We start from the raw sequence: 60,948 nt of genomic DNA, 5'->3' as shown, positions 1-60,948 counted from the left end.
ACAGGGCTTGAAAGGGGAAAAAACAAAAGCACATCAGTTTTACCAAGGAAAATCATGAGCCAGCAAAATAATAACCATGATTTGGGGGCCTCAAGTTGAGAAAGTAGCCCTTCAAAAAAAAGCAAACCTTTTCTTTTAACGAGCGTAACTATGGCTTTAGCTTTGCTCTTAAAAAAGACTAAACTGGGGAAACAAATTATAATTTTAATAATTCCAGTAACTTAAGTTTGTACTGGTTTTGTAAAAATCAACTGGTGAGGTGCTTGGTAGAAGTAAATTGCTAGTTTTTATTTTCAGGGAACTAAAAGGTGACTTAAGTATCCAAAATTTGATATTTTTAGTTAATTCAGCTGTTAAGTACCACAAGCTCAGCATTATTCCCAGATCTGCTTTACCCTCCTCAAGGCCACAAAAGAACCATTTTTATATACATAAGCTGAATTCAAGGCAGAAAAGGCAAGTGAAGACCCTCATAGAAATCTAACGCTTTTGTCTGTTCTTTTTTTAAACTACTTATTTTTGGCTATGCCAAAACAAATTCTTAGAATGTCAATATTGGTTTCTGAACCTCTTTTCTGAGATGTTTCTTAAGAACATATCTATATACATAGACATGCTTAAAAAAAAAAAAAGGTGTAAGGGGAGTCAACAACTTGGGTTTTGTTTAAACTATGGTATTACCTGTTATTTTGCCTGATAGGCTCTTCCTCTCCACTGCAGTAAAAATTCAGTTTAACTTGCAACTCAAAAATCCTAGATACAAAGAATGTTTACATTTACTGTTGAACTTACAAGTTACCATTTATACTAACTGGCTTTTTCATAGTATAATACAAATACTTAATACAGGTCAGCACATGTTTATTGAACTCTCCAAATATTAACAAATACAAAACCTTATTGGTTTTAATAGATTTTCTTCCTTTATATTTAAGTTAATACCAAGCTGAGGCAAAAAGCCAAATCAAAGCTTTAAAAATATATTTTGGCTTAAATCGTAAGTGGTATTTTTCACCTTACATAATCACAATCTACAGACACACCACTTACAAAACCGTAATTTTCCTTTGTTACCTGCTGGTTTTCCCTTGTCATTTTAAAGGCAAACACACTCAGCATTAAAACTGCATTGTAAAGGAAATACATACACATACATGCATACCCTTCATTGTGAGAAAACAAGCATTGAAAAAAAAAAACAAGTAGTTACATTAAACGGACCCATTTCATTTTGGTTTGATGCCTGAGTCTTCATAATTGGGCTCAGAAAACTGCCAGTTATTAAGGAAATTTTTCCTTCATTTCAAAAATCGAACTGTTTTTACATTTAACCTAAAACATGGTGCTCAGCCAGGGATGCACATTGGAATCATCTGTGGTGTTTGTCAAAAAATAGACATACGTTGGCCTAGATAGGTCTGGGGTAGAACCCAGATCCAAGAATCCCTCTTTAATTTTAAACTAGAATTAGGGGCGATTTAATTAAAGGCTGTATACCCTTTCCCATTAATAAACATACCCTAAGATATTCTAATACAAAATTTTAAAACTTTACTAGAATGTACTTAATATGTCTTCTAACCTTGGTAATTTGATAACATCTCAGTAATACATTTATAATTAGGGGCTTCAAATCATAAGCAATGGATATTATTATCCATTATAATGTGAATTGTTATTGTTCAAAGAAAAAAGATCAGATATTCACCATTACCACTTTGCACAGTAGTAGCAAATACTTCTATCTATAGTATTTACAATATGCCAGGTACTCTACTAAATACTTTACATGTATTAACTTACTCATCCTTACAACCTAATGAAACAGGTATTTTCATTCTATAGCTTAGAAAACGGAGGCTATGCATACAAATAAGGGACTCAGGATTCAAACACAGCAGTCTGGCTCCAGACTCCTTGCTCTCCCAATATGGTCTTTTTCATGTTAATTAAAACATTTGTTACCTGTAATTAATATTAAAATTTTAAATTTTGTTTACTTGTTTTGGGGATGTTAGGACTGTTTTTTCCTTGAATTGGTCAACCACAAAGTCAAATGTCAAGTTTTGAGAAGACAAATGTAACCATAGCCACGTGGTTCAGTTTCAGAGCTTCAAGTCTTTCTTGACAGAGGGGAAACTCTACATGAACTTTTTTAAGAAAGCTTCGTAAGACCAAGCATCACATTCAGTTTTAGAGTACTGAGAGCTTAATCACCTGTATTGTAAAATACAATCGGTATCATGCTTCTCATTAAGCGTCTTCTCAACTTCAGCATCACACTACAAGACAGATCTCCCCAAGGAGTCCTACTTTTTAAGTTTAGTCCAGAGACACTATCATCGTCCTGACAACAGGACTTTTCAGAGACACATCTAGGTCTTTGACACAAAGGCTCTTGATCTCATGTTATATACCTATTTAAAAAAAATCTTTTCTACAACATGGTCACATTATTCCCTCCTTTTTCTCTTCCTACCGCAAAGCCCTCCAGGAAAATTAATGTGCAGAAAGGAAGACCCATAGGGTCAAAGAAGGTAAAAGTCTCAACACAAGAGTCTTGCCTACACAAACAACAGGTGAACTACTATTCCAACAAACACACCAAGGTAATCTCACCAAAGATCATTTTGTGTGGTCACAGAATTATACCAAATTTTCTTCCAATGCTTTTTAATCAACAGGATTCCCCTTAAGGATACCAGTATATTAAGATCAAGTTGGTTACACTGGTAACAAGAACACAATTTTATTTATGAGTTTTTCAGCCTACATAGCCCTTTTTCTACTGTAATTTGTGCCCTGTATTGAAAAAAACACTTCACCTTTCAATCCGTCCTATGTGCTCTACCCTCTGGCCATAAATGACAGGGGGAAAAAACCCATCTCCTGGGTTGGGAATGGAGATGGAGGGACAAGATGAGGAATCGTATCTCTCACCACTGTCCTTCTGAAAGTTCAATTTAACAAAAAACTTAAAATTCATGAAATAAAAATTTTTATTTTCACCCTCCACCAAAAATTTACAAACACCTCTACACACAACACAAACCCTTAAAACCGACTTGTCCTTTAGGATCCAATCTCATGTCTAATAGGAGTACCTAGGATTTATCAAAACCTTTATCGCATACTCAATATTCTTTTCTGTGGAAATGATGTATGCTTAATCATTATATCAATGCTGGCAGCTAAGACTTCACCCCCTTTTGTTAACACACCCTGGAGATTTTAAAAACACTTTATTTAATAAAAGTTAAACATACAAAAACTGAAATTAACACACATTCTAAAAATTACCATCTTCCATTAATAGGAAGACCCTTTTCTATGCATATATTTGGCTTAAACTCAACTCTGGATAATTGTGATGTTCACTTATACCAGCAAATGCTGACAACTTGATCTAGTTAACAAAAATTACAAACTCAGCTACATGAACATAATATACAGGGAAATTATGGTCAGATTAATGCACAAGAAATACAGTAAAATTATAATGATGAAACATTCAGTACTCTTGTTCATTAATTTAGGCTTGGTTTTTTTTTTTTTTTTTTTTACAAAAATAGTATCTACACTGTATACAGGGCTATACATCAGCTTTTTGTTTTCTCATATAAACATTTCACTACCATTAAGTGAAAATCAATGCAGGAAAAAAAGCAAACATACAAAAAAAAAAAAAAAACCCAAAAAAAACAAACAAACCCAAAAAACATTAGAAAAAGTAGCTGGTCCTAAACATGGTTTCTTACATAAACTAAAATTCAATGAAAAGAATGAAGAGCTGGATCAACTTTAGAAATGGCCTAACAGGCTTAGGAAACAAGTTATTGAAGGAAAAACCTCAAAACAAATTTGCCACTTACAAATTAACCTATTTTTAGGCTTAACCGGGCAACAGCTAAATTTAAGTTGAAGAAAAAAAAAAGAAGAGACGATGTATCAGATTGGTGTTTTGCCTTGATGTTCCAGTGAATTGCTAGAATATGTGGCAAGTTCAGAGCATCTGAAAATTCCCAGTTAGGACTTTACAAAAAGTATATACCATCCATTAAGTGGGGGCCTGATATTAGGAAGATCAATAATTCATCTAAGTGCTGTATTTATGCAGCATCTATCTAGAAAAGGTTGTTTTATCCAACAAACTTTGAGGAAACTGTGGTAGTAGTAATGAAAAGTTTAAATGAATAGCAGTTATCAAATGCAATTTCTTCAAGTTTCATTCTACTGAAGTCAAACAATGACGACAATGGTATCTTCCTTACTCATCTAACAAATAATTTACCTTTAGAAAAATATAAGGATAAAAAGGTAAATGTAAAGCCCTGCAGAGATGAAATCCAACAGTTTTTCTGATTATTGAGGCATCAAATGCCTAACATTGTATTTAGAGGTATCTTGATACTGTGTCATAGGTTTATCAGCAATTCCACAAGTTCCTACTCCAACTTTGCCAGTTACACTCTCAGGTGAAGCAAAAATACTCCTCTTTACCTAGGGGAAATGAAACAGAAACCGTTCTTGATTAGTTTTGTGGGAAAAAGAAATTAAAATTCTGTAATATACTTAAAAGGAAAAGTACATAAAAGGGAGCTTGAGTGCTCATAAAATCTACTAGTGATACTTAGCATAAGGCATGTTAACAAAGCAGGTAGGGTTCAACACTCCAAGTGGTATGTAAAGTAGCAAATGCTTTTTCAAATTTTAGTTTATAAAAGGAAAGAACCTAGATCTTTTGTAATTCCTGATATAAACTCATTCATAGTGTTTACATTGCAGAGACAATGGCTAAAGGAGATATTTTTCAATAAGCCAAAATGAAGATTGAAGAAGATTCTTTTTTAAGATCCATGTTTTTAAAAATCTATGAACCTCCTTTTTCATTCTAAAGTTATTTAATGACAGCGCACTTTACAAATTTACAAAGTATGATGAAAGGACTTACTAACCTGGCCTTTTTTGTTTTTAGAATAGGCTCTGTTGTTGAACTGTTGCCATTTCACCTTCTGGTCCTCTCTCTCCTGTTCAAGTTCTTTTATTCTCTGTGCTTTTTTCAAAGCTTTCTTCTTTTTATATTCACGCTGCTGGGCAATCATTTCTTTTCTGTATGGATAGAATAGCTAAATGTCAACTCCTAAAATTTAAAAGATGACTTCCTTGGAGATATTCAGTAATGCAACTACCCCCCCACCAAAACCCCCGTACCTAATACACTTGCATACTCTTCACCTCGTGAATAAAAGCACTAACATCAATGCCAATCACTCAGGACTACTAAGGAATAAATGTTATTTGAAATATACAGCATCCTTGGAAAATTTTGAACACAAATATAGTAATCTATTATCCATTTAAATCAAATATTTCAACTATGACTTTTTATTTGCCATTTACCATAGCTTTTGCCAGCTGTGTTTTAGGAATATGATGAGTTTTAACACTAAAAGCTGTCTAAATCTTTATCAATTTCTAAATAGACAGCAAGTATGATATGCTACATTTAGAGAAAAGTGTATGAAGATTTCAATGCAGATAAAACTATTCCATCTAGATTGGAAGAGTACCGCAGCACAACAGGAAATTATGGCTAACTCTTAAAAAAGAAAAAACAGGTTTTTCAAAAAACACTCTAAATAGGATCAGAGCCTAAAGTTCTCTCAGTAATTTCTGCTCAGTTAACACTGACTTTTCACCAAAAGAAAGATGAAGAAAGAGGACTTTAAAAGAGGCAATACGATCTAGATTCCTCTGTATCATATAATCACTATTAAGTTAAATGTGGTTTTTACACAAATGCTGAAGACTACGAAATGTTACATTGTTCTACAAGCTGATTTTCTTATTGGGATGCTTAAGTCGAATGTCATTTTAATAGATAATATAATTTTCCCAAATTCAAATATATTTATGTAGCAACTTAAGTTGTGAAAACTCTTAACAAATCCAAAAGATAGCAAATTGTGGCAAATATGCAGAAATTAACTAAAAATTGTTAACTATCTCTTAAATGCCTGTCAAACTGTACACATCTCCATCCTTCCTGCTACTCCCCAGGTTTATGCCACCATCATCTTACACCTGAATCCAGAGTAGTAGCTGCTTCTCTCTGCTGCCACTAATTATCTGAAAGCTCAAATCTGGTCATATCAAATCCTCTCTACTTGAACGCATCAGCGGCTTTCAAGTTCCTTATGATTTGGTCTCTACCTCTCTAACCTCCTGTCAAACCACCCACCATCAAGTCCCAAGTTTTTACCACAGGAATTTTTCTGTTACCTCTATGTTCTCATTTTGTTTTCATTTTAAAATGTAAACAATTACTGAGTGAGTTCTTACCATGTCAAGAACAGTGCTACACACTTTTACTAATGCTATCATTTAATGTCCACAACCTCATAATGTAAATACCATCGTCCCTGTCTTACGAACGAGGAGACAGAAGTTAACTAGCTTGCCCAAGGTCATACCTTCTAGTTCATTAACTGGCTAGCCCCTGTTCTTTTCAAACCTGTTTACATGTTATTTCCTCAAAGAAATTTGCCGTGATGACTAAAATGCAGTTTAGGTACATTTTCTTTGTTCCCTAAAGGTACCCTTTATATTCCCTCCGTAACTTCTGTATTTTATTATTAAACTTCTTAATTATGTGTTTTCTCCTTTAGACTGTAAACTCAGTCAGAAAAAGGCCTAAGCTGGTCTTCCTCACTGTGCAGGAACCCAGCAACTGCTTTAGTGAGAGGCACATAGTACCCTCTTAATAAGTATTTATTAAATGCCTAAATGAGAACCAAAATGTCTTCACTCTATCTAGGCATACATATACAATGTTGACCATATATTGCTAGTCTCCAAACTGGTAAATAGTGTAACTTTCTTACTCTAATCTAATCTGCACAGATTCTGCAGACTACTTCATATACTCAAATAGGGAAGATTACCCTTAAAATGCTAAAGTCAAAATCACTTACTTTGACATGGGTTTGTTGCCACTGTCCTCCTTTGCCTTCCTTCCTTCTTCTACAGGCTTGAGGTTCAACAGTGGGGTCACTTCAGCATTGCCATAGCCAGCAAAGGTGATTGCAGCAGTGCCGTTTTCTTCATCTATCTCCTCAATCTCCGCTTCATAACACCTGTAAAGATATCATGGCTGTAAGCAGGTGAGTAAAGGTCTAGTACTCAGCCTACAAGACTTATACTGCAGTTTTTCAACTATTAATGTGCCTAAAATGAACTTCTATAATCAACTGTCCCTTTGGCAAAGATAATACAGAAGAGTGGCTGAACTTAAGTCATCTGCTATCAAAAAAGGAAATCCTAATCAAAATATTGGCAGGGAAGTCTCTTACACGTCTACTAAATGTGTTTCAGTCAATCTCTTTGAGAAAAGATATTTCTTACAGTGTATATGCTTCACAGAAGTCTAAGAGAGCCAACCAATCAATTTTTAATTCAAGGAAAAAAGAATTTAGATTATTTTTTTAAAAATACCCATTCATTTCCCTCTACTTTTATGTTTATTTCCTCTAGGATCCAAGCCATGCTTCTGCCCTAAAACTTAATCTAAAGCTAAAAACTAAAAACTCAACTGTATTAATGATTACCACCCAAGAATAAAATTGGCTCTGTAAGTCAGACTGGCTATATAGAAAGATTAAAATAGAGTAGTTCAAGCTGAATAAAAACATCTTACCATTGTATTTTATTATTTCATGTTATAGTTAGAGTTTTTTCTACACTTACTGTCCATCTTCACTCCAGATTGCCATACACTTGTCTCCTACTTTCCATGAATGAGTGGGCTGAGTAGAAGCAAAACTGTCTGAACTTGCAAGAGTTTCAGAAGGCTGAGTTGACAGAAGGTCTTTGGTTAGTTCTATAACTTCCTAAAAAGGAAAAAAAAACCCATTAATATTATTTATATAGTTCACATTGCTCCCTATTTTCAACAAGCAAGTTCTTTCAGTTTTTAATAACAGCTCTTACACCATATAGCACTCATTAAGTACTTTATACATACCTACTTACAGCACACAACAATACTATGATGTGGATACTGTGATTATCCCCATGTGGAAATTGAGAAACAATATTTTATACAATGGTGCTGATACTTAAATCCAGATAGTTGCCTTTCAACTTAATTAACCTCAAATACCAATAATAGAAATAAGATAGACTTGAATTTACAGTACATTATTTTTAAGCACCTATTTTAGCTGAATAGATCTCTCTAAAGTAGAGAAATAGTCAATTGTAAGGCACTGAACTAGGTTCAAAATCACTTTTAGCTCATACCATTGTCATGTGTATTTCATGCAACTGTACTTTTTACAGGGCATTACTTGGCAGCAGTGTTAACTGCCTAGCCAATACGTCCCGTCCCCCTCAAAAGAAAAAACCCAAAAACATAAAGCAGCCTTATTAGTAATAAAAATGTTCCTGTTTATATATATTTCTACTAAAATACTGTAGGCATATATTAAAAAAAAGTAGTCTCAAAATTTACTCCATCTGAGTAAGCAAATTACTAAGTCAGATTTAAAATATCCCAATACCTTAACGTTAAGCACATTAGCACAGCTTCATTTAAAATAAAAAAATAAAATAAATGTATCATACACAGGCAGGCAATACCTTTCTGTGTGGCTTACACTTATTTTACTAACATTTTACACTTACTTTCTAATTCAGGCTTACACTTAGATTCAAAGGGTTGGTTAAAAAACTTAAGAAATAGAACAGATTGTTAGATTCTGTTACCAATATGCTATATTTTTACTCTGGTGAAGACCCATATTATGCATGTTATCTAATTATTTTAAGAACTTGCATACCTGTTCCTCCATTGTTGCATATAAAATACCTTAAACATCACATTGTGTGCTTTGAGAGAAAATTTAGCAAAGTTATACTCTGTACTGAGTTTCTTCTGGCTCAGAAGTTAAATACTACTTCTTTTAACATTTTAAAGATTTGTTTTTGTTAAATGGCAAGAAACTTAAATGTTACTTCTCCCCGAAAGATTCTAAATCTTCGTGACTATTTCAGTCTCAAAAAAAAGAAAAAAAAAAAAAAAAAGACTATTAAAGCCCTTGGAGAAAGATTAATTTTATGAATAAAAACAAATTTATGAAAGAAAAAACTAGAAAAATCAGATTTAAGTTAAAAATTCAGTACATTACTATCTTTAATGAAATCTTATTAGGTACCATATAGCCATCAAATAACTTTTAGACAATCCTTTGCAAATAAAGCAAAGAACTTCCAAATAAACAGATCATGTGCTACACAAAGTAGTAAATTATTGAAAACCAGATCTTTAATTAACCACTTTTAGGCCCAGGAATGTAATCCAGTAAGTCTGACTCAAGAGCCCATAAAATCCCTATCATTAAATAATTTCAGTTAACCAGGGATCATTTAACTACTAAAGCACAAACATGAAGTCTGCATTTGGAGGTCTCAGGTTTAGAACTCTACTTCTCTTAGTATAGAACATATTCCCACTACATTTTCATAAGGAAATACATTTTCACCAAAGAAAAGGGTCCTGAAAAGTTGTGCATGTTATAACTTCCAGAGCCCTGCAAGGAAATGACACTGGAAAAAATCCAGAGCATTTATCCCTAGTTGTCTTTTCACTTTGCCATGTTTTGCATACCCCTCCCAATAACTATGAAGACCCTTCTAAATGTTTTTTCCTTTACATGTGCATATGTATTAGAGACACTATTTTATGTATGAGGGAGTTCTTAAAGGTACATACCATTAATTACTTTTCCTCCCCCAAGTCTGAGTTCTGAAACTGCTCCTTCATTGACAGATGGGCAGCAGTTACAGTAATCGGCAATTCCAGGAAGCATCAGATGTTGTGATCTACATATCAGCAGGTCAAAGGGGGTGCACTCAAGCACTCTGCTTACTGAAGGAAGGTGTTTCGGGGATGCAGAGAGCCACTGTAATATATGAGACAAGTGACTTGACCCCTGCCTCCTTTAGAACCGGTTTATTTAGCAAAACAGCCTAATAAATTGACTATTTTTGTGACCATCATAGACTGCCTAGGGAGCTAGTCAACTAGCTAGACTGAATTTTACTAAACCCACTTCTTTTTAAGCGAAGAAATAAATGCAATTAGGACTTAAGTAGATTACTTTGCTGCCTGCTGAGTAACTTTACAACACAGTACATATAGATAAAAATGGAAGCCTTATTGGCAAAATGAAAGTCACTGAAAAAAATGCAGAAAGAGCATTTTGCCATAAATGAAAGGGCAAACAAATTCTTAACCAGAGTAAGGATACTCCACGAAAGGAACACAAAAAAATAAAGGAGGCCAAAAATCAGTCATCAGTCTAAACAGATTTTTCAGAAACATAAAATGTCGAATTAAATATCAATTGCACAATGCATATTCCAGAAAGCAAAGAAAAAGGAATTTTAAAAAATTCTATGACAAAATGGAAGCTGTAACTGTAGCCAAGGAAGATAACAATTACTAGATGGAAGCAGTTAAACAATCTTTCAGAATTTTATCTAATCCTAAATGATGCCTTCCATCTTTAAGTGGTTTTCAGTTCAAAATAGACCTATACTTAGTAACCAAAATGATTTTTTTTCCATAATAGAAGAGGAAAAGAATCCATAGTCAAGACTGGTCAGCAAAAACATTGTGTATTATTGCTATCTGAAAGTGTTAAAACAAACTTCTAAATCTGTGCCATCCAATATGGTAGCCACATATGACTATTTAATTAAATAAAGTTAAAAATTCAATTCTTCAGCCACCCTAGTTATATTTCAAATATTCGATAGCCACATGTGGCTAGTGGCTTTAATATTGCACAGTGGATACAGAACATTTCTATCACCACAGAAAGTTCTACTGCACAATGCTTTTCTAAATGGTCATAGAAAAGAGGATATTTTACAGATAAATGACCCCCAGGTCATTATTAACTGAATGCTAAGTAAGTCATTTACATGGTAACTACAATGCTCTCTCTCCCTATAGTACATCCACTATAGATCATGTCCTAATAGGACAATTCTGCCCAGACTCTAATAATTTATTCTAGAAACACCAGAAAGACCTCATAATGCTTTCGGTCTTTACTCCCAACTCCCCTCTCCACCAGTTCCACATATGCCCCTCCTCCTACTGCCCAGGAAGCAATATATACAACATTGGCCCATGATGTATTTCCTTCAAAGAAAAAAAGAACTGCTTTTAAGTTGGTTAAAAAAGAAAAAGATGGGGTATGCCATGACCTCTCCTTGAGGCAAGCAGAAAGTTGGCCTGAGAGTGGGAGAAACTGCTCCCAAAGCATCTTTTTCTTATTGACTGGCAACCTGAAATCCACTAGCCTGACTTCTGCATATTGGAGAGACCCTGGTTTTTGTTTTTAAAAATAACATACTATTGCAACTTCATGCAAGTTAATCCTAAATCCAGAATTTGAACCTGAAAATACTCAACTCATCTTAATTACGCCCAGATAAGCTCTTTCAGAATCCTGAATCTGGAACCCATTTCAAGTAACTCTCATTTGTTTGCAGCTCTAATATCCCTAAAATATTAATAATATTAATGGGCAGAGGATGATAAAGGGAGGGAATTACTTAGACAGGATGAAGATGACTCAAGTTTTGTCTTGAAATAATGAAGACAGACCATCTAATCAAAACACCTTTTATAAAACTTTCCAAAAAGTCGTACTCAGAATTTTAAGTTCATAAATTTGTTAAGATGAAAAGTCATACATATTTACAAACATTACATATGGTGTTTTTATTAATCAACCTAGTGTTCTAAGAAACAATAGATATTTATAATGGCTTTGTCTTGAAATCCCAGTCCAAGTTTTGAAAAGCAGGTTTCGTACTTACTGAACTCTCCCATGACAAACAGAATAAATTTACATCTCTTTTTCACATAGATTCAGTTTAATTTCAAGTTGTCAAAAAGTGTCAACAACATGTAAAACCTAGCATTAAGTTCAAATATTAGGTAACATTTACGCAGAAAACAAGCATCTCTTCAGATATTTTTATGTGTTTTCAATACAAGGCACTAGAGCTACCTTTGCTACAAACTCAAACACAGGCTTACTCACATATGCTCTTTCTCCCTCCTATTTTCAAATAATCTATGGAATTAATTATGGGTTTTATTTTTCTCCTTTAATTTTAGCTACCCTTTGAACTAAATTTCCTATTCCAGGTCTTTTAAAAATAAAAGTGGTTTCCATTGTAAAGTTATATGTACATCTTTCTCTATAAAGTTTGACACTGAATTCTAAAATTAACTTATACTAAAAAATTACATGAGCATACAAGATTGACGTAACAAAGAACAATACTTCAACAATTTTGATGTACACAAACTGAGGAAGCAACCCTACTCCTAGAAACCATGTCTGCTTATGTGTGTACACACATGTCCCCACAAGGGGTGCAAGGAGGAGAAACACTCTCTTCAAAGGGTGTTCCGGGTACCTAAAGATTCTAAGCAGTAAGTCATTCGTAAAACACAGAAATACTCCTTTCAAGCAATGTAACTGTACATTATACTTACTTGTAAATCTTTCTTTAATTTTAACAAATCTTCATTTTCTCCATTTCCAGACAACGCAGCTTCAACTTGCTGGAGTTGAGCTTTGTAGCTTGCCAGCTGCTTTGCTAGATCCTCTGACATCTGGGAAAAATAAAAAGGGGAAGACCATGAAAATGGAACCAAAAAAAAACAATAAAAAATAATTTCTCCTGTCTGCCTGAATTAATTAATCCTTACCAATTCCATTCCCAACTCATCATTATTTAAAGCAGCTTAATTTATTACTATTATCTTTACTTTCAGTTCAAAGCTGTGAGCCAAACCACAAACTTCAAGGCAAAAATTCTAAAGACATGTCAGACAAATTCAATACAGAAACAGAAAACTAGAGATAAGAGGGAAAAGGAAAATTTCTGATTATCTTTACACTCCTGTAGCAGGGAAAGTACTGTATTACGCTCAATTAACAGGTTGTTATACCGTCATCAAAAACAACAAAACCCCTAAACTGTTAAAGGAGTTGAGACTTCCGGAAAAAATGTTAAACACTGAAAAATACTTCCAAAACCAAATATAAGTGGCTTTGGAATTAACTACACAAATAACTCTCTCCACGTGAGATATTCAATTAGTAAGCGCGTGTTTAGAAACTCTTCTCCAGAACAAAAATGTTTAAACATTGTCAATGCATTTTCTTCCACAAAAGAAACAGCACAGATAACTCTCGCATTTAGGCGTTTTAAGGAACATGCCTTTCACCAAATCCGGCTTGTCCTTCTCCTGAAAATAAGATAACGACAGAATCCTTTTTCGCTTTAGTAACAAACAGACGGGGTTTCCGGGGACAATTCCCGTCCAACGCCAGCCTGCCTGGAGTCTGGAAAGGCTCCAATGGGGTCAGAACAAGCTAGGCTGCTCTCCCCCAGCCACCCACACCTCAAAGCCCGCCACAACTTGCTCCATTACTTCACACCTCGAAATTCAATCAGCTTCCAAGAAAACCGAAAGCACGAACGGAACGGAGGTCAGCCGAGCCGGAGCCCCACAGCCGCAGACAGGCTCTTGCACCGAAGGGCCGAGGGCGTCCTTAAGACGCCTCCCGCGTCCCAACCCCACCCGTCGGGTCCCCGGGGTTAGCCGTGTTCGCCGCCACAGTACGGAGGCCCCAACCCCGTCCGAGGCTACTCAGGGTTCAACTCTGGGTGGGAGAGGAGGCCAGCGTTCCTAACACTCTGGTAGGCGCCCGGGCCTCTCAGCGCGGCCGGCTCCACGGCCTCAGGCCTTCGCTTCAACTCAGGAGAGGCCGAGGCCCGGCGAGGCCTTGCTCTCTCCCTCATTGGGTTTATTACCTTGCGTGGGGTTGGGGGCGGGGCGGCGGGAAGGGGTTCGGGCAAACGAGCCCAGTGGTGGCGGCGGCGACAGCGGCAACAACAGCAGAAAAAATCTCCGGGGCGACAACAAGGCGACTCGGTCTGAAAAGGAAGAACTCGGTCAGCGGTGAGGGGGAGGGGAGGAAAACCGGGCACTGGAAAAGACAGAGGCGTGAAGCATCGCGAGAGGTTAAAAATCCTCGCGAGACGTCGCTCTACTCACGTGATTCATGGAGCCCTCTAGGCCGCCGGCTCTTACCCACGTTAGGGACGTGAAGTGGGCGGGGTTTAGTAAGAAGGAAATGGCGTCTCTGGGATGCGACGGGCGCCGGACGTAGGTTCGTTTTATCTCAGCTCCGGCTCGGAGTGGGAAGTAGTTGGATTATTTTTCCAAGGGTGGGAGCTGTCGGGCCTTCCCCAGGGTGCTAAGAGGTGGGAGGAATGGGGTTCAATGCAGCATTCATAATAGAGGTGGTTTTTCAAAGTGTGGTATCAACATCAGCATTGCCTTGTTTGTTTTTTTACAATAGTTTGTAAATTTTTTTAACAAAAATAATGTATTACAAATGCGGGTTCTCAACACCCACCTGAGGCCTCTGAAGCAGAAACTGGCAATGGGTTTAGCAACCTGGTTCAACAAGCCTTCCAGGTGTTACCGATGTCCGCTCACCACCGCTCTATATAATAATGCCTTAGTGGCAGCAAAAAGCTTGTTGTGGCAGAACCTAACAGAGGAGATTGATATATTTAAAACTTATTTTGTTAGAACTTACATGATTTTAATTAAGTTAATTATATGGATTAATATCGCCTGAAAGAGAACAATCTCCAAGTTATAATCTTGAATGATAAGCAGAATGGTGTGAATATTTCTGCTTAAAAAGAAATGCACATTGTGCAAACTTGTGATGATAATATACCATTTCTGGACAGATATACAAACCTATCTAGAGATTTGGAGTGGAAGCCAAATGTTTTTCATTGATTACGCTTTTTACTGTTTATCATTTTTTAAAAATAAGCATATAACTTTTTCCAATTTAAAAAAGTAAGGGCCAAGACACAAAGAGGCTGTATGACTGCCAGGAAAGAACCTTACCTTGGGGATTGGGGTCTGTTGCTGGACCCTTAATAAAGCCCTCTTCTAAAATGGGCTAACTCTCCTGGACTGTTAGAACATCTTGCTTTAGTGTCTTCTTGCCTTTTTTGGTTTTTTGAACTTAACCTTTTGTTCTATCCATACACACACGCACATAGACACACATCCCCCATGATGAGTCAGGTAACCTATAGAGATGGAAACTAAACAAGTTGTGATGATTGGGGTGGCAGTCAAGTTGCAGGAACTGCAGAGGGCAGCAGTGTGTAGCTAGAATTAAGAGGGAAGACAAACCAAAAGGGATATACTTTTCCTTATATATAGAAATCTGTTTAAAATATAATTTTTGACAGCTGCTCTTATCTAATTGTGTATTTTAAGGACTAATGCTAGGAGGATCTTACTTGAATGTAAAGTAAACTCTACAGTTGTGTAAAAATTTCTGAAGAAGTCTTCATGAACCCCCTAAACCAGAAAATAAGAAACTATTTAGTTTTAACTATTTTAAACTATTTTAGTTTTCCAATATAGATTTCTTGATAGCTTTTGTTTTCAGGGTTGCTTTTAATCGTTCCTTCTGTGCAACATAGATTATACTTGGAAAGAAAAGCTATGTTGAATATTACTAGTTATCACAAAGGGATAACAGTACCAGGCACCATTCTAAGCACTTTACATATATTCATTTATTTTTCACTATGATTCTATGTGCTTTTAAAGACAAAACTGGAGCAAGTATAAACTTTGACTAACAGTGTTACTTCAAATAGGTGTTCCAACTTACCACCTTCTTTGAAGTGTTAAAATCTACTTTCAATGTCTGATTTCCCTTAAAACATTCTCATTCAAATTTAATCATGTTTATTCTTCCAAAAGAACAGTATCTAAAACCTCTTAATTCTTTAAATCTGGTATTTATTTTATTGAAACGCAGTATGCAAAATTTAAAGAATCCAAATTGTCATATACACAGCTATTTCCTTTCACTACTAAATAAAATTAAACTATACTGCTGCCTTTGGAAATGTGCCAACACGCTGCAGAACACAAAAGTATGTAATAAAGTAATACACATTGGTAAAATGGGAGATTGTGTCCTTTAGCTTAGCTTTTATTGTATCCCTTCTTGACCAAAAGTAGGCCCAGATTTGCGCACATTAGTACTATCTCTACAAATGCCTAACGTGAGGAATTAGAGATGTCTACAGAGTCATAATAACTGTCTATGCCCTTTGCCCTTTTTAGTCATAATAGGGTGTTTTGAATGTTTGTGTGGATATTTGCTGCAGGACAAGCTACTGGCTTTTTCCTACCTATTGAGTGTTTTAGGGTTCAGTGCACTGAAAATATATCCTAGGGTGACTCTTAGGTGGCATCATCCATTTAAGTTTGACGGAAAAACAACTTAAGTGGATGCTGACCAATGCAGGTGCCCATCAGTCATAGCAACCCTGATTTGTTCACTGAAATTTGCATTGCTTTGCTAGTCTTAGGATGTGCATTTTCAGCTATTCTGTGGTTCATGTGTACCACTAAAAACAGAAAACAAAGATTCCTTTAGTTTGAAAAAGATGATAATCTAAGGCTTTACAAGGATCCAAAATGGCAGGGTCATTGAAAGTTCTTTAGAGCTACAAAAGAAAATTTGAAAACACTTTGGGAAATTTGAATATGGACAGGATATTAGATATTGAATTACGGTTAACTTCATTAGGTATGAAATTTACTTCAGTTACTTAGGAGAATGTTCTATTCAGATATTTAGGGGTGAAGTGCCATTATATCTATAACTTACCTTCAAATGGTTCTGTCAAAAATTACATAAAATGTTGCCAAATTCATTATGTGTGTATACAAATAGAGACACATATACATATATGTACTCATAAGGAGAGAGAATTAAAATGTGGCAAAATATTAACAGTCATTGTGAAGGATATAAGTGTTTGTTCATTGTACAAGTCTTTCACCTTTTTTGTATATTTCAAGATTTTCAAAAGAAAAGATGGAGTAAAGTGTTCATAGACTAGCTACAATAGTTTTGGCAGGTGTTGGTTGTGTTGTTGGGGGGAAGAGTAGGGGAAAACAGGAGATAATTGAGGAGAACTCTAGGAGCTAGCAATAGCTAAAGGTCAGAAATAATGTAAGAGATTACAAAAGCGTATGTGATTGTCAGAAACAAAAGGCCGCAAAAAACCAGATGGGTCAAGGCTTAGCAGGAAGATGTGGGCGAGGAGGCTGAATCATTCACAGGAGCTCTTTGAAGGCCAAGAAAAAAGGCCTGAGAAAGAATACTTTGACTTCCCCACATGCAGGAGAGTCCAGTGTGCCTTGCCCTCTGATGTGGTAACAGGAGCTTTTTTAACTTTTTGGTTCGATTTGGCTTTCTCATATAAGTCTCCAGCAGTAGTCTTAAGATAGTGTTTTTAATTCAGAGTTAATTGTATTCATCTGCATTACAGACCCTGAAAGAGTACCCTCCTTATCAGGGTGTTTCCCATCCCCATATTCATGTTGCCTATTTATTTATGTATCTTAGAAAAAACTTATCACAGGAAAAGCCTGGTACATTCCACATCACTTTCATTGCACAGTGGATAATAAACAATTTTTTAAAAAGGATAGTTGTACCAAACCACCACACAGTAGGGGGATATACATTCCCAGATGTAAAGAGGAAAAAGGAGACAGTTAACATGACTTTTTCCAGAGGCCAGAATGAGCCGAGTTTTGCCACATTAAGACTAGTGGTCCACTCTTGTGCAACCATCATCACCATCTGTATCCTGAACTTTTTCATCATCCCACACTGAAGCTGTGCTCACTAGACAATAACTCCCCATTCTTTCCTCCTCCTAGTCCCTGGTAACCTCTATTGTACTTTTTTCTTGTATAGATTTGACTAGTCAAGATACTTCATATAAATAGAATCATACAATATTTGTGGGTTTGTGTCTCATTTATTTAACTTGGAATGGTGTTTTCAGGGATCATCTATGTTGGAGCATGAACCAGAATTTCATCTGTTTTAGGCTGGGGGATGTTCTATTGAATGTGTATACCACATTTTGTTTATCTGTTTATCCACTGGTGGACAGTTGGGTTGTTTCCACTGCTTGGCTGCTGTGAATAGTGCTGCTGTAACCATCAGTATAAAAATATTTGTTTGAAACCCTGAAAAAAAAAAGACTAGTGGTACAATACAGATGGCATGAAAAGATGCTTAACCGCTAATTATTAAATTATTAGAGAAATGCAAATCAAAACTACAATGAGGTATCACCTCACACCAGTCAGAATGACCATCATTAAAAAGTCTACAAATAATAAATGCTGGAGGGGGTGTGGAGAAAAAGGAACCCTCTTACACTGTTGGCGGGAATGTAAATTGGTGCAGCCACTATGGAAAACAGTATGGAGGTTCCAAAAAAAAAAAAAACAAAAACAAAAAATTAAACAGAGTTACCATATGATCCAACAATCTTACTTCTGAGCATATATCCAGAGAAAACTGTAATTCAAAAAATACATGCACCCTGATGTTCATAGAAGCACTGTTTACAATAGCCAAGACACGGAAGCAATGTAAATGTCCATCAGCTGATGAATGGATGTGGTATCTACACAATGGAATACTACTTAGCCATAAAAAGAATGAAATACTACCTTTTGCAGCAACATGGATGGATCTAGAGATTATCATACCAAGTGAAGTAAGTCAGAAAGAGACAAATACCATATATCATCTATATGTAGAATCTAACATATGACACAATGAACTTATTTACAAAACAGAAACAGACTCACAGACATAGAAATCAAACTTATGGTTACCAAAAGGGAAAAGAGTCTGGGAAGGGATAAATTAGGAGTTTGGGATTAGCAGATACAAACTACTATATATAAAATAGGTAAACAATAAGTTTCTATGGTATAGCACAGGGAACTATATTCAATATCCTGTAATAAACCATAATGAAAGGAAATATGAAAAAGAATATATATATATATGTATAACTGAATCACTTTGCTGTACATCAGAAACTAATACAACTACACTTCAATTGAAAAAAAGGCTAGTGGTCCATAGTCTGATGTGATCACATTTAGCCATTTTATTGGTATAGTGTCAGCAGTTGAAAAAAAAGAACTATACAATGGAGATTTTAATGCTCAAAGAACCCATTAGGTGGCAGTGGGGACACAGGCATCTTTTGATGTCTGATTTTTTTTTTTTTTCCTCCGAGTGATGGAGCCTTAGCGAAGGAACATTGCCAAGCAGCTTTGTGGGGGAGACAGGGAAAAACAAACAGCTAAAAAAAAAAACCCATGGTTTATAGTATCCAAGTGATAAAGGCCTGCTAGTCATCTGTACTCATGCCTGTTCTTGGTTTTAATATACATGTTTTTATTTGTACTTGGCTATGATTCTTTTGCTAAAATAACTTTATATCCGAAGTCCTTTAGATCACTTTTGTGCTGTTTACAACATCTCTTGTGCAGAACATAAGCTAAAACATAAGTAGGCAGTGTGGCTCATTTTGTTCAAGACCCAGTACATTTAATATATACTTTTATAGTGACATCCTCAGCTTTATACTCACCCAACCCCAGAAGATCAGCCAATAGATGTGGGCTGCCTCTGTGAAGGAGGCTAAGAGCAATTCAGCTGAAAACTGTCAGCCACAAACACTCACTCCCTGCCTCTGGGAGAACAGTCCTGAAGAGGCAATCTGGGGAGCACACCACAGCATCCACAATAGGGAAGGCATCCTTTTCCCATGTCACCCCTATTTTTGGTAACTCTGATGCTGCCTCTCTTGCAAAAGCTACCCATTTTTAAAATTTATTTATTTATTTAACAAATAGAAAGCAAAGCTTCATTATTGTCAATTATGCACAATCAGTATTAGAGTTTGTTAAATACAGAATGAGCCTGATCTTTATTTTTTTCAGAATGAGCCTGATCTTTGCTATTCAAAGCAATTTGGTTTAGAATCCTGGTTGTCACCAACAGTGCAAAGTCATGGACAAATTATCTCTCATATTGTACCTTCATTTTTAAAAAATTCTTCAACCCCTTTTTATTTTTGTAACTTCCTAGTTTACAAACTATCTTTTTTTCAATTGAAGTACAGTCAATTACAGTGTCAGTTTCTAGTGTACAGCACAACGTCCCAGTCTTGCATATACATATTCATTTTCATATTTTTTCCATTAAAGATTATTACAAGATATTGAGAAGCTACCCATTTTAGAAACTGTGAAACAACGTCACCTTCTCATCTTGCTTTCCTTGCATTAAAAGCTAATGGAAAAATGCCTCGGCACTTCCTGCAGATGATATTGTGTTTGCTTCAAATTGATATATATATATGTAATGTATATATTTTTTATGCTGTAGGAGAGCTTGCTTATGCCTAAGCATCTCAGGTACAAAGTTTAAGCATTTCCATTGTTGAAGATGCTCCAAAAAATTTTGGCCCAATTGGTAATTATTTACTCCAGCACATCAAAAGCCAATAGGGCAAATTTTATAAAAAGAAAATCCACTAGGGTAAGTTTTTTTTAATGGAATAAATGATATTTGCTGAAAGTAACCTCTTTGCAGGCAGAAAATGCATGATCAGCTATTAATAAATAATTTTTTAATGTTTATATTTTCCATGACTTTTTGTCTTCTTTTGTATTCTGTGCTGCTGATGCTCTTATTTTTTTCCCCCAATTTCAGCTAAAGGAATCACTTTTCCCCCTTATAGCAATTTGACTAATTCTACCCCCTAGATGTCTTTTGGATATATTCTCTCTCCTCCACCCCCGTGCTGCAGACCAAGCTGTCATCATTTCTCACCCAGTCTGATGCAATAGCCTAAGAATGGGAATCCTGAGACGCATCTTCTACTGCTAGCTGCCAGATTGATCTTTTGGAAACACCAATGTAAGCATGCCCACACCCACCTGTCAAATCCTCTTGTTAGCCCACCATATAAGGCTGTTGGTGATATGGCCGCAGCCTGCTTCTTGGCCTGAGCACTGATCATGTTCTCCATGTATAAACCTACCCTGTTTTTCATGCATTACTGCTTTGCCTCTAGTGACTGTTCTGTAGTTTCCTGCCTGGACAGATATGGAGGAATATCTTTAACGACCCAGTTCTGATGGGGCTTTGGTGACTGCTCACCAGCTTTCGCAGAGCTCCTTGCTTGTTTCCCATTTCTGCTCCCTTGGCATTTTTACATCTAGTGATGAACACCCTGGACTATTGGTGTTTAGAATGGAGCTACTCCAGACATCATATCTAAGGGGCGGTGATTACATCTTGTTCTTCTTTGCATCATCAATATTTGGCAAGGTGTGCCTGGCACTAGTAGAATTCAGTCTCCTTGAGAACATGGAAGAAGCAACTTTTGATAGCTGTGAACGTTATATTTGACTTTGGAGAACAGTCTAAAGATTTCTTGCAATTAGCATTATGAAATTTCACTGACTCATGGGCACATGATATCAGTTACCTCATAAGGTTATTACTATAGTGAGATACAAAGAGTTAATGTTTTAAAGCATTTTCTTGGTGGAGAGAACTTCTGACTGAACCTAATTAATGATATATCTATTTGAAGGCAGTTAAAAGTGATTTTTTTTTTACATTTGTGTTTGTTGCTAAGGATATAATAGGAAAAACAGGACTGTAATAGCTTGATTATGAGCCCTTTAATCTATGTATCATTGTTGTTGTTGTTTTTTCAGTGTTACTGATTAGCTGCCTCATCTGATGCTTTTTTCACAGGCAGAGTGAAGCAGAACCACTTAACCTGACCATCAGTGGAAGAACAAAACTCATGTAACTGAAACAAGAGAGTGACTGCAATTTACAGATGTATGTGGTCATTTACCTTGTGGTTTATGAGAAGTATTGAACACAGAGCCCATGTTTATATACTCTCGTTTTTGCTGTGACCTGCAAAGTGCCCTGGGCTAAGTCGCTTCTCTTTTTTCTGTCCCATCTGGAAAAAAAAATGAGGATAACACATTTTCTTTATCCTCATAAGACAGACAATTTGATGTGAGTATAATAGCTATACCTAACAGTTTGTAAGCCCAGATTAAATGGTCATGGACTTTGGGGGTTGTAATTGATACTTGTCTTACTCAGTTTTTCCTTTGCATTGCTCTCAGGTCTCTAATTTATGATCAAAGGAAGACAAACCAACATGCTTGACTAACAGGTAAAACAGTACACAGGACCAGGGTTCTGTAGTTCTAGCATGGATTCTGCCTCTTAGCTGTGAGAACTTCAGTAGGGAGACGTAAACTTCAGTAGGCCTTCACGTCCTTATCTGTTTTAACTTGTATCCCTGAGATTCTGTGATTCTTAGTTTATAGGAAGTCAAGAAAGCTGACATATGATCTTCCCTGACTAATTCAGTCCATAGACAATTACACAGTCCTACCCTCATCTCTCTTTACTCTGAGTTTCTACTGAAGTATAGCAAGGCTATACAGTCTAACCAGTATTAGTCCTCTCATGGTAAGTTCTACTAAAGCAGGGTTCCATGTACGAAATCCCATCTCATCCCCTCCCTCCCTTCCCCAACCCTGGCCAACTCCCAGATCTAGGCGTTTGTTGTAGACTCATAATACTTGTTGGCTAAAGGAGGAAGTTCAGTGACTACAGCTATCTCTTAAGAGTCAACTTCTCCTTTTACTTCTTTTACTTTACAGAGAAAAGAAAGGCCATTTGGCAAGAATTTCCTTTAATAACTTCCCCCTCCAGCACACACACCCAAAATTTATTTGTGTTAATTCATCCTTGAAAAGATTGGGAAAATATGACTATAATAAAATTTGAATCATGTATACAACCAAAAGCATCCTTATAAAGTTAAAGACAAGCCACAGACCACAGGAAGATATTTGCAAAAGAAGCCATAACCAGAATTTTTAAATCCTGCGTATCATTAAGAAAACAGATAAATAACCCAATGGAAAAGTGAAAAGAATGGGGAGGAGGGGGAGAAGATACAAATAAGCAATTTACAAAGGACCCCCAAATGACCAATAAACATATGAGGAATACTCAAACTTATGAATAATCAGGGATATGTCAACAAAAACTCATCAAATGGGAGAAAATTTAAAAGTCTGGGGGAAAAAAACCCCCAGAAAGTGGTTAACACTCATGCACAATGGATGGGAGTACATGTTGTTTTATCCACACTGGAGAGCAAGTTGGCTTTATCTACTGAGGGGGCACTGACAGCAACAGTTTAAAAATTAGATCTGTAATATTTACATGGTGATAAGTCCTACGGAGAAAAATAAAGGAGAGTAAGAGGATGGGTAGTACAAAATGAGGGCATAGGTTGTATTCATTTTAGAGCAAATATTCAGGGAAGTCTCATTGAAAAATTGACTTTGGGGCTGATATTTGAAGCGGGTAAGAATTGTGAACTGTGTGGATATCTGGTAGAAGATCATTCCATGAAGAGGAAACACCATGTGCCAAGACTGAGGTGGGAGTGCTCTAGTTTGGGACATGTTGAATTTGAAAGGTCTATTATACATTCCAGAGGAAATGCCAAGAGAGCAGATGAATAGATAGATACAAATGTAGATATCACCCCTCTCTAGAATGTAAGCCACATGTGGGCAAGGCCTTGTCACTGCTGTATCCCTGGCACTAAGAAAAGAGCCTTGAATAGAGTATATGTTTGACGAATATTTGTTAAGTGAATGTTGAAGCTACTTGAATAGAAGAGAGTGAGAAGAAAACATGGATAAGGAAGGAACGCTCACTGGCACTCACAGGCTGGGTGGTAGAACAAGAGCCTGTAAAACAGCCCAAGGTCCCACAACCAAAGGAAGGAAATCCAAGAGAGAATAATGTCCAGAAGCCACAATCAGAGTTTCCATAAGAAAGATGTCAAATATTGCAAAGATCAGGTGAGGTGAGAACTACAGGGTGGCTGTCTTTGAGAGGTAGAAGAGCCTTGGTGTCTTTGTGGATGATAGTTATTTCAGTCATTTCATATGTATTATGTATATATGATATATATGTATCTCATGTGTATGAAATAAAGTAGACTTGGGGAGGAGCAGGTTTGCTGAGGTGGGAGTGAGAGAAAAGAATTTAGTTTAATTGGGCTTGGTTAAGTGTGTGGTGTCTATTAGAGATCAACATGGAGATATAAAGTGGGTACTAGAATTTATTTAACAAATATTTATTGGGCACCTGGAATTCCATGGCTGTTAATAGCAGATAGTTTATATTGGATTAACCCTTTTATACATAATAATTATAAACTTGGGGTGGTAGGGGGATTACCTAAAAGCATTAAAGAGTGACCAACCTAGAAACTAGAGAAGAGTTGACACTTAGAAGGAGGGAATGGCACAAGATGAGTTTCTTGTTTGTTTTTTTAAAATGACTTTCTGCCCAAGGGCAAGTTCCAGTCAGCTCCATGCTGGAGCAGTTAGAATGTGGATAGAAACCCACAGTTTTGGTGAATTGATCTGTGGAATTAGAAGATAGAATTTGAAGCTATCACAGCAAGTGGAAGACGGTGGTGGTGGAGGTATCCTAGAAAGAAGAGAACCTCCAAATTCTTCACATTAAGTTTTCCCAAACCTCTGGCTGATCTCTGAACAATACTAATGTGTGGCAGACTTCAGTCAGCCTAGCCGATGATGAAGAACTGAATAGAAGTTTCAACTTGCCCACCACGGAGGAGAAAAACTTCTTCTAATTAAGTTAACTCTTTAGTAAAACAAAAAATTTAAGTATTTTTCAGAGGAACGTAACAGGTAGTCTCTGTAATGTATCGTTCACAATGTACAAGCACAATCCAAAATTACTAGACAATCAAAGAAACAATAATGGAATCATATTCAAGAGAAAAGACAAATGGAGACTGATCCTAAGATGATGCAGAAGTCAGAATTAGGAGACAATTATTTTAAATTAGCTATTATAACTCTGTTCAAGAACATAAAGATATATTCATAATGAATGAACAGATGGGAAGCATGCCACCTGCCACATTCTCCTGGGGGAAGCCTGGAGTCCCTCTGGACTTGTCCTTTTCTTTCTTCTTTAACTCAATGGGGTATCAACTCCATCTATTATACCAAATCTCTTTCCCCCCTCAGAGCTGCTTAGTTCACCCCTTATCATTTAGAGCTTGGAAGCCTCCTAAGTTGTCACCTTGCTCTTTCTTCTTTCAGCTGCCAGAATCATTATTTTAGTCCCTAGTTCTTATCAGCCAAAGGAGAGAAACTTTGTACATATGCTTAGGTACAGAGATCTGAGGGTACTGAGACATATTTGGCTTTTTTTCCTACCAAGAGAATAATTCAGGCTAAGTGTTTCACCTTTTTAGGTGATCATCTCTTTGTATGGTCACTAGCACATGGGTAGACCAGCTGACTTAAACTAGGAGAGTGGTCCTTTTCAGTGAAATTGTTTTTGCATTCTCCCCAGTTATAGGCGATAGACTGCCCTTATTTGCTTTTTATATCACTTTTTGTGGAATAGTACTCATGCTCACCATTCATATTCCTTTGGTCTCTGTTTCTAACCTAGCTTTCACAGGCCCCCTTATGGGTGTATCTTGAATAGGTTTAAGCGACTCATTTGCCAAAACAAGGCCCAAATTTCTCCAAAATGTTATCTTTTGTTTGCTATCATTTTCAGCTCATCAGCATTATTGATTTTAGATCCACCAAGAAGAGAACACTATGGGATTGACACTAGAGCAATGATTCTCTCTGAACTTAGAGACTAGCACAAACTAGGAAAAATGGAACCTGCAGAAAGGTTTGGCTCTCCCAGCTCAGCGGGTGTGAGTCATCTTTAACTTCGTAGGTAGGCCTCTGCTACTGCATCACCCCGACATGAGCTGCCCTCTCGCACATTCCTGCTCTTGCTTCTGCTCCATCGTCCATCTTCCAAAGTTTGTTGGGTACAGATCTGGGAACCAGGTGAGCCAGCTCTTACCTCTGCCTTCACTGGCTTATGCCAGTCCTCTCCTCTGTGTCCTGGTATTTTCTTTCTAGGAGCTCCCAGACAATAACCATTCTCTTACAAAGTTTATAGTATAGCCCTCTGCTTGAAAAGTAGGCACACAGTTTGAGTTTTTTCATTGCGGAAGCTAATTACCACATTAATACTTGATGTAGATATCTCTTGACCTACCCAGAGTTCTCACCCTGAAGACACTCAGTAAATAACATAGGAAGGGCTCTAGAAACCTGGGAGAGGCGATATTCCTTGAGAGCATCCAGCTTAAGCTACATATGGCAAGTCTGTTGCCAACCCTCTTTCTATCTCTGAGAAATTCCTTCAGCAGGAGTGAGACCCCTTTGGAGTTCACTAAAACACAATTTAGATGCAGCAGAAGTAGCAACAACAAAGGTATACAGAAGAAGGAAAATAAGTTGTTAAGAACAGTGAGTAATAATAGCATTTTCTAAAAAATCAATATCCACATATTTCTATGTGTGAGGTGCATTCATCAGTGCGAGTGGGTGACATTTGTCCCAGCCTGGCTGAGTGAGCCAGGGCTGCGTGACTCACCTGCTGTGCCATCAGCAAACCACCAAGCCTCCTGCCTGGGAATTAACAAACTCACTAAAGGAAATCTGTCACTAACTGAATCTTTAAATGTAATCCAATTGCCAGTCAATTTACAAACTTTCTGCATATTCTTCAGGTCATTTCTAACCTCCCTCCTTTGCAGCCTGGCTGGATTGTATCGGGTTTATCTTAGTTTGCTCTGAGGGGGGAATTGAAATGCCTCCTTTTCTAAGAATATCATTGTGTATCTCTCTCTCCACAGGTTGGGTAGAGCAGAGAGGTGATCTCATAGGGTTTTTCCACCCAATGATTCTGATTTTTTAAAACACAAATATGTGAAAGCCCCAATCATTGCCTCTTAAAATCCCCTTTGTGCTCAAAGAGGAAGCTTGGTGAATAGTTTGAGCGAAGTATCAGGAATATCAGATAGCACTGATTCACTGAGTTCTGGAAACAAACCTCAGTTTCTTCAATCATTGGTTCAAGATGAGAAAACTTCCCTTTGTCACATACTAATATGACAACAAACGAGAGATCAGCCTGTCCTCTGACAAACATGACACATGAATTTGACAAGTGCTCCATCTTTTTCCACCCCGGCTCGTGCTGTGCTCTTCTGGCTACATTGCTTCCTTGGGTTCTCTGTTCAAGTCTTAAACCACCTGTGGAGGTCCCACTCTCTCCCAGTAACCTTCCCCAACTTGCTGGCTTAGAGGCAGCTTTTCCTCCCCTGAACTCCTCTGGCACATAAGTCAGAATCTTTAGTCGATTTTCAGGGTAGAGACTATGCTGAATTCTTATTCGCACATCTATAGGATGGTGGTACTTAGCCTATGCCGCTGGTGTGCAATGTTGACTGGGCATCGGAATCACCTGTGCAACTTTTGAAAACTACAGATGTCCAGATCTCACAACGGACCTTCTAAATAAAGTAGACTCACTATTTAGGTGATTCTGATTTACCCCTGGGATGAGAACTACCACTTTGCCATCATTGTGAGGCATTGCATGGACTACTATGTAGACAGGCACTTTTTAAAAACTATAGACTTTCATTATAAATTCTAATTATGACTTAGAGTGAATGCTATGGCTGCTCCCTAGCCCCACGTTTAGCCCTTAGCTCCTACTCCCTAATAGTACCTCTGTATGTTCAAAGGGCCACCCTTCCTCAACACAGTCCCCTTGCTTCAGAGGAAGCCCACCCCACCTTCAGTGTGAGGTGAGGGGCTGAATGGTCTGAGACTAAATGCATGATTCAGGAATGGGGTTTGTGACCTAATTCTGGCCACTGAGAAGCAAGAAGAATGCTAAAGACTTCTGGGAAGGGTCTTCCTCTTCTAGGAAGCGTCACCCTTTCTTTTGCTATTACCCTAGTTGTTACTGGCAGCCACTGTGTGGTCTTTCTCTCTCCCTCCTCCTCCCCCCTTTCCAGAGGGGGAGAAGAAGTTTTAGGATGAAGCTGTGAAAGTCCTGGATCCTTGATGGTGGGTCAAGCAAACCTGAGTTATGTAAATTTGGACTTCCACTTACGTGCACCAATAAATGCATGATTGTTTAAAACAGTTCTGTTACTTGTGGCTGAAATATCCTCCCAGATACACTTGTTTTTATTCCTCAGTCCCAAGTATCACCTGGCACAATGCCCCCTTTAGCAAATGCGCAATAAGCATTTGTTGACTGAATGAAGGAGTTTATGCGAGTGCCTATATATGCCAAGTACAGGAGGTGCAGTAACTAAACAAAGTTTCTGTCATCATGGATGTTATATTCTGGCGGGAATAAAACTGCATTTGTGGGTCAGGTTGGCAACTTCTCTGGAGAAATAAGCTTAATGTTTCTACTTGTGCAGGTAGATGGGTTCAACCATCTGAGAACAGGAACACTTGCACCCAAGGGCCACTGCTCAGGAATTCACCTGACCACTAGAGTGACCTTCTGAAGTTAAAGAAAAGGGAAATGACAAATGGGATCACGAAGAGTACTTTGTTCCCAAGTTTATGACTCAGACAAAAAAACATACTGCTCTTATTACCATATCTCAGACTCAGCACTTAAGACAGGTGATTGCAGAGGACCAAGTGGGGAGTAACAATCTGAAAAGGTTAGGAAAGCTTGATTTTAGTAAGTGAGTGGAATTTGAAGAAGGGAAAACCCATGACCTACTGAGTGTCCATCTATGAGTGTGTGAAAGGTAATCACCAGTGGTAGTGATCAGCTCACCGCCAGGTCTTCCCTCCTAGTGAAAGCAGGCAAAGGGAGTGTCTTCTTTTTAAAGATGGTCCAGTGCCAGCTTAAACTTGGGATTGGCCTTCCTTAGTGATATTTTAGTAGAGGACAGACTCTCATTTAAGACTGCCTTAGATGTATTCTTTGTGCATGTGTAGGATGATCTCATTCCTATTCTGGGGAAGTGAACATTGGTGAGGATGAGTGCACCCATCACTGAAAATTAAGGAAGGAATCACCTGGTAAGGGAAATGACTGATGGGAAGGCAGACTTTGGGTAGCAATAGGCCTGATGATTCAGCCAAGCTGGTCAGAAAACAAATTCAGAGGGATGTGGTAGGAGGGAAGAGTCCAGCAAAGTGAGTTGGGCAAAATCAAAAGATTAATGATGATGCAAAGGCAAAGGGAGATGAGAGCTTCAAGGAGAAGGGCTCAGGAACTTTTTTTTTCTATTTAGTTTTTTTTTTTTAATTGATTTGTAATCATTTTACAATGTTGTGTCAAATTCCAGTGTAGAGCACAATTTTTCAGTCATACATGAACATATATATATTCTTGTCACATTTTTTTCTCTGTGAAGGGCTCAGGAACTTTGATGCCTGACACGAGAGAAACAAGAGTAAAAGACATTGACCCTAAGGTTCTAAGGTCATGTCTTAGTAATTCAATTCAGCACCAGCTCATAGACAGAAGACTGACAAAGCATGACCCCTGCCAGGATAGGAGGTGTCATATTGACCTTGTGAGATAAGGTAATGGTCAGTGCTGCATAACCGTTGGGTGGGTGAGTGAGCTTACCAGCCTGTCCTGTGAGATGAAGGCAATCAGACATTTCTTCATCCTTAACCTCTAAAATTACAAGTTCTCCTGGCAAAAATTTCAGTTCCCTGAAACAAAAATACAATTGTAGTAGACATTCTTTTTCCCCCAAACAACTTGCATCTCTTGCTCTGGTGATAGTATTGCAATTTTCTTCAGAAGACCACTCCTCTGCCTTCAAACCATGTGACTCAGATGATGCCAACCTTGAATTACACTCCCAGTCTAGGAGTGGGTGAGTGACTTGGCTTGAGTAGTTAGGATATTCCATCCATCTGGACACAGTGATTGGTTCAGGGATGGGCATATGATCCAAGTTGGTCCAATGAAAGTCAGTTCTGAGATTTTTGCTGGGACTACTGGGAAAGGACCGCTTTCTTTCTCCTCAGGTTACTGAACTGTACAATGTAGAATGTAAACACAGAGCTGGCAGGAGCCACTGCATGGAGAGGAGTTGCCAGAAAGTGGAACCAATCCAGAGGAAGCAGAGCTAAGAGAGAGAGACTGAAAGACAATAACTCTGATAATACAATTTGAGTGTCTGGTACCAGCTGTCCCTGAAGACAGACCGATTCCAAGCCTTTTTTGTTACTATCACTTAAGGCATCCTGAATTGGGTTTCTGTTACTTGTAACTCGTCATCCTGAAATTGTAAATAATGGAGACTATATTATGAAAAATAACTTTGCTTTCCCAGTTTCTCAGATGACTTGATGAGATCCGGCCAGTTAACTTATATTTATATCATGCTTTCTATTGCAAATACTGTTCTGAGCTCTGAGGATACATCTATTAACAAAATAGAGTCATTGCTCTCAGGGAACTTACCTTCTAGCAGGAGGAGACAGCCATTAAACAAGTCAACAATAAATACATAAAAAGGATAAGAGTGATCAATAGGTGAGAGTGATCAATAAGATTGAATAGGATCATAAGAAGAAGAGGATGTTTTTAGTGAGGGTAGCCAGGGAAGGTCTCTCAGAGGACGTGACATTTGAGTTGAGGTCATATTGAAAAGGTCATAATGATAAGAGGCAGCTGTTCAGAGATGGGGGAAAATGCTCCCAGCAGAAAGAAGAGCAAATATAAAGGCCTTCAGACAGGAACAAGACTGGCCTGGTCAGGGACAGAAAGAAGGTGAGTGTGGCTGGAGTGTCCTGAGTGATGGGACAAGTGGAGAGAGATGAGACTCAAAAGGCAAGCTGGGGCAGACCCCTTGACCTTGGGAGTTTGGGTTTCATTCTGAATGTAATGGGCACTTGCTGGAATGTTAACAGGACCTGACTTACCTTTTAAAAACGTTATTCTCATTGTTGGGTGAAGGTTGGACTAAAGGAAGACATGAGGGAAGTAAGAAAGATCTATTAGGAAATAATGTCATGGTCCAGACAAAAGATGATGGAGGGACTGTGCACTAGGATGGAAGCAGCAGAGATGGAAATGGAGAAAGGTAATTGTATTTAGTATACATCTGGAGGCAGAGCCAATAGGGTGTACTAATGAGTTAGAAATGAGGTATGAAGAAAAAGAGATGATTCAACATGATGACTAAGTTTTAGCCTGAGCAGGTAGATGGATGATGGTGCCAATTACAAAAATGAGAAATTCAAGCTGGGGCGCAGATTTGCATTAGGAAAGGATCCATATTTTTGTCTCAGCTGTGTGAGACATCCAAGTGGAGATGTCAGGTGAGCAGTTGCTTAGCCACGTCTGGAGTTCAAGGGAGATGTTTAGACTAGAGATACTTATTTGTAAGTCATAGACAGACAGATGGATTGGATGAGTTCACCCAGCTAAAGAAGAGAGGTGGTCAAAAAACAGAGCCCTAGGCTCTGCACCATTCAGAGGAGAAGATACAGGGCAAAGGAGAATGAAGAAAGGCCAGCGAAGTAAGAAGAAAACCAGACAAACAAGAGAGTTGTTATCTAGATTGAATGCTGCTCAGAAGTTGAGTAAGATGAGGACAGAGAGCCAACTGTTGGCTTTGGCAAGATGACCCTGATGAGGGACCTTTCAGTGGAGGGATAAGGACAAAAGCAATGAGAAGAGAGCCAGAGGAAAACACCCAGGTGGTGATATAAGGCTTGCTGGTCTGGACATGTGGAACGTTATTGACCAGCCCTTATAAGGGATATGCTGTCTTCTTCTTCTTCCTCTTTTTTTTTTTTTTTTGAGTCTAATATTTTTACAGTTTATTTTTTGTTTAAGTTTACATTCAATGAAACACACATATGTTAAGTGATGAGTTTCTCTTGTTAAGGTAAAATTCACATAACATAAAGTTAACCATTTTAGAGTGAACAGTTCAACAGCATTTAATACATCACAATATTGTGCAACCATCATCTCTATCCAATTCCTTAACATTGTCTTCACTCCCAAGGGGGATCCCATATGCCTTAATGGATATAGGGGTTTCCTTTTGGAATATGCTTTCTTAATAAACCATTTAATGCACTCCAAGAAAAGAGAAGATTTGTTTTTTAGCTCCAAATAGCTAAGCTCCACAGTAAAATAGCTCTTTATTGGAAGAACCTGGGCCAAGCCAAAGTGCTCTATTGTGTAAGAAGTCAGGATCATGGTTACCTTTGAGAAGGAGAGAGTCTGTGGTAAATGGAAGGAGAGCACCGGGCGGCGGGGGGGTGGTGGGGGGAGTGTTCCTGGGGTCCTAGAGGTGGTCTGTTTCTTGACCTGGGTGGTGGTTGCATGGATGTGTTCACTTATCAACAGTTATTCAAGCTGTACATCTAAGACATGTACACTTTTCTGTACGTATGCTTTAATTTAATTTTTAAAAACAGGTAAGGAATCAGGAGACCTGGGCTTCAGTTCCAGCCTGGAAGTGACTAGCTGTGTGATCTTAGGCAAGCCACTCACCGTCTCTGGACCTCAGGTTCCCTCACCTGTAAATGGAAAGGATTGAGCCAGATGCCCTCCGGTGCCTCTTCTACCCAACATGTGGTTTCCTCATTTGAAGTTGGGCACCTGTGCTGCTGACATCACCCTGAAGCCCTCACTGACCTTGGCAGAGGGGAGCCAGGCCTTTATTGTGACCTTCCTTTCAGAAACTAACAGTTGCAGCTGACGTCTCTGTGGTACCACTTGTCACCGGCAAGGCAGCTGTGAAGTTAATGATAGTGCAAATAAAAAGCTGCTAGTAATTAGGCGGCTGGATGTTCAAGCATTATTGTTATTTTAAAAAATCAATTAGCTGAATAAGAAAATGCCATTGAGACAAACGTTTATTTTTCTCCCTAGCCTGATTCAAGCTGAGTAGGAGGATAATGTGGTTAATTCCAGAAGGGGAAAATATGTTTCTGATATATTGGAACTTAATACATATTTTTAAAACTGCACAGGGGAAGATAGGGGCTTTTAATTTTTTTTTCTTAAGTTCTGTAAGGGAAGAAGCCGCTTCCCAATAGTTACCTGTGATTTGTACCTGCTGCAGCCTTATTAGCAAGCCACCGGCTCCAACTATGACCACACCCCCATTTCCCCCTTTTAGAAAGCCTTTAGTAACTAAAAATGCTTCCAGGATACTTGAAGTTATCGATCAGTATTCCTATGTCTGGGATTAGACCTGGATAATCTATGAAACAAATTAAATGAAACGACAAAAAATTTTTTCCTATACTTCTGTTCATTGTTCAAATAACCACATTTAGCCAAGCAAGTAATAACATATGGCTATGTTTGTTTAGAGCTTTCTTCTGAAGACTGCCTGGGTCTGTGTCTTACGTTAACCAGGTAACTCTGGGCCAATTATTGAAATGTCCTGAATTTCCTGTATCTGTGAAAGGAGATACTGTTAGTACCCACCTCAGGGTGTGTGTGTGTACGCATGTGTGTATGCAGACACACAGACACGAATTAGTTCACATAACCTATGGAAAATGCTCTGCTCAGTGCCTGACATGTAACAGGCACTCAGTAAATATTAGCTATTTTTACTCTGGGGGAAAAAATGGTTCTTATGCCTGTGGTGAAGGAGCAGGGCAGGCTCAGGCAGCAGAAAGTAGATCTGACTGTTTTCCTTTTGTGTGGCCTTGGGGACTCCTGTGCCAAGGGCTCTTGACAACTGTGGCTCTCACAAGACCCCAGCAGGGCTTTGAGACTTCTCTGGGCTAGTCGGTTTTCAGTCCTGCTTGTTGTGTTTTAGAACCACAAATAGCCCTGGAGAGAGGGAGTCAGAAGTTCTGACTCTTCCACCTAATGGATGGTGACCACACCCCCTGCCACCACAGCTGGTGACACAGGCCTTTCACATAATGGAAGGCATTTGGGTATCTATTTTTCTCTCACCACATAGAGCATTACTCACCTCACTCCTCTGTGTCACAAGGAAGGAGGAAGAGGGGTGCACACGATCAACTGTCAAGGATGAGTCAAGCTTCAATAGAGCATCTTTGCTCAGAAGGCAGCGACTTGCTGTTTCTTATGCATTCCTGAGATTCAAATTGCAAAGCAAGTCCCAAACTCACCTTCCTTTCTTCTTCTTCTTCTTTTTTTTTTTTTTTTTTCTGGGGAAAGGCGGCCCCTGGAACCGCATTTTGGTTGTATTCTTTCTGGGCTAGAGATTGAAGGAAAGAGATACTCTCAGAGCTGGCTCCTTTAGAGCCTCTGTGAATCTGGATCATGAACGCAGGCTGGTTCTTCACTGCCTCAGCTCTCACCTCCTCCTAACACATCAACCTCCACCTGAGCTCCTCTGCCCTTCCCTTTCCTTCTAGGAGTGGCCACCATCCCACTGGTTTCTCAGCTGGCTCTAGGTTAGCGATAAGTGTGGAGAACAACTTCTTCCCTGGGTGGTGCATTGTGGGGCCTTCTCCCCAGGTGCACCACCTCATCACTGCTACGTTCTTTTCAGTGAAGAGGCTGGTCAGTTCCTACATGGGTGGAAGTGCTCCTGCCCATGGCTCTGATGTCCCTAGAAAGCTCTCTTCTCAGGATGACATGAAGCCTTTCCCCAGGAAGTGTCAAGAGAGAGGAATACTTAAGGGAAGGAAGAGATGCAATCAGTTTTATGATCATTTGGTGTTTAAGCTAAAGGATTTTTCTTATCACACGTTGTATTTGCATATATTGTCTTATTTCCGTGGTACAAAGCAATGGAAAGATCAGAAGGAAAGTAAAAGATAGGGTCAAGTTCAGGGTGCAGAGCAGGAAAGGGAACATATGCCATTGTTGAATTAACCAGCCTTCTGTCTGGCATATTTTGAACATCTCCAAAGGCCACAGGAAATGGCATTGCCGAAAACACTGATTTTAACTGAATTGGTGTGTTTGAGGCCCACGGCTCCCAAACTTGGCTGAGATTAGAGTCACGGGGGGCTTGCTGATGATACAAGCTCTGGGCCCTATGTCAGGGAATTCCGAGTCCCTCATCTTAGGCAGGAATCTTTAGAAGTTTCCCCAGGTGATTGTGATGCTGGGTCAGGTTTGGGAGCTACTAAGTTTTGGACCACATTTTCAGGACAGATAGTCACACATCATCTACCATCAATAAGGCAGTTCAGGTTTCTTTCTCAATCTTTTGTTATAAAGTGTAACACACATTCAGAAAAACACACAAAACAAATGTGGTTCAAGCAAATGCCCACGTCCACCTCCTTGTTGAGAAAAAGACATTGCCAACAGATGCATTTTTCACCAAATCTGGAAAATTTTTCTATTTATAAACCATTGGAGCTATTCCATTTCTCTAGTACCTGAATTGTTATTAGCCTTGGGGTTTAGGTGTATCTCTGATACCCTCAGGCCTTTCTCTGATTTCTCTGAGTTCGCTGACTTTTCACCCTTCATTATCTTGCACTTGGATCCTGTAATTATCCAGGAATGAGAATCTCACTTCAAACCTTGACTCCCCTGCTTGCCTGCAGTGTGATCTTAGGCAAGTTATTTTACATCTCTGGCCGTTAGAATCCTCATCTATAAAACAAGAAGAATAACAGTATCTACCCTGTAGGATTTTGTGAGCATTAAATTTACTGAGCAAACTCAATATGACCTAACAATCTACAATTTTCCTTTCAGAACCCATTTCACTTCGCTCCTCTCCAAAACATCTCTTCCCAGAAGTTATTCCCTCTCTCCCCTGCATCTGGACTCTGTGCCAGAGGCCTGTGTCATTTCCCTCCGTATAGAGACATGCTCTCTAATCTCTTGCCTTAAAAGGAAATAAACAAACAAAAAGCCCTCCTTGACCCTGTATCTCTCTCCTGCCATCACCTTATTTTTCCTCCTTCCCTTCATGGCAGAATTTTTGCAGTTACCGTCTCCGTTTATTCAGTCTATGTGGTCTTCTTCACACTCGAACTTGGGCTTCTGTCATCCCTAAGGCACTGAGACCACGCCCTGTGACAATGACCTTGCCCCAGTCCCGTGATTACTGCTCCATTCTGAACTGAGGTGGCCTGTCAGCAGCCTCTGACAAAGTGGACCCTGCTGAGAGTTGGAGGGAGAGCCTTCCACGCAGAGGAGACTGCAAGCGCAAAGGCCCCGAGCTAGGGACAAGCTGAGTGGGTGCAAGAAACAGAAAAAAAGGCTGGTGTGGTTGGAGCTGAGAAGGCAGAGGTCTGCAGGGGTCAAATCACGTGTCAGCTAGAAGGAAGCCTCAGCACCCGGCCTGGCATAGAGCAGGTGCTTTATTGCTGTTATCAGGAGCTCAGTAGCGTCAAGTGCGAGACAGGTGGCAAGGGAGCGGGGCAGGGAAATGAAGGGAAAATCCCAGGTCTTGAAGAGCTTTCCGCCTAATTGAGGGTCCAGATTACATCTGTTACATGGGTAACAGGTCAAGAGAGCCTGTGAGCTGATCTCTTGACTGGTCAATCTGTTGTCGTTACCCTCTCTCCAACCCCCACCCCCCACATACTTTCTTGGTGAATTGTGTCCCATCGAATTATTCTCTCCGGATAATTAAGGTTTAGTTTCTCACTTGAAAGGGAAGCAAAAGTGGGCTGTGAGCCCCAGTGAAGAAAGAGACGACTAAGAAGATACCAGCCACGAGAGACCAGCCCTGGTGTCCTCGCTGCTTTTGCAGGCTACTCAGAGTAATCCCCTCCAAATGATTACTAGCTGGTCGCCGCTGTTTCATTTGTGCCAAGCTGCAAATCACACAAAATAAACCAGACTGTGGAAGCAGCCCTTTAGATTCCTGATGCAACACATGTGACCTTAAGGCCGGTGTGTTTTTATCTTCCTGGCATCCTTGCCACACACAACCCTACCACAGGCACATCTTCAGGCACTTACACACTCACATACATACACACTTACACACACAACCTACACATATATACCCTCAACACACATTTAATACACACTCAACATATACAACATACAGACACAACATACATACCCAATATCCACTCAACAGACACACGCATACCCAACAGTTACACACAGGCAATACACACACTCAGCACCCACACATTCAAACACTCACGTAAACATTCATGTGCAATCCGAATGTTCATGATTCTAGCGGACTATAGACAGTTCCCATCTCTATACCTTTATTGCCCAGCAACCGAAAGTGGGACAGTGTGGAAAATTGCAGTGACTCAGGAAACACTCATCACTTTCAATTATAATTTTACGCCACTTATCTGCCAGATCAGAGTTCGGTAGAAAGGAGATCAAGAAAAATGAGCAGCTGATTCTTGCGCATGAAGATGCAACCGACAGAGCACCCTCTCTTTTTCTCTCTCTGTCTCTATCTCTGATCATGGAAAAGTTAGCCCAGAAGGGTGACCTATTTAGAAATTAGCCCAACAAAAATACTTAACAGGTACTATGGCGTTTAAAGGGGATGTGTTTGAAACAGGCCACCCTGAGTTTACTCCCACAAAGCTTGGAGGTTTAGAGAATACTCCAGACACTGTGTAGGCAAATGGATGCTGGTTGATGTGAAACCAAAACGTTACTGAAGACTCCTGTGAACAAGTGGAAATGATGATCTCTCCTTATCTAAAATTAATATGCTTTCATTTCCAAACTCTGACGCCAGCAGAGTTCTTCCTCAAAATGATAAGCCCATAGAGCATTCTGAGGAATGGCGTGTAAATGAGTAAGATCACTGTGTTCCCTGTTTTTGATTCTGGTAGACCACTCATATGGCAAGAAATATGCTAGGGAAGAATGTATTCCGTTCTTAATCCGGTTGTTTTCAGACTTTTCTGCCTGAGGACATTTTGTCATTACACTAGTTTTCTAGTGTTCCTCTTTTAAATGTCTGAAAGCCTGATTTTTTTTTTTCTGTCATGCTCCATTTTTGGTAGTCCAGGACAGTGTGGTATCTTTATCCTCTGGACTTTAGATTCTAAAGCATCTGTCGAGTGTCTCAGTGTGTCTGGCTCAATACAGGTGCTTCACTGAAGAAAATCTGATAGAGTATTATTAGCCAAAGTTACAGCAAAGGATTCAGCAAGATTTCCCTGACAGTTGTCTTCTTACTTTTAATGGTTTTTAAAATTTTAATTTAAACCAATCTTATTTTATCTTAGAGCATATCTGTCTGCCACTGATGGAAATGAAAAAAAAAAAAAAAACAAAACAAAAACTGGTTCCTCACCCACAGGTAGTTTGAGAGGCAATAAAATAAACAACATGAAAACCAAGACATTCAGTTCATGAAAAGACACGTGGAAAAACAAGCCAAAGAATGGAGGGAAAAAAAATATTTGCAGCACATAAATTGTTAAGGGAGTTATGAGAGTCAATTCAAATAAAAATGGTCCAAAAACATGAACAGATATTTACATGAGAAATCCTAATGCCCAGTAAGCATGTGAGGAGTGATCAACCTCACTATCACCAGGGAAAAGAATGTAAAAGCCACAAAGGAAGCCGCAGGGCCATCAGATCAACAGAAAACAAGTCTCGGAATTGCAGATGCTGGGAGCGCTGAGCAGCAGGAACTCTCTGGTGGGAGAGCAAACCAGCCAAGGCCTTTGGAACACTCCTTAGCAACATTCGCTAAAGCTGAGCATGAAAAGCCAGATTCGTGAGCAGCAAGCAGTTCCACTCCAAGTCCCAGTCCTAGGCTCCAACCCCAACACATGCACAGACCTGATGACAACAGCAGCATGATTGGCAGTGGTTGCAAGGTGGGAACAAGAGAAACGAGCACCCAGAGTGGACCCGATAAACAGCTGCTGTGCTGTTCACACCGTGGAGGAGGAAGCCGCGGTGAGCCCGTCAGGCCACAGCTTCAGACAAGGACGTCAACAAAGCTCACAGCACACACCCTCTGTTGGGACAGGTCAGGACATTGGTGCGGGGCATTTCAGGACATTTCAGGGTCAGACTCTGGTATGAATCCAGTAACGTCCTCAGCTGGAGTCACCCCTGTCTGCAGAGCCCCTGCCGAGGGGTGAGAGAGGGTCCCTGAAAGGGTGGTGGGTGCGAGGGGTCCACCGTGGCAGCTGTTGGGTCACTCTCGACAAGAGCACTTGGCCCGCTGGCTCTTGAACCACAGGAGCTCATTCAGACTGCGTCGTTCAGTCCTCCTGCTCCTGGTAGGCTGAGCGCCTGCCCTTCTCGGAGTGTTTCCCTGGCTCCTGCTGCTGTTCCCTGCGGTGGACCCTGCATTCCTGGTGCCACCTCCTCGGGGGCTTGGTGATGGTGTGGGGCCCTTCTTAGGTTCTTACATCCTTCATTCCTCTATTCCCTCCCCTTGAACTTAGCACATTTTAAAATGGTTTTTCTCACATGCTATTTCAAGCCATATACTCATCCAAAATAAGGTCCCCCAGAAGCATTAGAGAATGAAGCAGTCAGGACCCCTAACCTCTGCAGACGAGCCCAGATTGATGACTGGGAGAAGACACACAAGGAAATATTAAGACAGTGAATGAGTGCACAGAGTACTGAGGGCCTACCTTTTTCTCCGGAAAGTAACCAGCCTCCTCTTTTCCTTCCCAGCTGCAGGCCCTTAACCATGTCTTTCAACCCCATTCCAAAACGTCCCAAAGATTTCATTTAAATTTTGCCTAATTGCTCCAATAGCTCTTGTGGTTTTTTCCTACTAAGGAACCCTCAACACTGACTCTAAATCTACTTCCCACCCCCAGTTAGCATGCAGGAAGGACAAGCCCCAGCCCTAGCTTTTGGAAGCAGCCAAGTCACAGATCAGCTCAGAATCCTGTGGTGGCTCCACATTGAGATGGGTGTGTGTCTATAGTTTTTAATTGTTGTATTGCTTTTTAAAAAAAAAAATAGGTAAAAGCCTATTATACACTGTACCAAATTCAAAGGGTAAAAATGGGACACAGTGAAAAGAGTCTCTCATCTCATTCCTGTCTCCAACCTCCCCAGCCCCTTCTCCAGAGGCAACATCACAAGTTTCTACCAAAGATTACATGTATCTATAGCCTTGCTCCTTTTAAAAACCTCAAATAATAACATACTACATACAATGCTTGCTTTTTTACTTGAGAGTTCTTGGCAACTGGCCATTTTAGCTCTGCCTTGTTAAAGGCATCGTACTGCTCCACTGTGTAGAGCTTCCAGGCGCTGGACACTTGGCGTCATGAGGCTTCAGTGAACAAGAACCTCTCTGTTTCATCTGACCTTTTCCAGATTAAGTTTCCTTGGGTAGTTATTCAAATGTTTAACTTTTCCTTTCAAGAAAAGAGGATGTGGGAAGGGAGGAGACTTCTGCAGTCCTGCTGGGAAAATGGGGCTCTCCTGCCTACTACCACATCCCCTCGGGGGAGCTGCTTGTCACGTGGAGGGGCTGGGGGAAAACTCCCAGAAGAATGGTCTGGATGCAGTCCAGTAACACATTGGTCAAGGTACTTTAAGAAGTTGAAAACATTAAAAGAAAATAAAATTATAAATAAACAAAAATTTAAAGAAATTGAAAACATTGTACAGATATAATAGGTGTGGCCACAAAGTAATGGGCAGATTCTACTGGAATTATATACTGGAATCAGCCACATTGCTTTATGCTTGGGTAAATGACACTAGGGAAATTGAAAACACCTAATTCAGACGGACTCAGGGAAAAACTGGAAGTGTATTGTCTCGTGTACAAGACCATAGCATAGGGCTGGCTTTAGGCGCCGCTAGATTTGAAAGCTCAAATGATGTCATGGGACTCAGTTTCTCTATCTTAGCCCCACCTCCCGATGTATTGGCTCCATTATCAGAAGTCTCTCCCTTGTGGCGACAAGATGGCCATAGCAGCCCAAGCCTCAGGTTCCCTTTGGCTTTCCTACAACAGGAAAGGGAAAGAATCCTCTTTCCTAGTAGCCAAAATTGAGTCTCCTTGACCCTTATTGGCCAGTCTTTAGTCAAGTGGCTGTCCCTGAACCAACCAGAGAATATCATTCTCTGGTTGTCCCAGCCCAGATGTCATGCCTTTTCAGGAACTCAAGGCAACGTCAAGTCCACTGGAATCCCAGGGATCAAGAGGATGAGTAGATATCTGAACACAAACCCTCTGCTATTCTGGCATTAAGTGAAGTGGACACTGGGCCATCAAGAAGCCACACGTGCTCACCACACTTGGGGATTTGCTGTTCATGAGCCTGTCATTTCAAACTTCTTGCTCAGACAGCTGAGTTCCTCTCAAGGAATATTTCTACGTTCTGTTTTAGGAGGTGGTAAAACAAGCAATTAGACACATGCATGTGTCAAAAGGAGTGTTTATGTATTGAAATGGCCTTTAAAAATGTTTCTTCCTTCATGATACGGAAGACTCTTCCCCCGTCAAGCAAAGAAGTTTGCCCTATAAAGAGCTATTAAAATGAATTTAGTTCTTAACCAGAGCCGTGTGGAGAGCAAACGTGTAGGGGTTGAGCATCTTTCCTCTGCACAACTGACAAGAGACTGGGTGCAGAAAACCCCGCAGTACGTGGAAGGACATTTAAATCAGAGCAAAGAGGGAAAAAGCAATCTTTGTGTTTTGATCAAATATGATTGCATTTGAGAAATGCCTTTACTGTCACAAAGAGAAAGTGGAGGAGGTCCCCAAATAAGCTCCCCTACCTTCAAGCTTCAAAAGAGCCAATAATGAGATGCAAATGACCCAAAGCCGTGCTAGGTAGTTAACGCTGAGATAACCAATGAGTGGGTCAATTTTCTAACCTTACTTTCTCAGTTTCTGCATCTGTTTTTACTCCTTTCTGCATCTTCCTTCTGTTTATTTTCCCAAATCCACCCCACCCTCACATCTTCATGTCATGGGAGCTTCCCAGTCTCAGCACAGCAGGGCTTGCAACCCGTGGACATGCCCTCCTGCGCAAAGGATGTCTCAGGGCCCTTTTCCCATCTCATCATTCATGCAAGTCAGCAGTTACCACCTCATTCCGCATTTAGGGAGAGTGGAGTGAGCCCCAGTAGGCAAGCTGAAGGGGGCTCCAAGGGGCGTGGGTAGAGAGCAGACAACCTGACAGCCACAGGGACGAAGCAGGACCAGATGGGCTCTCTTGGCTCTTTTCTGGCTCTACGGTCAAGAGGTTCCCGGCTCCTTCTTCCACATTCATTGTTTTCAGGCAACTTGTTCCTCTGTAATCAAGTATCCAAAACTGTTGACCCTCAGATTTTGTTTTGTTTGGCAAATAACAGGTTTTAACACTTTAAATTTAAATGCCTTTGAGTAGTGTATGTATATATATATATATATCTCCTGTAGTTTTCCATGGCCCCCACCTCTCCCTATGCCTTTCCCAGTCCTGCTCCACTTATACCTTATCTGAGTCTGACCTTCGGCTGGCAGGTGACATATTAACCTTTCATTTTCATCACCTTAATTCTCTCCCTTCTTTCTCTGAAGTAAACAGCCTCAGGAAATGCCCCTCAATCTTGAGTGTATACCCTCTCCCACGCCTCCACAACTTCACTGGGCCATTCTGGGCTCCCCTCTCTGTGTCTGCCTTTTATGGCCTTGAACAAGCTATCCCCTTCAGATCTGCACACATTCTGGCCCCTCTTCCCGCCTTGCCCTCTGCCTCTTCCTAATTGTTTCACGCTCAGCCTCCAGAGCTCCACCCAAAAGTCACGTCCCCAGGAGAGCCCTTCCTGGCTTCCCCAGACGAGGCTGGATCCCATTTACATGCTCAGAACACCCTACACTTCTGCTTCATTGCACTTTATGAGCAGGACTTCCTGAAGGCACCTGGGCGAGCAGGTGGCTTTCGTACCATCATTCTTTCCTTCACCACTCCGACCCACATGCCCACCGTGTGTAGGCGGAAGAGGGTTTCCCAGCTTCTGTGGGCCCTTTAACTTGTCCCCAGCGAGTCTCCTTTTGTGCTCCTTCTGGTAAGCTTTCCTCACCTTCCCCACTCTGTTTAAACTCCACTTTGTTCCCTCTTGAGACGAAAGCCATTTGGTGAGACCGTCCTTGGTTTCTCTATTTCCCATCTCAACTCTGGCCCTTGGCAGCATTTATATTTAGTTGTGTAGGAAGAGCCATCTTCCCAGGACAAGTTTTTCTAAACGTTTGTGGCTTTTCCCGAATTGTTTTTGTTTGAGGTTTAAATGGATCCGTTGATTTTTCTGACCCATTCAGGAGCTTTGCTATTTTTAAATAAAATAGGGATGTGTCAAGTAACAGCAAGCTGAAACCAGCTCCACTGGTGACAGTCACCTTCAAGAAGGACAGACCACCTCCTGGGGGCCTGGTGAAATAGTGGAGGGGCCATGGGTGCTGAGCCTGCTCTGACCTCAGCTCCTGGCAGGAGCCCCTGCACATCACTGGTCCTCTCTGCACTATGAGGGGTTGGCCAGGGGATGGCTCTCAAGCCCTCCTCTAACCCTGATGACTCACCTGGGTCCCTGAGCTCAGGGTTGGTGGATGTCACTCTTTCCTCCTGCCTGAAAGCCCAGGAAAGCCCTACAGCATGGGGTCACCAAGCGGGAGCCTCGGTGGGCTTGCCTGTGTCCCAAGATAATCATTTTGCCCATCTGGGGAAGGGGAACATTGTGAGGTCTGATGTACAGGATGGAAGGAGATGAGGAAAGTGTCTCTTTCTGTGTTCTGTGAAGGCTTTAAGTGAGCCCACCTCTCACTTCCACCCACGGGGCCTGTGACTCAGAAGTGGGCCTCGTAGTTAGTGTTAGGGATTTTATGTTTGTGTCCCCCAACCGCCAGTGTTCATATATTGAAATCTTAACCCCCAAAGTGATGGTTTCTAGGAGGTGGGCTTTGTGGAAGTAATTAGGTCGTAAAAGTAGATCTCTCATGAATGGGATTAGTGCCCTTATAAAAGAGACCCCGGAGAGCTAACTCATTCTCTTTCTGTTAAAATGGGGAGTCGGCAATTTGCAACCTAGAAGAGGGTCCTCACCAGAATCTGACCGTGCCGGCACCCTGATCTGGAGCTGTTGGCCTCCAGAATTGTGAGAAATGTATGTGTTGTTTAAGCCACCCAGTCTACAGTAATTTGTTACAGCAAACTTAACTAAGACAGCTGGGTTGGAAGAGGGGTTCTCTGAATACACAGGACCTCCCCATAGTCCCTTCAGGGTTCCCAAGGTGCTTTTTCCTCCTCCAGCTCTGGAATGTGCTGATGTGGTCAGGCAGGGAACAGGAGGAGGCTGCCTCTTCCTCTGCACCCCTGTTCCAGAGAGGCGTATTAATCGTCAAAAGGGACACAGACCTGGTCAATTATTAGGACACATGGCCTGGACAATTAATAATGAAACATCAAGTTAATGCCTCCTAGGATCAGAGCAACTAGGATACATTAACCCCAGGGCCACAAGAAGCAATGGCAACCACTCAAAAAAAGCTTGGAGCTTGCTGAGGGTTCAGCGTTGGCTATCAGAAAGTGACGGTGGTTGGAGGAGGGCATGGGACAGGGGCTCAGGACTCTACATGCCGGGTAGCGTTAGCCCTGCCACCAAGTCATGCTGCCATGCCTTGCTTGTGAAACGGGATGAGAGTTACAGCTTCAAGCATGGCTGGCCTTCTGGCCCCAGGCTTAACCCATCCAGACCCTTCCGCTCTTCCTAAATGCCTTTCACTGGCTTTTCCCTGCTCAGAGAATGTTATGAGTCTCTGATTTTCTAAAGCAAAACAAATATGACCTCCCCTGCCAGACCAGTGCTCCAGGCTGTCCTGGTCTTCCGTGATGGAGTCCCCCACCCTTTTTCCGCTTCTGCCCTCTGTAAGACATCTGCAGGCAGTGGGTCACAAGCCTCCATGCCCACCCACTCCTTTATCTCTAGTCCTTGCTCCTTTTTCAAGGCCCATTTCTGGGTCATCTTCCTTCTCGAAGCCTCCCCTATCCACCTGGGCCCTGAAAGGTCTCTTCTCTCTGTGAACTTTGCTACAGGAACGAAGTGCTGCATCCCAGCTCTGACCCACCTGACTGTAAGCTGTATGAGGGCAAAGGCTGTTCCTATCTTGTTTGCCAAGGTGTAATTTCTATCATCTAGGACAGTAGCTGGCACACAACAGGTGCTCGATAAACATTTGCTGACTTAGTGAATTCCACTTTGTATTGTTTGCTTTGTTTCATGGATGCAATTTGGTTGCCCTAAGTAAACTGTAGTTTCTTCAAAACTTAACCCTGGCTCCGTAACAGACTCGGTAAAATTCTTATCCCTTGATGAAGGTGGCCATCAGAGTCCAGAAAGAGTAGTTTACTATGTAGGTTTGGGTAAGGTTGAATGTCTTTGCTGATGCTTTTTCTGGAATGCAGGTTGAAATGTGAATCAAGAGACTTAAAAACTATCCCCATCCCTGGACTTGAGAACAGTACGTTTATCAATTCGTCCTAAGGAAACTGACTGAGATGTCATCATACTAATAAAACAAGAGTGGCTGTGACTTACTAAGCAGTTATATATGCCAAACAGTCAGCTGCTGGCCAGTTACATCTCTTCTTTCATCTGATCCTATGAGTCACCTGATAAGATAAGTATTATGATCCTCATTTTACAAATGAGAAAACCAAGGTTCAGAAAATTTTATGAAACTTGACGATGGTCACATCCCTGGCAAATGGAAGAGCCAGAATTTGACCCAGGAATATCTGACTCCCAAGTCCATGCATTGCATCCATATCATAATAGTGGAAAATCATGAGCAATCTAAATGTCTAACAAGAGGAAACAAATTTAGTTAATAATGGTATATCTATGATATGAAATCTTAATAGCCATCAAAAACAGTTCTTCGAAGACTGCTCAGTGACATAGGAAGTACTTTAGATAAAAAGTTAAGTGAAAACATGATACTGTGGTGGGCTGAATGGTGACCCCTAAAAGATGCTCTAAATCCTTGGGGCCTGTGAGTGTGCCCTTACTGGGGAAAAGGACGTTTGCAGGTGTAATTAAGTTAAGGATTTTAAGATCATCCTGGATTACCCAGGCAGGTCCTAAACCAAATGACAAGTATCTTATAAAAGACAGAAGAGGAAATGACATAAAGAAATGTAGAGAGTGATGTGAAGACAGAGGCAAAGATTGGAGGGATGTGGCTACAAGCCAAGGAGTGCCAGCAACCAGGAGAAGCTGGAAGAAGCAAGGAACAGAGTCTTCCCTACAACCTTTGTAGGGAGCGCAGCCCTGCTGACACCTTGACTTCAGGCTTCTTGCCTCCAAGACTGAGAGCTTAAATTTCTATTGCTTTAAGCCACCAAGTTTGTGGGGATTTTTTGCATCAGCCCTGGGAAAGGAATACAGATTTCTAGCCATATGTGCCTTGAGAAGCTTTACTCTCTGTCATGACAATCCAGGCCTGTGGCGCTGGGACCCCAGCCTGTATCTCACGTCAGCAAGCTGTCTGCTGATCCTACCTTTTCTCTCCTGGCCTGTGTCCCTTGAGCTCTCCATCTGGCCAAGGAGATCAGTATACATATAGACACGTACCAATGTGTCTGATATAAAAATCTGCACTAATACCACCCCTCACATTTGGTGCAGTCAAAACACTGAATGAGCCCCAAGCACCATGCTGGGCACCAGGGTCACCACGAAGACCCCTATCCACTGTGTAGTGCTTTCGAGTTTGCAAGTCCTAATCCCTGTGCTTTAATCTGTTTGATCTTCCCACCACCTGAGGCAAAACATTTTATACCTGTTTTGCAGGTGAGTAAACTGAGGCTCCAGGGATATCAAGTGCCTTGCTCAAAGTTACGCAGCAGGACAGAGCTTACACCCAGATTCCCTGCCTCGTCCTTCCAGGATAGCGAGCTCTCTGCAAACTCAGTGTTTTGGAAGTCCAGGGAGGAAAAAGTGAAACCTCACAGCCCAGCAGGGTTCTTAGAAGAAGTAGAATTCAGGCAGAGTCTTGGAAAATTGTGGAATCCCAACAGATCACGGGCAAATTATGGCCTGCCGGCTAAATCTGGCCAGCCTCTTGTTTTTGTAAATAAAGCTTATTAGAACACAGCCTCACTCACTTGTTCACATGTTGTCAATGCCACAGCAGCAGAGCTGGGTAGTTGTGACAGAAACTATGCTACCTGCAGTCACTAAAATATTTACTATTTGACCCTTTACAGAAAAAGCACATCAACCCCTGCAAGAGGTGGTTCCATGTGTGTGTGAGGAGCCTGTGAGGGTGGAGGTAATGCCCACAAGATAAGGAAACCCACAGCTTCTTGTTAAGAGTAGTCTTCAATTCCCCAGAGTAACTATTGTTCTAGTATAACTTAATTATAGCAAACACTTCTGTGCTGACTATTACGTGCCAGGCAGTATTTTAACTGCTTTACACATAGCAACTCCTCATTATTATTATTTTCCCCATTTTATAGATGAGAAAACAAGGACAGAGAGATCAAGTATGCCCAAGCTTGCACAGCCAGCAAGTGGCAGAGCCCAAGGTCAAAGCTGGGCAGTACCTGCCAGAGGCTGGGTGTGGAACCACCTCAGTATTACTTCTCACAGCCTTAGGAATCCTGGACATTCATTAATTCATTTGACAAGAATGTCCAAGTCCTGCTGTGATGCAGGCCCAGGGCTACGAGAAGAGCCAGCTGTTTTTTTCTTTTTTTTTTTCCCCGCTCAGGCATTTCCTACATTTTCCTGCCAGCCCAAGACACCCTGCCACTCACCTGGGACGATAAACACTCTTCACAGGATGGTGACTTTTTTGATGCACTGTCCTTGGGAGGTCAGGGAAGCTATGACAGAGCAAATGCAAAAGCTTTTCCAGAACAGAGACAAAGTACTAAAGCCATGATGCTGTGATCAAAGACAGAGTCATCAGCTGAGTAAGGAAGGGAGGGAAGCTGTTGGGGCGGCAGTGGTGATGGTGGGGGGAGAAGCCCTGTCATGACGCCCAGAGACTAGTCACCCTGGCCTTGAGGATGCCTTACATCCACTGAGGCTGCAGGATTCTGCTGAAAGCCACACCGTGATTGACTGGGAGGATAAGACTCACGGGCAAGTCAGTCAGCTCCAGCACAGCACCCCGCCCTCTCAGCACCAGCCAGCTTTGTTTAGCTGCCTGAATACCCCACCACGGCTTATTTCTCATCCCTCTGCAGAGGTGATTGGGGCAAGAAAATTATGTATCTGGCATCTTGTCTGGAGACACAGAATTTCATACTGATGATTTCAGCTGAGGCTGGGGTGGGTGGAGGAGGGAGGTTGCTCTGTGGGAGGACGTTTCAGAGGAAACAAGGGGTGCACCGGCGCAGACATCCACCTGCGGAGGTGAATTCACCTGTCCCTGGCCTCCTGCCACTCCACCCCCAGCTGCTGGGGAGGTGGAAGGGGGAAGAGATACTGGCGGCTGAGGGGAATTTGTCTACAGTCGGTATCTGCCCTCTCCACCCACCTCTGCTCCCCAGGCAGGAGGAAAAGGTGGTACTTCAGCGCTTCCCTGTCACATAAATCCTTCCCTACCCACCTCACCGGCCCAACACGGAAAAGATGATGCAAGAAGAATTGATCAAGCCTCCCTGGCCCCTGGGAGGCATCACTTACAGCATCAGTGACGAAGTCGTGGGTGTCAAGTTGAACAAAGAGAATATAGTCCGCCCCAAACTAAAGAAAAAATACTTTGGTATGAATAACAGGCTGCCCTCTCAAGATAGTTCCACGATCTGGACGTGAGCCCATAAGGCAGAAGAGGGGATTGTTTCTGAGTTTCTTAATCATTCTCGGAGTGAGGCAGCCCTCAGGGGACATCCGCCTCACCCATCGGCCCAAGACCTCAGCAGACAGCCCCTGGCACAACTGCTGGTGAGCTGGTTGGCTGCGCAGCTCAGAGCTCCCGAGTGAAGAATGGAGCCCTGGGACACACTTTAAAGACACACAGAGCCTGGCTTGTACCTCAGCACCTCTGTGCCTGTCTGGCTGGTGCCTCTGCTCTGGGGGACTGGGCTGCTGACCACTGGCTCATGTCCTTTTGTGCCTGGGGCTAAAGGCTTAAGCAAGCTCCCAGCTGCAGGCAGGCCTGGCCAGGCTTCCAGGCATGAACTGGCCCATTGATGTTTGTTCTAGGTGCCCTGTCCAAAGCAGCAGATGCCACTGTTCACTGAAACCAGAAAGTGATTAGGGAGCATCTCCATATGTCAGGCCTAGGGCCAAGAGGCACCAATGGCCCAGACCCTGCCCACGTGGAGCCGAAACAAATACAGAACCGTAAACGACTGCATGCTCTCAAAGAGGAGAGCCAGGTGCCTAGAAGGGCAATGCCTAACCTAAGTTAGTCGAGGGCTCAGAGGAAGTGTTGAGGCAGCTGTGCAGCTTTGTGGTGGGTGAGCTGCTGAGGCTGGGGGTGGGGGGCAAGCCGTGACAGCAGAAGAAACCACACCTGCAAAGCACAGGGCTTAGGCCACCAACGACCTGAGCTGCGTACAAAGGGAGAGAGCGACATGAGAAAAAGAAACAAAAGGGGCTCTGGCAGGCCCTGCTCAGATGTGACTTTTACTGGGATTTCCTGGGGGCTTGGGTCTCCAGGTACCAAACAGAGCAGCACCAAGTTCTTTCTCAGGAGATTTGCATGTTGTTTGCTTACTGTTTCTCAGCTTTATATTTTCATAGCATTTAAATTCAGGCCTTGCAGACTTTTTTCCCTTGTCTGTGTTTATGTTTCAGTGCCATCATTTCTACTCTGAGTTATACTAGGCAAAAACAGATGTCTACGAAAGAAGCCAGAAGACACGAGAAAAACCCTCTAAGGGGCCCTTACTTGGGGTCTCCCTCCAGAGCTGCTGAAGGACCGAGTCCTGACTCTGCTCCCAACTGACCATGTGACCTTGAGCAAGTCACTCACCCCTCTGGGTATTTGCTGCCTCATCTGTGAAATGAATAGATCACATTAGCTCACGAGCACCCCACCTGAGATCCACAGATAGGCTTTAAAGAGATCCAAGTGTTGCAGAAGAATGTGTTACAGCTCGGTGTTACAGCTCAGCTGTAACAGCAACCCGGACCTGAGGGAAAGACCAAGCACCACTTGGACAGTCGGAGAACTCAGGTTTATTACACCAGCTGGACAACGGTAACTGAGACTTCAAGCTCTGGAGTCCGTCTGTTGGTTTACACAGGCCTTTTATAGGCTGCCAGTTTTACACTTTGCAACATCATATGCAAATAAAGTACAACAGAAGTTGACCAACCGGGAACAAGCTTTGTAGAAATAGACCAATCAGGAATGAGCTCCATGCAAATAAAGTACTACAAATGGACCAATCAGAAGTTAGGAAAGTGGACCAATCAGAAGTGAGTGTAATAACCAATCAGGAGTGAGAGTAATAACCAATCAGGAGTGAAGGAAATAACCAATCAGAAGTGAGCTCAGGGAACCAATAGAATTCTAGATGTAAGTTAGCCGCTTTAGAGGCAAAAAAGTGAGATAGAGGCTCTGGGCCAGGGAACCGGACGGTGCTGGGAGGAGAGCAGCGGGCCTGCCTAGGGGTCCTGCCGGTCTTTTTGGGGCTTCCCGCCTCACAAGAATCCCTGGAATTGTATGTAAAATTTAGTGGATTTGAGTATTGTGCCTTTTTCTAGGGTAGGGTCTATGGCTCTCACACAATTCTCAAAAAGGACCAGGACCCCAAAGGATTGCAAACACCTGCCTTGGGTGATGTCTGTGCACCCACAGCATTCGCGACTGTTGGGTTGTCAACTCTGAAGTCTGGTTAGGGGTGCACTTACTGTAAAGCTCATGAGACACGAGCTTCCGGGGCCTTGTGAGAGCAGGGAGTTGTTGGGAGTGTTCTAGGCAGGGAGTAAGCCAGTCACAAACAGGAAGCATTTCTGCGTGCACATTTCTGATAAACTGCCTAAAGAGATCACTGAACAATCTGCGGGGTGTCAGCGATTTGCAGTAATCCTCGCCACCCCACCCCCATTCTAAAGAAATGTTCACTTTGTACCTAACTTTGTTTTCAGAGTTTTATGTTCTTTTAATTAAGGAACGCCCCCGAATTATAAGTCTTTGGACACCACACTACCTGGATTCGCTCCCAGGCCTGGAAAGGAAGCAAGGCTGAGCTGACCCAGTGGGTGTCAGCACTGGCCAGGCCGGTGACAGTCAGATACCTGGGGTCGGGGTAAAGTTGGGGATCCCACTCAGGTGCTGCTCGGACTGGCCAGCCCTCCTCTTACTTGGAAGCTCAGCTACCTTGATTTCTGCTTCTCTTTCTTTCCTCTCTTTTTCCTTAAATGTGGATTCCAGGGAGTGGGTCGGAAACGACCTGAATGAGGGGCCAAGCTCCCTGGGACAATGGGCCAGTATTTTTGACGTGGGAGCAGCATCTGCTGTGACTCAACCCCAGACCAGCCCAGGGACAACACCTCCTTCAGAACAGCCACCGCGTTTCGTTTCAGGCAGCCCAGCTGTGCTCGGCATGACCGAATCGGACACCTCTCACTTCCTCTGCGAACGGAACTGGTGTTTGGATGACGTGCAGGCAAGTCAGTTGTGCAAAATAACACATCTCTCCCGTCGGTCTCCCACCCCAGCCCCGGGGCCTGAAAAAAGAAAAGAAACAGAAAAAGCAACACCTGAAAGGAACCGGGCTTCCAACGAGTACTGACTTCTGTAAGAGACACAAGGGCTGCCTGCAGGACTGGAGAGGGACTGTGGTCACTCCTGAAACCTGCTCAAACCTCAGGTCAATGCCTTCCTGGCTGTGTGCCCTGGGCCAGAAGGTCACTGAAATCACACTGCTCTCAGCTTGCCCCGCAAGGAGCACTTGCTCTGAGCCCCTGGGTCTTCATCCTCATGGGGACAACAACTTACGTTTTTGTGAGGTGTGACGTGGCACAGGTGGAGTGTCCAGCACCCAGTAAGCACCACCCCTCTGCCCCAGGCGACAAGAAGAGCTGGCCCTGCCGGAAGGTGGAGCTACTAAAGCACCTTCCCACATTGGAAGTCCCTCCTGTCCCCACCTTCTCCCACCCAAGTCAAGGGCGGACCCTGCGGTCCAAGCTTCAGGCCATTTGAGGGGTGGCCAGACCCTCCAGATCAGAGGGAAGCCCAGTGTCCAAGCGGGTCACAGAAGTCGCAGCTCCCCAACTTTACAAGATGCACAGGAGACAGATGTTTGATCACTGAACCTGCCCATTTCCTTCCTGTGCAAAGGCTCAGTGGCTTGACTGTGACGCATCGATGAACGAATCCTCCAGGAATGATGCTCCTTTGAAGTTCTTAGCTGGGTGAAAACAAGGCAATAAATGAAAACATCTACAAGTCATGTGAGGCAGCGTTGGTCTGCAGCCGCTGGCAGTGGGGTTTCTGAGGCCGTGCTCACATCGTGAGGCCACAGGCCTGGTTTGCCTGAAGACAGTGGAAGATAAACAGGCAGTGGGCATGGTGTGAAAAGCCAGACACCTGCAGCCTGAGAACTGGGGCGTCACTGACGCTCTCTGGCCCTCTTTTTCTGTCTGGGGGTGACTTCAGCGCCCACCTCAGAGATATGTTTGGAGGGTTAAAGGAACATGACTTAGCAGAGTGCCTGGCACATAGGAGATGCTCAGTGTGTATTCATGGCCCCCTCCCCTTCTTTCTGAGCCCCTTCCACTGACTGCACTGTCTCTGGGATGACAGTGCTCACCACTGGGTCCTGCCAGCGTTCGAGGCCTCGCTCGCCCTCACCACCTTGTTCAGTGGCCACAGAGGCCTGTGGATCCTCCCACCTTTGCATCTCACTTTCCTCCTTCTTCCCCAAACGTGTGTTGTGCCAGGTCTCTTGTTTTCAGTCTGGACTCCAGCAATCACTTCCTGCCTGCCTTAGGGTGGTTCTGTGCTCTAGGCAGGATACTGTTCTGTCAATTCCTGGACTTTGTCTGCTTTGTTTACATCCCTGCATCCCTGCCCTCCTTCCCTCACACTGGGAGCTCCCCTAGGGTCATTCCCAGCTCGGGACTGCAGACCTAGCATGGAGTCAGGTCCAGAACAGGAGCCACTGAAAGTCCCCAATTTAAGGATCCAGCCTCTGCCCACCTGCCCATCACAACACAGAGGTTCCAGGAATTGTCATCCTCCCAAGAAAGGATGACAGTCAGAAAGACCAGCTGAGCCCCCATCCCCTCCCCAGGTGACTTCCTTATAAGGAGGAAGAAGAGGAGCAGGAGGAGGAAGTCACAGCTTTTGGAGGCCAATTCCTAGGATATTCTAGTAGAAGGAACCAGAGTTCTGTCTTCAGGGTGTTTGTGCAAGACCTGGGGTGGAGTGGGGTAACCATCACCCTTCGTCTTCGGCACCCACCTCCCTCATACCCCCTCTGTCTGGAGACGGCCAGGAGCACAGTCAGTGCCTCCTGTGGCACTCCATATGACCATCAGGTTAGGTTTGCAACATACGCCTCAGGTTTGACATCCTGGAATGCCTTCCGAATCTGCCTGAGTAATGTCTTCCTCTGGTTTTGAAGTTCCTGCCAAGGAGGAATGTCGGAGGAATGCAGCCCCTACTGACACCTGGGCTGCTGGTCCTCAGCCATGAGGCTGATCCAGCGGGCTCAACATCAGATGATGCCGCTTGCCCAGTAAGGGCCAAGGGTCCTCCGATGAACCAGCTCCACTCTCCCAATGAGCATGTCTCCAAGACAGGCAGCCCAGTTAAGGACACCGTCTGTGGCTAAGAGCGAGAACAGCAACAACAAAAATGAACAATGGTAGCCACTGTCTTAAAGCCACTGTCCCATATACAGGGCTCGAGTCAGTCACACCCCCTGTAGGATCCAATTTCATCATTGCAGGCAACCCAATCAGATATTGATATCCCCACTTTACAGATGAGAAAAGTGAGGCTCTATAATTGGAAAAACTTGCCCAAGGCCACAAAGGGGTGGAGCCTGTGAGTCAGGCAGCCTGGAGCCTGTTCTAACCACCGTGCTCAGCTGCCTCATGGAAATAGAGTGAAACTGATTCCGCCACACAGAGCTTTAGGACAACAGGTTTAATCAGTGCAAATGACTGAGCGTGTTTGAGCAAAGCCACCGACGACCAGTGGAGGGATTCCCCTCCACCAGGGCCCCAGCTGGAAAAACAAATGGGAAGGGATGGGCCACTCCTTGCCTGTTCCTCCCAGCCTCCCCATTCCAACCCACTTCCCTCTCTCACATGTTTTCTCACCACCCTCCCACTATCCCGATGTCCACCAGAAAGGAAGACAGAGATATCTGGGCACCTACAACATGTCAGTATCTCTTCATCAGATGTTTAACCCTCATCCCAACTCTTTGAAGTTGGGCATCACTCTTCCTGTTTTATAGATGGAGAAGCTGAGGCTCTGAGAAGGCGAGGGACTCACTCAAGATCACGTCATTGACAGAGCTGAGCTTGAGACAAAGCTGACCTGATCTAGAGCCTGTGCTTGGTCAGCCTCGCCAGGGAGAAAGAGACTCTTAGCAGCAGCCAGGACGACTTCGGAAGTCTGGAGAGCAGGCTGAGGCTGACTGGGAAGGAGAGGGTGGCCAAGGAGAGATGTGCCCTCTTCTGCTCCAGCCAGCTCAGTAGTCCCCACCAGAGAGAAAGAGGATGCCGGCCCTCCAACATCAGGTGTCCGTAAGGTTAGCCACCCACTGCTGCCTCCCCTGCAAAACACTTAGCACAAGGCATAGGGAAGCACCAGGCCGAGAGGCTAGACTTCTGGATGCTGCCACCCTCAGGCTGCTCATCCAGCCAGAGAACGCTCAGCCTCCTGGGACCTCTGATCGCACATGCATCGTCCACCAGGCTCCCAAGCAGCTCGCCCCGCTGGCCAGAGGTCGCCGTGCCAGGGAGCTGGGTTGGGCTCTGTGACTTCCTTTGCTTGGGGCCGCCCGGACCACAGGCACTGATGCACCAGCTGCTGCCTCTCACTGTAGAAACAGGTGGGCAGGGGCAGGCCTGCTGCACAGGGCTTGAGACACTTCAAGGAGGTGCGTGTAGCTGTGGAGCCAGGTGGCCCTCGGTTAAATCCCACACCTCCTCTCATCCCTCAAGTGACCCTGGGCAAGCCCCATGCCTTGCTGAGCCTCAGGGTTCATGTTGGGATGAGGCGTCAGTAACACCTGCCCATAGTTTTGGTTGAATCAGGAAATTTACATGAGCATCTATCCCAGTGCCTGATGCATATTAGGGACTCTTTGAGTGAAAGCTTTTAGTTTTTATTGTAATACTGAATGTCTTCCCGAGTCACATCATCAGAAAAGAAGAGCTCCAGAGTAATCCCAAACGATGGAGCAACAAAAGCCACTGACAGGAATGTTCTCTGTGGCTAAGAACCAGAGGATGGGTGTCCCGTCTGGAAGCAGGAGGACAGTGGTGTGAGGAGAGGAGCCACGACGGGCCCATCTTAGGTGCCACACTTGCATCATAGTGTGTGTGAGTGTGTGTGTGTGCAAGTGTGTGTGTGGGTGAGCCAGGAGGGGAGAGGACACACATTTAATAGACTAAAATTTAGTCCCTACCCTCAAGCCATTTGCACAGAACTGGAGTACAAAGATGAAAAAAACCAAACATGAAGATTGACATTTGTGAGCTATAAAGTGCGGCAGGGATTCAGAAACAGGAGAGTTCACATCCCGCTCAGGTGGGGTCCTGAGTGATTTACAATGCTTCCTGGAGGAGGTGCTCTTTGAAGTGACTTGGAAGACAGGATGGGATTTTAACAGGTGGCAATGGGGTGGGGGTGGGGCGGGTGCAGGGAGGAGGCAGAGAGGATTGTTGGGAAAAGCCACGAAACAGGAGAAAACAAGTGTGCTCGGTGAATCACAGGTAACGGGGAAAAGATACCAAATATTAAAATATTCTTACCAGTTACCTCCGTGTGGTGGGACCCATTTTTTTTTTGTACCTTTGTGAATATTCTAAATTCTTTAAAGTGAATGCGGATGATTTTTATATTCAAGAAAAAAAAATCATTTTTAAATTCATTATCAATAACAAAATCAACAAAAAGACAGTTTCTCTGAGGCTAAAGGTAAGGAATTGAGTATTTTTAAAATTTCAGAAAGGTGGCAGTGGAGAAAGGGGCTGGTATTCAACGGGGACCCCCAACCTCAGCACTAATGACATTTAGGCCAGATCATTCTCTGTCCTGTATTTGTGGCATCCTGGCCTCGACCCCTAGGTGCCCCCTGCCTTCCATCCTGTCCCAGTTGTAACAACCAAAAAGTATCTCCAGACATTTGCCGAATATCCCCAAGGGGCAAAATGGTCTTGGGTGAGATCCGTCGCTTTAAGCCCTGGAAACTTGAGTGAGAAGGGCTAGCCGTCCCTGCGTCCCTCCCTGCAGGCACAGAGGGTGGGATGCCTTCACTGTGTCTTTGCTCTCCTGAAATGCTTCCTTCTTTCATCCAATCCCACCCCAGTCCAGGAGGTAGAAAGCCAGAACTGAGGTCTCAGTCTTAACACCACCTAGCTCCATGACCCTGGGTGAGTTGAACGGCCACTCTCACCTCAGTTTATGTGAAATGATGGGTAGACGAGATGAACTCTGAGATTACATGAGCCCGTGTGTTGATGCCAACCCCCTTATTTTGTAAGTGAAGAAAATGGCTTTTGGAAATGTCGTTTTGTTCGAGGTCGCACATCTAACCATTGGCAGAGCTGTTACTAAAACGCAGGTCTCCTGATTTCCGCATGCACTACCTTCCACCCCGTACTCTTCCTGCCCCGTTCCCTGTGGATTAGAAGCGTTGCTTTCTTGTGCCAAAGATAAGAAGTAAAATGGAGAGTGACTGAGCCAGCTCATGTATCTGTGCCGTAGAGAAAACTCCTCTCCATAAATAAAAACAGTGCCAATGATGTGACTTTCCAAATAAGCCAATGCCACACACGGAAACACAGGGCTAATTGGCTCTTTCAAGACAGCGCAGAATCTGGGGGTGATGCATTGCATGCTATTCAATGGCGGGTTGCTGTGACAGAGGGCTGCAAATGCCACTCTGGGGATGTGTTAATGAAGGCTCAGCATGCACAACACGAGAGGCAATTATTCTGATCTTCCTGGCACTGGCTCCTCCTGGCAGGGGAGCTGCCGGCAGAGCTGGAAGGAGTTCAGCAGAAAGTTCACCGAGAAAGCCAGATGGAGAAGGAACAGGACTTACCGTCTGGACCAGCCATTGCCAAACAGATGGAGCACCCGTCCATCTGTGTTGCCCTTCTCCTGGAGGACACGAGGAGGAGGTGGCATGGTGGGAGGAAGAAAGGAGACTCAGCTGGCGGATGGAAAGAGATCCGGGCTGCTTCCTGCCCCACGGAAGCCTCCATCTCTGATAACTCGACAGCCTCTGGGGCCGCCTGGAGATGCCAGCCAGATGGGTGCCAGGAGCCATGCCAGGACAAAACATGGTCAGGCAGGTGAGTCAGGAGAAGAGGGAGCAGATGCAGATGCATCTACAGGTGAGTTGAGTGGCAATCACTTCTGGGGCAGACCTAGTTTCTTTCTCCCAGGCTCATGCAGCGGAAGTCTTCCTGGGGCAGAGGCTTTCCCAGATTCTGGAAAGGGGAATTTATCACCTTACTCTCCTGCTTGAGACCAACCCTATCAGTGGAATTGTCCAGGCAAGTGTGGTCCCCATGCAGGGGAAGTCAGTTTTAAATTAATATTGAGGGCAGCTATGAAGGCCAGTTGAGTGAGTTGGGCTTAGGGTAAGTGGGTCCCACACATTTCCCAGGGTGATGCTGGTGGGGCAGGAGCAGGTCTGGGAGTCTGCAGAGGGGCATATGAGCCCCAGGTGTTAGCAGCAGCCTCCCCCTACCCTACCCACTGGCATTTCCAGGCCAGGAGGGATTGTTCTGCTCCACCATGTTCCAAGGGCCACCCACTGCCGCCCTAGTGAGTCATGAAGGCCTGCCTGCCTTGCCATGTGTCACTTAACATCAGCCACGTGCCTCCCTTCTCTGTTTCTGACTGTGCTTCAGAAGATGCCTACACCTCCAAACACCACCTCCCAGGAAATCACCATCACTAACTCTAGTGAAGCATCATCCCAGGCTGGTGATGTGGTCAGAAGAGCAGTGCAGGGAGTAGGCAGGTCAAGATGAGGTTCACAGAAAGGGAGAGAAAGGAGTCTTCTGGGAGCAGCTTCTCAATGTCAGAGGGATTAGGGGAATTGGAAGTTGAGGTGTCCTAAGGATGAGTTAGCCACCATACCTGGCAAGAACTTGGGCTAAAATAATACAAACACCAGCTCAGGCCTCAGGAGGACTCTCCTGTGGGCCTGGATAGCTCAGGCCTGGGCTGCAGAGCTAACTGGTTAGGCTGTAACTTAACAGAGGCAGGGTGAGAGGACAGTTTCCAGGTCTTGCGGGGAGCCTCCAGAGGATGCCCCTGCCACTCTAAACACCCTAGTGCATCATGCACTGCCACTCGGGGCCTCTTTGCCTCCCATCTCATCCCCTCAGTACTCACCCTGTTCCCCACCAAGTGGACTGCAGAGCACAGTGCCAGAGGTGTTACACTACATGCATTAGAACCACCTGGAGAGATTGCCAAACTCACACCTTCCAAGCCCCATTCATTCCCTGAGGTCTTGATTCCACAAATCCAGGCAGGACCCAGGATGCTGCATTTTTATTGGGCATCCTGGGTAATCCCTAGGTGGGTAGTTTCTGGACTCCACTGTGAGAACTCTGGCTTCATGGCTACAAACTCAGGCTCTGAAGTCAGATCAGACTTCAAGTCCCAGCTCTGCCTCTCACCAGCCATAGGACCTCTGAGCCTCGGTTTCCTCACCCATAAAATGGGGAGGGTAATAATACTGTCCTCGTGCTGTAAGGAGTAAATGAGAAGATTGAAATAAAGGCCCAACAGACTGCCTGGAAGGCACTGAGCACATCATAAATGTTGGTTCCTATTGCTGGTGGATCCGATTGTCCCCTGCTCCCCACCCCACCACACACACGGGTGCTCAAGGTACTGACATGTGTCTGTGGCTCTGACTCAAAGCTGTCCTGTTCTTTAGGGGAAATGATGCCGGGGCTTCAGTGGGTGATCTGTTCCCTGAACTAATCCTCTTTGCCACCCCATTTTCCCACCCCAAGGATGAATTAAAATCCTAGGGTTGGCCATTTCTACGTGGAGCAAAGAGATGACTCTCTCCTAGCTCTTCCACCCAGCCAGAGTCTTGTTGGAAAATCTCCTTGACAGTTTCATGTCTTTTTTGGCTTCGAAAAGAAAACAGAAGTCAGCTTGTGAATCGTCCGTCAGTGCACTGGAAGCCCGAGGGATTGGGCTGGGCTGGGCTGGGCTGGGCTGGGCAGAGCGATGCTCCACAGGAGCCTTGTGAGGAGGCCAAGGTTCTCCGCACGGAGGCTATCGGCAGCTGCGCTGTCTCCAAGTCTTGGCCTTTCAGGCTAGGCTGCCCTTAGATGAATGCCCGCCAGGCCTCCACCCCTGGGCACAGCCCAGGCCCTGCTCTACCAGGCTCCCCTCTGCTGGCTGTGCTCGCCTCCTCCTCTGGGCTGCTCCTGGCCTCCATGCCTTGAGAGCCCACGTTCTGGGCTCTTCTTTTCCTCTTAGGCCACTCGCTCTTTGATAACCATGACCCTGGGTCCAGAGGCAGCAGCCTGTCCACACCCCAGGGCTCCTTGGCCTTCTCCAGGTGGAGGGCTCTGATGCTGGTGGCACTAGCAGTGGACCATTCCCTCAAGGATCGGGGCATCAGGAAAGGCCACTGGACAGGGCAGGGGTCAAAGCAACCCGGGAAGGGAGTGGTCAGCTTACAGAGGCTGCTCAGAATTACTGTTTGGCAGCCAGACCTGCCACGTTTTCTCATGTTTCTCATGTTTCTCCCGTGGGTCTACCCAGTAGAGTCTGAACTATAAGATCTGGACACAGTTACAGAAGGTGATGGATTAAAAGCACCCATCCTGTCTGAGATTGTACCACTGGGCCTCTTCACCTCTCACGGACTTTAGACATCATTTACCTCCACATGATAACACTGTAAACTCTTACCTAGTGTGTGTGATGACACATGCATGCCTAGCATACCATAAGCACTTAATAATTGATAGCTAATAGCAGAAGCAGTGAGTAGTGGTTATCATAATGGTCTTTAACTCTTTAGTATCACCGAATTTCCAGTTCTTTGCAAAGAATACTTTTGAAAAGAGGCAAAAGAAGAGAGCACTGGGTGTCTGCAGGAGAGAGGGAAAGAACTCCATGAAATCTACCCCAGAGCATGCCAAAGGGTGTGGCCTCCAGTAATCAGTCAGCCAAACACTCTGTGCCTCAGTTTGAAGACAAAATAAGATAATAGCTTTCTATAGGTTTTGGAAGCATACTCATCCATATATATAATGGTAAGGGTGTCTGATGCTTATCAACTTCTGTTGGTGTCAGCACCCCGATTCTGCCACTGTCTCCACAGCCTGTGACTGAGGAATGCTATGTGTGAAGACCAGCTGACCACCAGCTACACGTGACTGGGGCCAAGGAGGCCCTGGCCGGATTCTACACCCTGCTTACAAGTCCTCGCTCCAGCCAATGGCCGGCATCAGGCTCCACCTGCAAAGTCGGAAGAGAAACCACAGAGGGATGCATCTCATCCGCAGTTAGGTGGGTGGTTGGGAGCACAGGCTCTTGGGGCAAAAAGTTCTGGTCTCAATTCCACCACTTCCCAGTGGTGTGACCTTGGGCAAACTCCTTAACATCTCTGAGCCTCAGCTTCCTCTTCTGTAAAATGGGGATCTGGGCTGGGCTGCGGGGGAATTTGCCGAGGACCTGCCTGGAAAGTGCTTATCTCAGACCTGACATAGGGGGAGGGAAACCTTACTATTTATTGCCTCACCATCTGCCTCCTCACTCCTGTCTCTTTCAACATTCATTCAGGATTTTTTTATTCCTCTATGGGGAGTGAAAGGAGACCGCTCCCAAAACACGTTCAGGAAAAGAGACTGGATTTCTCAGCATTTCATTGAGCGCACTGAGAAG

The 60,948-nt window shown here is 42.9% G+C and overlaps 1 protein-coding gene and 1 long non-coding RNA gene across 6 annotated transcripts; one reads left to right on the top strand and one right to left on the bottom strand.

The window, feature by feature from the left end:
• Positions 1–2,656: 2,656 nt before the first annotated feature.
• Positions 2,657–14,089, bottom strand: SMNDC1 (survival motor neuron domain containing 1). Of its 2 annotated transcripts, none has more exons than XM_032490957.1 (6): positions 12,584–12,703; positions 9,773–9,962; positions 7,747–7,889; positions 6,975–7,136; positions 4,956–5,109; positions 2,657–4,500 (listed from the first exon to the last, which is right to left on the bottom strand). In XM_032490957.1, exons 2-6 carry the CDS (start codon positions 9,773–9,775, stop codon positions 4,363–4,365), a joined length of 600 nt encoding a protein of 199 aa, XP_032346848.1. In that variant the 5' UTR covers positions 9,776–9,962; positions 12,584–12,703; the 3' UTR covers positions 2,657–4,362. The 2 variants fall into 2 exon arrangements, with proteins under 2 accessions (XP_032346848.1, XP_006189416.1); XM_006189354.3 differs by lacking the exon at positions 9,773–9,962 and adding an exon at positions 13,912–14,089 and having other exon boundaries at positions 2,982–4,500.
• A 92-nt stretch (positions 14,090–14,181) lies between these two features.
• On the top strand, positions 14,182–32,470 carry LOC106730220. 4 transcript variants are annotated; one of them, XR_004323791.1, is made up of 5 exons: positions 14,182–14,270; positions 20,763–20,969; positions 21,819–22,094; positions 22,208–22,257; positions 32,456–32,470. It is a non-coding gene; the product is annotated as an uncharacterized LOC106730220 (long non-coding RNA). The 4 variants fall into 4 exon arrangements; XR_004323790.1 differs by lacking the exon at positions 32,456–32,470 and adding an exon at positions 22,754–28,169; XR_001366657.2 differs by lacking the exon at positions 32,456–32,470 and having other exon boundaries at positions 14,183–14,270; positions 22,208–28,169.
• Positions 32,471–60,948: the final 28,478 nt, after the last annotated feature.

Source organism: Camelus ferus, chromosome 11 (assembly GCF_009834535.1).
Source record: "Camelus ferus isolate YT-003-E chromosome 11, BCGSAC_Cfer_1.0, whole genome shotgun sequence".
Classification (NCBI taxonomy): Eukaryota; Metazoa; Chordata; class Mammalia; order Artiodactyla; family Camelidae; genus Camelus; species Camelus ferus.
This window is presented reverse-complemented; position numbering and strand designations above follow the sequence as displayed.

Excerpts from the sequence above, each read along its gene's own strand:
- SMNDC1 (XM_006189354.3), bottom strand. The coding sequence starts at position 12,703 with ATGTCAGAGGATCTAGCAAAGCAGCTGGCAAGCTACAAAGCTCAACTC. Across the intron at positions 5,110-6,974 it reads GGCAACAAACCCATGTCAAA|AAAAGAAATGATTGCCCAGC; the intron begins GTAAGTGATTTT and ends CTATCCATACAG. Across the intron at positions 4,501-4,955 it reads CTAAAAACAAAAAAGGCCAG|GTAAAGAGGAGTATTTTTGC; the intron begins GTTAGTAAGTCC and ends CATTTCCCCTAG.